Source organism: Ambystoma mexicanum, chromosome 6p, assembly GCF_040938575.1.
Source record: "Ambystoma mexicanum isolate Mex_15411 chromosome 6p, UKY_AmexF1_1, whole genome shotgun sequence".
NCBI classification, from domain to species: Eukaryota; Metazoa; Chordata; class Amphibia; order Caudata; family Ambystomatidae; genus Ambystoma; species Ambystoma mexicanum.
This window is the reverse complement of record NC_090935.1, coordinates 730,736,075-730,808,163: the sequence shown is the minus strand read 5'-3', so window position 1 is coordinate 730,808,163 and position 72,089 is coordinate 730,736,075.

Below are 72,089 nucleotides of genomic sequence, written 5' to 3'. Positions count from 1 at the left end.
TCCCCATTACTTTTAAAATACCACAATCCCATCCCCTCAGCTTGCCATTCTCGTTAGTCTACACACCATTCGCTCTTCCAGCTCAAGACCTTTTGTATTGTTCTCCCCTCTAATCGACCACTTTCGCCTTATGTGCGCAAAGCGCCTGTGGAAACCAGGAGGGATTTCGTCAAAGAGGGACCAGTCCCACCTGTCTCAATTTTCTTGCAAGAATTCTACATAGGCAGCTCTCCACAGGCAACCTCATGATCTTCTGGCGAGATGGAGGGGGGAATCGATTGTCCGAGACCCTAGAGTCTATAGGTCGATGAGTCTTTCTATTCAACCATCCGGCATGCAACCAAGTGTATCCTTATGGTCCTTTTAATTAAGGTAACTCATCGTACGATGTATGGGATGGAGAATAACTCTCACACCAAACAAGAAGACTGACTCAGGAAGTTGGCAAAACTTCTGTTTTAATATAAATTGTCTGAAACCGGGAGTACATCAACGGACATAACACAGCACGATCTCAATCCATTTCTTGAAAAATTATACTTCTATAGCAAAAACTCATCATACATGACATCATACTTCTTGGTAAACTACAAACACCTTTGGGGGATTGTGCTTAAGGGAAACATCTAAGTATACTTTCTATATGGGATACGATTGAGATTGGGTCTCTATAGTCAGGTGGGCAACTCATGCCCTCCCTTAGTGCATCTTCAACATTTATTAGAAACACAATACATCATCAGCTATCAAACGATATTGCACTTTGTTATATGGCCTTCTACAATTGGTTGGCACACTTGCACCCTTCTGTAACACTAATTACTCTAGAAGCACGTAAGCTGGTACCTCAGTTGCTGTTGGGTGGACTTAACTATACTTCCCCACCCAATTAGCCCATCATCTCTCATCACTCATGCCATCTGCCATTCAGATTGTCTTTGAACTTGGCCTCGTAGTTGCTTCTCGTCTCTGGGAATATAAGGGAGTGTGAGCACATTCTTATCAAGGTTCAGTATTGCAGGCCCTCATCTATTTTCATCTTGGACTCATGTGATCACAGACCGTGAATCGGCCGACTTTCTAGCATCTAATAGTCGTAAATGAAGAAACGTGGCTCTCATGGTGTTCTCTCTTTGCAACTTAACAAGGGATGCCTCGGCGTCTCACATTTCCTGTTCTTCAAGGACTGATAACCAGTTTTGGCTGCTCTCAGCCTTTGACACCAAGCCAAGCAGTCTTCTTTTGGTCCATCTTCGAGCTTCGACTTATTTCTTGCTGCAACACACACACACAGCTATCAATCCTTCCTTCTCTATGGGTTGAGCTTACTAAAATCGTGGCATTGAATGCCCAGATTCCACACACACACACACACACACACACACACACACACACATCTATATATATATAGTGGCCATGTAGTTATGGTTAAGTTGCTGTTTCCATAGGAAGAGCACTTTTTGGGTGGTTTATAACTTCGCTCTCCCTGGATGAATCCTCACCAAAACCTTGCAAAGGTATATGGTGCACTCTGAATTTTTTTGCAAAGTTTGGTGAGGTTTGGTCTTGGGGGGGCAAAGTTATAGGGGGGTTCCCAAAATGTCTTTTTTTCCCATAGACTGAATGGGGAAAAAACTTTGCTCACGCCTACAGCTCAAAATGCTGGACGGATTTTCAACAAATTTGCAGCAGGAGCAGCGGCTTGGTCCCAAAAGCGTGCTTTTGTAAATTTGGTGAAAATCTGTCCAGTAGTTTTTTTTTAAATGACCAAAAAGTAGGTAAAAAAAAATAGTGATATCTATGTTCGGTCCGCGGACACACTTCCTGTTCCCTCCGCGGACAGTGTCCTGATTGGCTAATTGACTTACATCATGTCCATGGACATGCAGCGCATTCGCCGATTGGATGGTGTAGAGCGCGGTGACAAATGGTGGGAAGATACAATTTTGGCAAGTGTGTTGGTCTGTAAGACTCTTTGGGGGTGGTGGGGGGATAAGAGATGGTTCAAATATTGTATCTCTTTAGGTGGTAGGTACCACTGTTGTATTTGTTGTGTCCACGGACAGCCATGCTGTCCTCGATGTCCATAATCAACGCATATGGGGATGTCCTAAGGAACCTATACCTGTCCGTACTGTTCGCAGGCAAGGTGATACTGTTCTACGAACATACACGGTGTCTGGGATGTCCGTAATTAAATGAAAATGGATATGTTCTAAGGACAATATACCTTTCCGTACTGTACGCAGGCAAGTTGAAACTGTTCTAAGAACACACATGGTGTCCGGGTTGTCCAAAAAAAAAAATATGGAGGTGTTCTAAGGACACTGTACCTGTCCGTACTGTTAGTAGGCAAGTTGAAACTGTTCTAACCACACAGATGGTGTCCGTGGACATTAAAAAGGCTATATGTCATGGTTAAAATGTTTGATTCTATGGGTGTGATCTATGGGTGTGATATGTTGCGGTGGTTGTGGCCAGGGCCTAGAGTCTTCGGCCATGCACCCATAGATCACACCCATAGAATCAAACATGGGTGTGATCTATGGGTGTGATATGCTGGGGTGGTTGTGGAAGGCCTAGAATCCTGGGTGCATTTGGTGGTTGTGGTGAGGGCCTAGAGTCTTGGGTGTATGTGGTGGTTGTGGCCAGAGGTCTACGCAAGACCAAAGTTATAAGTACCTAAGTTATAAGCTTTCATGGGTGTGATATGCTGCGGTGGTTGTGTTATGGAGCAGTATTTATGAGTTATACTTATTGTAGTATACTTACTGTTTGGTTTGGTAACTGCAGTAGATATATTTGTTGTCAATTTCTGTGATAAAAGAAAAGATCATGTTAGTATTGGTAGTTTGTAAGGACTTATAGCATTGAATAGTAGACATTGTTTATTCATTTTGACCCTCATATTTAGTAGATTACAAACCAGTGTACTGTGCTATTTGCTCAGTTGCTGTGTTTGTTTTTCTAATCATTGGGATTGTGAAAATAAAAATCCATGTCGGATTAAAAAAAAACTTTTTTTTTATGCTGGTATTTATCTGTTTGGTTGTTGAAAATCTTGGGGCAGTTAGATACCTGTTGGCATATTCTAACTGTTTATAGTTTTTTAATTGAAGTTTTGTTAATGTTTAAGTACAGATTAGTTATTAAATTTTGGTTTTAAGAATATTAAATAAGCGTTTGTAAGATTTGCTGGTAATCTTTACTTTAGAGTAATGGTACTGTCATTGCATTCGAACCAACCACATTTCTTTTCAATATATGATGTGTAGTGACCGGCATTGGTTGTGGCTCCTGTGTGGTAGATTATACCTATTGTTGTGAAGGTTTTCTTACCAAGTGATACTTGACCATCGGTGAATCCAGTCAGTTTGCAGTTGTTTTTGGTACCATCTGCATTGTAACGTAGAAGGATTAGTATTATGTATTTACTATGTGTTTGTATTAGTATGGTGGAGCGATTATCTGAATTGCAGGTAGTACATAATCTACCATGGTTTGCATTTTGTACAAGTTGCTGAAATGGAACGGATTCACAATTAGGTATGATACTTACACTATTTATATTTGAAAATTTGAATGGACCAGTTAGGTCTGTGTCCAAGTAATTTTTTCGGAGTGTTTGTTGCTTCTTTGAAGAAGTACCTGAGTTACTTTGAGTAATAGGTTCTTCTTTGGTCTTTGGTTGTGGTAATTGGATGTGTTTTTAGATGGGGGTGTTTAGAGAACGTAGTATTGTATTCTAAAATGCAAAGAATATCAGCGTTTACTTCATTTGCATCAAAGTTGATTAGAAATAGACCGTCAAGTGTACGTAAGCGTAGATCATGCCTTCTTTAAAGACTGTGTTACCAATAACTATCAATGCTTTGTCTAGGGTAAGACCTTGGGATTTATGAATGGTGACTGCTTATGCAAGAGTTAGAGAAAATTGTTCTCTGCGTACATACAAGTCTTTGAAGAGAAGGAATAGGGCTGTTGAGCGCGCTATCCTTTTTACTTCTGAAAGTTTGTCGAAGAGAATGTTGACAAACTGAATGTTGTTGTCACATGGGTATGTTTGAAAGCCAACAACTGTACCCAGTGCTCCATTAACTAGTCCTTGCTCCACGTCAAGGTTACGTTTAAGCATTACTCTACAGTTTAAGGATATTTTAATATTTTTTCCAATCCAGGTGTGTTGGAGATAGAATTTTCTAAGGTATTTAGTCTTGTTGTAGCTTGTTCACACATGGGTAGTGTCATATCATGTATGTCCAGTTTGTCTGTTGCGGAAATTTCAATTATTGGTTGCATTTCTTTTTTCAACATTGTTTCATTGAATTTGGAACAGCTTACAGAGTTGGCATTAAGGCCGTACAATTGATATTATTGTGTGCAAATGGTTCCATAACATCAGTAGCACATGAGTTATGCCCATAAAGTGCATGGATGTGCTGGGTTTTTAATATTGCTTGTGCTTCTTGAGATAGTACACCAACTCTAACACTTTTTAAAATGTTGGCGTAGGTGAGGTCTGTAGACTGTCGCATGTTTTCTGTTAATTCTCTGTATTGGAAATGTTGCCAAAGGTTGACATTTCCTATGTTACCAATAGTTTTCTAACAGTGTTTTTGTCCTAAGGTTTTAAAAATTGGTTCACCTTTCACTGGTGTCAATTGAAGAAGATCTCCGAAAACAATAATGTGTTTTCCTGCAAAGAGGTCTTCATAGTTTGTTTTAAGCACTTCTTGTAATCTGAGGTGAATCAAAGCCAACATTAGGTTGGAGACCATGCTCACTTCATCTATTAGTAGCATTTTCATTTGTTTTAACACTCTGCGTAGTTCCATTGCAGCTTCTCTAGAAAGTTTGTAATATTCTAATTTGTTTTGGTGTTCTACTGGTAGGAGTAGTAATCGATGTAAAGTTACACCCCCTATGTTGTAGGCAGCTAAACCTGTGGGGGCAGTTACAACAGGTGACAGTTTGTTGTTTGTCAATTGTTGAAGGAACTTGCTGATGATTTTGATTAAGAATGTTTTGCCTAAACCAGCTTCACCACTAACGTATAATAGTATAGGTTTGTAATTTTGACAGGTACATTCTTTATTTTCATGTTGTACACCATGTGCAATTTCTTTTGTTACTTCTTAAAAAATGCTACGCTGCTCATTGTTTAGTTTTGATTGTAGTGTACTTAAGTCTTCTGTATCTTCATACTGACACATGGCGTTTTCTACTTCTGTCATAGTTAATTCTGCCTCATTTATTGGTTCTTGGCTTCCTGTTAAAGAAAGGTTGACTACTGTCAGGAGTGGCCATATCTAGTTGAGCCTGGAGTTCTTCTTTGTGTTGCTGTTCATTGTTTTGTACTGTGTAAAGTTTACATCAGTGATAGTGCTTTCATTTGCTTTGAAAGCATCTTCATAGGAGTCATATTGATGTTTTCCTGCTGCCATTGCAATGCTCTGTTTACACAGAGCAACATCTACAAATGGCCCACATCCTGGGAGAGCAGCATGCTGCACATCTTGGGAGAGCTCCACTACCGCCTTTCTGCCTGGTGTTCAATCTTCACACAGAAGTGTGATTTCAGGGCACCAAAAGGTTTCAATCAGGCAGGGGGTGAAGGCACATTTGCCATGTTTACAGGTCTGCAGAGAGTGCCAGAAAATTACCAGACAAAACCATAACTGCGGGTAAATTCAGCTAAATACAGGCTGGTTGGCAATCTATTTATTAATTTTTTTTTGTATACATTTTGAGATGTGGAGCGAACGCGCTCGGGATTGCCATTTTGGGCTAATGTTATGTGTCTATCGCTTGCACTAGCTTTACGTGACGGCACACCACTACATCACAACACTACCCTCCATACTGACATTACTTGTTGACAGTAGTTGCTCAAACCGTGTACTCGTGCTATTTTCATAACCTTTGTGCCCAGCATAACCCGACGTGCCATGTGGGACCTAGGTACAGAATACAGGATCATAAACAGAAGCTAACACAGACAAGCTCACACAGAGTGTACTATCTCTGTCTTGTTATACATAGCAGTTGGTCAGAGAATTGTTCGATAATTTATCCACAACACTGTGTGCTGTTGCAAGTGGTTTAATTTTTCATCCAATGTTCAGAAGACAGTGTGAGCTCCCTGCAATGACCGTTTTTTTCATTTTGCGGGAAACTTTTCTGTACTTCTTTTGTTGTCTGGCAAAGTAGAAAAAGGAATAATGTATGGTCCTTGGTGGTTTGTGTGGGTAGGAAAGGTGACAGATGTTGCCTCTGTGATGTCTTACATCATAAACGTTTGCATGTTGCTTCTTATTGCCAGAAATGCAAATGGACAAACTGGCCCATAGCGGTCGTCCCAGATAACAATCAGTGAAAACAGACAGTTTATGGTCATTTTGTAATGATTATTCCACATTCCATCTTTTGGATCATGGAAGGGGTGACACGCGCAGTAAGGTACAAGGTATCTGGGAATAAGAAAACATTTCAGTAGCCATTCTCAGTGACAGGGTAAAGGACAAGGGCTCTGAGCGAAGGATGTCACAACGGGCTCTAGGTGTCCAGATCATGAACCTTGGCTTGAGCTAATGAGTTTTATTGAGTAGCGTCGGATGTTCACCCACAAGCTTGCTGTCTGTTTTGCAGGTGGCACTCTCCTTGCAGGGCTACACACATGCAAATCGTCTTTCACACATTGTCAACAGACCCGCCTATAATACGTTTCCTTTTCACAAAAGATGTCAGTGCATTGAGTGTCGTCAGACCCACGGCACATTCTCTCTGTTTGTGCCCAAACAAACATACAAACAAAAAAAAAACTCCTGGGGAACCACTCCGATTGCAGGACAAAGCAGAAGCTGTTTTGCCAAAACATCCAACAGTAAAGTATTAGCTGTCGCCCTTTGTGTCCCGGCCCAGTGGTATATGCGCCTCTGTCAGTTATTAATTTTAATACAATAAGGCGTGTACATCTCTTCGGTGTTTGCAAAGTCACTATAAGGACAATAAAGCCACTCTTTCAGCACATGATTGAAAATACGGTGTGCAGTTTCAGTGCAGACGTTGCGTTTACTTTCAGTGTTGTGCTCTATGTATAGATTCCAATCTGCTGGAGAACCATGTGAACACAACACACAACAATCATAGCAGTCATTTAGGCTGTATGCTGGACACATGGCACTGTAATGCAGCGTGCAAGATTACTGTTACAAAACCCATTACCGTGCACACAAACAAAGTCTACGGGATGGCATGTTAATAATTATGCATACAGAACTGTATCCTACTAAATTTCACTCCCTACAAACATTTTCTGTAAAGTTGTACTTACATATTTTCTGCCAATTCCATGCTTATACTGTGTCAATGGGAAATCGCTCCGTACATAGTATTGCACAGTTGCAGACTACCTTTGCACAAAATGTGCGCTGCAACCATACTGTAAGTTATCTTTGATTTTTTTTTTACACTTTCATACAATGTCTGCCCTTGGAGAAATTCATGTGTACCGCTCAAGGCTGTTTTACAATGAGCATTTGTCCTGTTGAAAGAGAGGCATGTTAGGTTTGTATTTCCGGCCACCATGCACCTAAAAAAAACATTCAGGCGGCAACGTGTTACAATTTCATCATGCATTTCTGAATGTACGTAGTGCAGTTATGTTGAAGTTAGTATTACGTACATATAGACATGATGATACCTTATACATGGTGCACTGAATGCACAGATGACGCAATACATAAACGTACATTTACGAGCCTTGTGTACTATTTATATGTGCAGTGTCTTACCAATCACTGGTGTATATTGACAGACTGTGTGTACGATGGCTGTGCATGCGTGGGTGTCACGGCCATCTCACGCACTTTAGTGTCTTTGGCCACGTCAATATTTGGGGCTCTCGTTCATGAAACAAAAGAAATTACTTAACAACTTCTCCAACGCTTGTAAGTGGGGTATGGTTTTCAATTTGTGTCTCCATTACACATTTAAAAAACTGAAGCAGAAGTTTCCATTTTTAAGGAGACTTTCACATATGGTTGCTGCGTTCTGCCCCATGTGCTCCACTCTATTGTGTTTTCCATACATTCCAGTCCAATGGCATACATAACAACAAAAACAACTAAGGGCCTAAACAATGCCAGTGGCAATCGATATGGTACCTCTTACAGAAGATAGGACAGTTATGTAAGACATATGGATGCATTTTTGTGTTAGGGTTGTGGTGATTGTGCAGATTATTGGGTAGTTTATTGTACTATACTGTATTCAATGCGTCCAGTTATTACAGGCTTGGGTGAAGAGGGCATTCAGCAAAGAGGTTGTCCATTGTGTGGAAGTAATGTAATACTATGTAAACTGAAGTGGCTACGGGTAGGTGGTTGTGTTATGTGTCGTGTTTGTGGTAAGTGGGTAGATATTTCTATTCATGGTTGTACTGTGCTGTGGTCCTTGAGGCCAGGGTCTACAATATTGAGTGCATAACTGCAGTCCGTAGGCTGCACGGTATGCAGTGAAGAGTGTTGGCTGTGGGTACAAGCACCACGCTGTAATACAGTTGTACATTGCACGTTTGCTATGTGGATTGAGAGACATATGGCCTCATTCCACTTTGGAGATTATAAAGAGGTATGACACCAATAATGTTATACTTACTACTTCTATTGTGGAGGACCTGTGCAGTTGTTGTGGACGGCAAGTGAAATGTTGGAGTAATAGTTCCTTCATTTTCTGTGGAAAAAGAAAACATACCATGTTAGAGCAGGTATTTTGTAATTCTAAACTTCATTGCATTTCAAATATTCCTACACTTTGTGGACCCTCATGATTAGTACTTTGTAAGTACTATGCTTTAAACAAGTGTACGTGCAATGTGCGCAGTTCCTGTGTTTCGTTGTGTAATCATTGGGTCTGTGGGGGAAAGAAAAATACATGCTGGATAAAAAAAAAAAAAAAACTTCCAAATGTATTTGCTGTTACGTTGCCTAGTCCATTACATTAACGTCTGCACTGATTATAGCAAGGCTTAAAGTACACTGTCGCAGTAGGAGGAATTGCAATGGTGTGTGCTTTCTGTTTTGTACGTGTTGGTAGTATGGTTGCAGTAATATAGCAGTTGCTGTATTCTGTTTACGTGTTTCCTTTTTTCAGCAGTATTTCCTTATGCGTTTGGTTGCTGCTGATGTTTTGCAAGTATTGTGTCATTGCATTGATATCGCAGAATTGTGAGGGCAGTTACGTACATGTTGATGTACTGTAAGTGTTCATTCTTTGGACGTTTTTGAGGATATGTTGGTAGCACTCTGGTTGCTGAAGGTTGCGTTTGGAAGTTTGAATAATGCACATAATATTGAAGTATTATGGTTGCAGTTAGATATCATTTAGCGTATTCTAACTGTCTACAGTTTCTCATTTTTGTAGGGTACATTTAGAAGCTTGTGGCTTTATGGCTTTACGTAATGATGATGTTTGCATATGTATTGACTTGGTTGGATGGCCATTGTTAGACAGGTGGTGATTTATTTGAGTAGTTGGTGGTTTCACAGGTTACTGAGGATAGTTTACAACCCTCATACTTAGTAGCTTTTCTTTTATATACCTTGTAGCAAACAATAATAGTGTGATTTTTGTGCACTCATTGTTTTTGTGCCTGTAATGATTGGGTTAATTGAGGAACAACATTTTACAACAGACACAGTGCTATATTTGTTGGAGGGTTCTTGTAAGCTAAGTTGTTCTAGTTCCACAGTGTAGAAGGTAATTCTTTTTTTGTACACTTACGTTGGTATTGGTGGGTGTTAGGGAGTTGGGTAATCTAATTGTGTACATAAGTGAGTACGTTTTGGCTTCAAGAATATTAAGTAGGCATTTGCAAGATTTCCTGGTAATCTCTGCTTTGGAGTAATGGAAGTATCATTGCATTCAAACCATGAACATTGCTTTCTAATGTATGCAGTATAGTGACTTGCACTGGTTGTGTCACCTGTGTGGTAGATTATGGCTACTGTTGTGAAGGTTTTCTTGCCAAGTAATACCTGACTGTGTGTGAAGGTAGTAAGCTTGCAGTTATTTTTGGTTCCATCTGCATTGTATCTTAAAGCATTAATATTACGTATTGGCTATGTGATTGGATATGTAAGGTCGAACAATTATCGGAATTGCTAAACGTACACATTATGCCACGGTTTGCATTTTGTACCAGTTGCTGAAATGGAATGGAATCACCGATAGGTATAAATACATAGACAAAGCACTCGTTGGGGACTTGTTCCTGAATCACATGGTTGCAGAGCATGTGTGTATGTTCCACATCTAGGAAATCTGAAAGATTTAATTTATGAGTATGTGTTTGCTTTCCAGTATTTGTAGTAAGTACATTAGAAATCCCTGTGGAACTTCTTGACTGTTCAATGTGAATTTCACCATCCCATCACAGTAGTCCAATTCCTGCCTTATTCCTGAGACACTGTAAGTGTCTTCAGGATTGTTTACTGCATTTCAGTGAAGGATTAGCATTTGTAAACACAACTGCTCCAAGTCGTTTAAATACATGTTTTAAACAATTTCTGACATTTGGAATAGAACATTGGTTGCTACATTTGCATAGCAATTTACACAAGTTGTATTGGACAATTTGAATGGACCAGTCAGTTCTGTGTCTGAATACTTTGATGGAAGTGCATGTGGTTTCTTTAAAGAGGTACTTCTCTTTGTGTGTGGAGTTGGGTATGTGTTGTCTTTTTCAGTCAATTTTTCTATGTTTTTGGTAGTTGATGCAGTATTAGCTGATTTGAATTTCTTTGGTGGTACAGTTGGGAGATCATTTAGACCTTCTGATTACATGCGTTTTCTTTTGAAACGTTTGTGTTTTTGAAGAAAAGGGTACATTTTGAGATGGGGTGTGTTGAGTGCATGTAGTCTATGATGCAAGGAATGTCAGTGCTGACTACACTTGCATCAAAATTTACTAGATTTTGTCCTTCAAGTGTACGTAGCCATGACATTGTTATGTAACTCATGCCTTCTTTAAAGACTGTGCTGCCAATATCAATTAATGCTTGATATAAGGCTAGACCTTGTGATTTATGAATAGTTACTGCATATGCTAGCGACAGATAAGACTGTTCTCTGCATACATAAATGTCTTTGAAAAGAGGGAATCAAGCAGTTGTGCGTCCTATCCTTTTAACTTCTGAAAGTTTGTCAAAATGGATGTTGACAAACTGGATGCTGTTGTCACGTGGGTAAGTCTGGAAGCCAACAACTGTACCAAATGCTCCATCGACTAAACCTTGCTCTACGTCAATGTTACGCTTCAGCATTACTCTACAGTTTGAACATAATGTTAACATTATCTCCAACCCAGCTGTGTTAGATATAGGGTTTTCTAAGGTATTTAGTCATGCCATGGCTTTTTGACATATAGGTGTTGTCATACCGTGTGCGTACAGTTTGTCTGTGGAGTATATTTGCACTAGTGGTTGCTTTTCTTTTTTCACCATTGTTTCATTGAATTGTGCACAGCTTGCTAGAGTTGGCATTAAGGACATACAGTTGACATTTTTTCGTGCTAATTGTTCCATGACATCAGTAGCAAATGTGTTATGGCCATATAGCTCATGGATGCATCTGGTATTTAGGGTAGACTGTGTTTCCTTCGATAGTACACCAATGCAAACGTTTTTTTTAAATGTTGCCATAGGTGAGGTCTACAGACTGATGCATGTTTTCAGTTACTTCTATGTATTGGACATGTTGCCAGAGATTTACATTCCCGATGCTTCCATGAGTTTTACGGCACAGTTTGTGACCTAAGGTTTTAAAGATAGGTTCACCTTTCACTGGTGTTAATTGAAGGAGATCTCAGAAAAAAATTACATGTTCCCTCCAAAGTGATCCTCGTAGTCTGTTTTGAGAACCTCTTGCAATCTGATGTGAATCAAAGCTAATATTAGGATGGAAACCATGCTCACCTCATCTATGAGGAGCATTTTCATTTTTTTCAACACTCTGCGTAGCTCCATAGCAGCTTCTGCTGAAAGTTTGTAGTGGTCTAATTTGTCAAGGTGTTCTACTGGTAGGAGTAGCAATCAGTGTAAAGTGACACCACCTATGTTGTACGCAGCTAAATCTATGGGGGCAGTTACAACAGCTGAAAGGTTGTTCTTTGTTATTTTTTTAGGAATCTACTGATCATTTTTATTACAAATGTTTTGCCTGAACCAGCTTCACCAGTTACATATAGCAGTACAGGTTTGTAGTGTTCACAGGTAAAAGTTTTACTTTTGTGCTGAATATGTATTCAATTTCTTTACTTACTTCTAGAAAAATGGTATGCTGCACATTGTTCAGTTGTGATTTTAGTAGATTGCTCATACTGACACATGGTGTTCTCTAATTCCGTCATGGCTAATTCTGCTTCATTTGCTATGAGTGGCTGTCCAAGTGGTTCTTGGCTTCGTGTCACAGAAGGTTCACTGCTCTCAGGAGTGTCTACATTTAGTTGCGCTTGAAGGTCTTCTTCTTGTCGGCGTTCATTGTCCAACATGGTTTTGTACCGTGCAAAGTTTATACCTGTTATGGTACTTTCACTTGCATTGAAAGCATCTTCATAGGATGCATGGGTGTCTGATAAATCTTTAGGACAACAGTCAAGAAATCTGAGCAGGGGTTGGAGCCTGGGAAACCAAAGGCTTGCTAGTCAATGTGTACATGAGGAAATAGAATAATGACAATTGATTGCAAAGTTGCTTAGCATGACAGATTTCAAGATCCTATGAATAATGGAGAGAAGAAAGTGCAACAGGGTCTGGCAGAGAATGCTATTGTTGCCAATGATGTTCCAGTTTACAAAGAGAACTGTCATTAAGGCGATAGCCAAGTTGAATGAGCTGTATATGAAATAGTAAACAATAAAGGGATCCTTAACCTCAAATGATTAAATGCGGCAAAAAATCAAGAGACCTTCCTGATCCAACATCACTGGAATCCATGGAAACTCAAAAGTATGAATGGAGACAGAGAGCAAAATTGATCATGAAAACACAGAATAAACTCTTTCTTTGAATAGACGTCATCATCAAAGGAGAGGAAGAGCGATATAGCCAATGAAGGATGAAATCAGAGGAAGTAAACATAACATAGGTTGAAAACCAGAATTTCATGTAAGCGTATTAATATTAAAAGCTATGGAGAAAGGCCAAACAAAGACATTAAAAGATGGCACTCATGGAATTTAATCGGTTAGTCACCTCCTCTAATCACAGAGAGTGACGTTGAGTGAAAAATAACATGTTTCTATAACAACCTGCAAAAAAGTCAGAACACGAGGCAACGGTGGTACCAGCTCATAGAACTCGAAGTGAGGGCGAAGAGTAACAGCGCGCTGCGTACAGCAAACTATTCGAGCTAAGACCCATGATACAAACGGAAGAGGAAAAGGAGGAGCAAAGAAGTGAAGAACGAGGACAAAGAGCGACAGAGGTGAACCAACAAGGTACTTCAAGAGTGAATGCAGTCATAACAGACAACATTAAAAGTAGCAAGTAGCAGACGAGTAAAGTGCACAATACTTATACTGCATTATTTAAATTGCAGAGAGTGAATCTTCAAAATAGAAACCAGAAGTATCTCTCTACTTGAACAACTTCCGGAAACGGAGAAACTTCACTACTAACAAGACAGAGGCGCTCAGCTAGCCTATAGAGGTGAACACTGGAATTAAAAACTTTGAGAATACCATAAATGCTGAGTATGTCAGTAGACAAGGGTTTTGGTACTGAGACCCAGCTCTATCATTGTAGCGACTGGTCCCGGTACAAAACCTGCAATGTTAGAAAATCATTAGAACACCCAAAAAGACTGACCACTGGTTTTTGCTTACAGATTGAGCAAAACATCCCTGGTTCCACTGAAGGCAATACAGTAGTCGTAATTTGGATTACGTCTAATAAGCCAAATGGACAAGAGCAATGTTTTTATCGACAAATGAGGATCTTCAGAATTAAAAGCACTCAAGGTCAGAAAAGGATTAATAAATCCCCTTTTTCCTTGTTAAACAAGGTTCTAATGAATATTGAAAATGAGATGAGTAAAACATACTGATCAGAATATTTGGTAATTTAATTTGCAGAACAAATTCATAAAGAAAAATAGATGTCTGCACATGATGAAGGGCACAATCAGCCGAAACGCGTCGTGCAATAGAAAGACATACCAACAAACAGGCGAAGTGCCTGGAGTTACAGAATGAAGTAACTTGGATTAGTGCTATTTTTGAAAAATAGGAAACAAACTCATAAGTGAGAAAACTCGGACATTTACTAACAACCCAAAGGGAAAGGTTTTAGGTTGTGTTTATAAATTGAATTGAGTATCATAATGCATGAGTAAATGCTTCATTTTGACATTTTTGTGTTGATGCCTTATTTGTGTTAAACATTCATAAGGCAAGTATTCACAATGAATATTATTTACCATTTGTTTAGTAAAAATTCAATATATATATGTTAAACCAGAACTGTGACAAAGAATTATTTTGCATTGTTGATGCCCTAAAGTGTGCACAGAGCCTTGGTCATTTTTGTTTTAAAATGATCCCAAAACCTCTTTGTTTAGATTTGATTCTGTAGCTCAGAATCTGGCTCAGTTTGCACCTAAGTAATGAAAAATACATTTTCAAATTTGAGAATACCTGTTGAAAACATTAAGAACAAATTTATGTAAGGTGTGCTCCTCTTCAATCTTGTGACTACTGTTTGTTTGTTTGTTTGTTTGTTTGTTTGTTTGTTTATTTGATAATGCGCTCCAAGCCATTGGGCAGCTGGGCGCAACAATACAAGTAGACTCGAAACTTAGTTACAGTGCCTGACACAGGCTATTACAAAACAGAGGTAACTTACAACAAATGATACAAGTGATACAGTACATATAGGATCAAGATGGATACGCGTAGAATACTGTCTTAACATATGTATAACATGATCAGCTAGATAAGGGTGAATATCGTTACATATCATTGTTGTGCCAAATTATTGGACACCAAGATACTGATGCACTCCCTATTGTCTGGTGGACACATCAAGACAATGGGCCTCATTATGAGAATGGAGGTAATGAAAATAGGAAGGCGGAATGGGATTACCGGCATCGTTAACAGGTCCAGGCCATTACGACCCGACAACCCGCCAATACCACCACCGACCGTACCGTGCCCCTTCATACCGGCTTGCACGCGTACACACGCCCCCTTTGCGGAGTAAATACCGGGATGCCGGTAATAGGAGGACATCACAACTCATGCAGGCATGCAATTACCGGCATCCCGAAGGCGGTTATTAGGGCCTGCACGATGGTGGCCATACAGGCATCGTGGACCACCCGTAAACAGCAACCTGCAGTCAAGGCAACTGCCACAGGTGCACACAATCACCACAGGTGGAGTCAATGGAGGCTGCCCCAGTATAAAAGGAGTACACCCGCACACCACACCCCTTCCCACACCAAAATGATACCACTAGCTGTTGTAATCATGGGGCTGGAGGACATGCCTATACTGCTACAACTACAGCAACAATACCAACTACAACAACAATCACAGCCACAACAACAGGCAGCACAGAGGAGACACAGGAGGAGAAGGAGGGTGAGACAGGCCCAGCAATTACCACCAGTGCAGCCAGTAGTACCTCGTAGGAAGCCACCAATCCCTCGCATCAGACCCAGTTCATTCAATCTAACACCTGAGCAAATCCACACCCTGTACTGGTTGGACCGGGACACTATCACCACCATTGTGGACATGATACATGAGGACATTGTCAGCCTCATTGAAATACGCACTGCCATCCCCCCGCTACTAAAGGTGGCGTGCTCCACTTCCTGGCCACAGGCACCTACCAGCACACAGTGGGCCAGCTGCATGGCATTTCACAACCACTCTTTTCACGCATGCTGATCCAAGTGCTGGATGCCCTCCTGAAGCATGCTAGCACTCACATATCCCTACCACGGACTGCCCAGGAGATTGCCGACACCAAAGTAGACTTCCATGCACTGGCAGGCATGCCCAATTGCGTTGGTGCCCTCGACTACACCCATGTCAAATTGGTAGTCCCCCATGCCCTAGAGGCGGTGTGCCGCAATCGCAAGCAATACCACTCCATCAATGTGCAGATTGTATGTGACTCCAGCAAGATCATCACACACAGTTGCGCCCGATATCCCGGATCTAAACATGATGCCATAGTGCTGCGTAACTCCACGCTACTCTGTCACATGGAGCGATATGCTGGACGACGTGCCTGGCTGCTTGGTGAGTTGCCTGACTGGCCCATGGCAGTGCATCAGGGTTGTGAGGTGGGGGTATGCATACTCCAGCAGGGTGGGAATGGGCGGACAGTGGACAATGCACACAGAGCTATACACTCCTGACCTGAACCTCCAAACCCGACATGACACATCACTGCCACACATTTGACCAATGCTGTATATCAATGACAACATGTAAGAGGCACTACCTGGCCACCATGGGTATGTCAAGCAATGCATGACCAAACATGATTGCAACTGTGCCAATGTGGCTAGTGTGATCATGCACAGAGTAGTATACACAGCAATCATTGGAGGCAAGACATTGTCCTGCATCCACAGTACATCTGCATCAGCATGCAAGTAATCACCCTGTATCATCCGTTCAATGCCATCCAGACTAGCACACCATATTGCAGTATACAATGCATCTAAATAATATTTGTGCATACGTACAGGGACATGTGCATGTCAACAGCAAATTGCTGCAGCCATGGCTGTGGATCCTGAAGGTGGCAGCTCAGAGTGACTCACACAGACCTCTTTGTATTCGCATGCAGGTAATGGAGGATATCCCTTGAAGCTGTGGGTAGTTACCCCTGTGCGGAACCCGCATAATAGCCATGAAGATAAGTACAATCAGGTTCATACCCGTACCCGTGTTGTGATTGAGCAGACCTTTGGCCTGTTGAAGGTGTGGTTCCGCTGCCTAAGCAGGTCTGGTGGAGCATTCCTTTATAGGCCTGAGAAGGTGGCAAAGATCACCATGGCCTGTGTTATGCTGCACAACATGTGCATCCGGAGAAATGTACCACTGCCACCTGACATTGACATGCATGTACCGGGTGAGGATGAGAAGGTTGAAGACGGAGGAGAAGCAGCACCCTGCCAGTACGTGATGCACAAGATGGCCGTGACGCCAATCACTGATTGACGAATACTTCTGAACCACAGGGATGTTGATGGATATGTGTCAGTGCTACACTGAGCACTGGGTCCATGTGGACATGCACACAGGGTATGTGGGGAGTTAGGCACTGTGCACTGACATGAATAAAATGGATACACACGAAATGAACAATGTCCAGGCATTACATTATTTTTTACACAATGGGTGTATTAATGTAAACTACAGAAAAGTGCTACCCTCCTGCCCCCCAAAACACCAAAACTCCCCATACCCCCAATGAACTCCCCATACCCCAATGAACTCCCCATACCCCAATGAACTCCCCATACCCCAATGAACTCCCCATACCCCCAATGAACACCCCCTATACACCACGTACACCATCACCCCCACTCCCATTGTTGCCCCACACTATTTCCATGCTTCATTGGTGTCCGGGGGCAGCATTTCTGACTGCCTCGCACTCCGCCTTGTCAGACGCACATGGCTCGAGGGTGCAGAGGAAGCGGGTGTGGAGGATAGGGGTGTGGTGGATGGGGTGGATGCCGTAGTGATTGGCATGGCTGGTGCCGGTTGTTGCTGCTGCTTGTGATGCAGTATTGAGGTCAGGACCTGCGTGACGGCCCCCAGACTGTCACGCATCATTACCGCAGAAGCATTTATGGCGGTAGTGTTCCCTGCGATGGCCTGCGCTATCTCCCGCCTTGTGTCCTCTCCCTCCACCACATATTGTCGAACAAGTTCCAGCATGGAGTCCTGTCTTGCCTCCACCCTTGCTAGCCTTGCCTCAAGGTCGGTGGGAGCAGTAGTCGTTGAGGGTGCTGCGACCGGGCGTGCATTTGCAGGGCTGGCCTCGGGGGGTGGTGCTGAGGACTGAACTGTGGAGTGCAGGTCCGCAATGGTGCTGGTGGGTGTGGCCTGAGTGTGGGGTTGGGGGGTGGATAGGGGGCTTGGGGAGTGTGGACATTCCACATGGAATCGGCCTTCCTCGTCCACATACTCCTCATCTCCAATTTCAATGTCGCTCAATGGGGCTGTGGCTGCTGCCTCCCCAACAGAACTTGTTTCTGCAGAATGGGTGCCACTGGCCTCGCCTTCCGCTGGTGTTGCCAGCTATGTGGTTCCGGTTTCAGGCGTAACTGTGGGGCCCTCATGTGCGGGCATGGCCTGGAAACTCACCCTGGGTTTTGGTGTGGGCTGCGAGGCTGCCCCAGAGGTGGCTTTGCCTATGGCAGTTGTTTTGTCCAGGGACGTGGATGCCCTTGTGGGTGGTTCTTCACTGGCATCTTCTCCATCGGTGCCTGGGGGGTAGAAGAGATGCAGGGCATCAGTGATGGTGTTACATGCAAGATGCCTTATATGGTGCTGTGGAGATCTTCATTTATCATGCATTCATATCTTACAGGTGTTTCACACAGGGCAGTTTGTAGGGGAGCATATTGGCATTTGCCGTGACTTCTCAATTCACAAATGCTGTGTGGCATGTGGCATGCCGTTGTATTGGGGTTTGTGTGATATATGACATGGGAATGGTCCGTGTGTGTTGGCTGTCGGTTGGTAATGGAATTGGCACTCAGCATGCATTTCAGGGTGGCAGGGTTTGGACCTCCATCTGGACATGGATATGTTGATGTGTGTGTGTTGGGACATGCATTGCCTTGCCTAGACTCTATTCCAGATCACTTGTGCTACATCATGGTTTCCCCTAGTGGGGTCTGCAGGGTCACTCACCTTCATCTCCAGATGTTGCGGCACCCGTCTCCATCTCCATCTCCCTGAAGCCCTCGATAGACTCCATCTGGATGAAAGTACTACACGTCTCCTCCCGGCACATTAGTTTTGTCGGGGAGTGGGCACCCCAGCCTGCGGCCGTGGCCTCCCTCTGATTGCTGGCCAGGATGTTGCGTACCCTAAGGCGGAGGTTATCCCACCTTTTCTTACAGTCTTTGACTGTCTGTGGGGTGGTGCCGACTGCAGATACCTTGAGGGCTACCTCCTCCCAAATCTCCTTTTTCCTCTGCTGTGCTTCCCTTTTGAGGTTATGGGTGTTTATGTCCTCAGCATGGGCAGCAAGGGTGTCCGCCAACATGTTGAGTTCCTCATCGGAAAAACGCTCCTTGCGCAGGCAGGGGTTTGATTTGCTGGTTGCCTTGGACATGTTGATTTGGGAGGCCCTGGTCTCTCCTGTGCAACACTGGTGGTTTGGGACGATTGTAATGGATTGCGTTTTTAAAGATGGCCGCCGGCGCATTTCCCATTCTGACGCGATGACGTTACTTCCGGGTCCGGTATTACGAGCCCGGCATTAGCATGATGTTATTACCGGGTCGGTATTAAGGGGTGCTTCCTAGTTGGAGGCGGTATCAGCGGGTCCTGTGATGGCGCTATCGGGTGGTTGGAGGGCCTTTAGCAGCATGGTGGTATGACCATTACCGGCATGGGGATTCGTGCTTGCTCGCGCACTCATTATCAGCCTTTATTAGCGGCGTCAAACGAGCACGGATCCGCTAGTTCCTCCATGCCGGTAATGACCCCATTTTTAGCGCACTTCTCGTAATGAGGCCCAATATGTCCCTCCTCCTGAGGCGAGCTTCCCCGTGTGAGGCTAGGGAGGTGAGCCTGCTTCGCAACACCCTCCCTAGGTGTGGAGGCAAGTGGGACCTCAGAGGGAGAGACTCTCCCTTTTGGAACAAGGACTCTGGTTCCCATGAGGAACTCCCTGATGCCCTCCATGTGATGGCCTATATGGAATTATATAATACAACACTGCAAATCAGCACAAGTTCCATAGCTGGGCTGAAGAGAACATTGACTCATACCATAACCCAAAAGAAAAAGAGCCCATCTCTTTAAGTAAAAAAAAGGATACAGACGCAAGAGGGGGAAGGCCCATGTATGGAGAACATCTGAGGAAGGTGAAGCCAGTGCAGGCCGCAAAGCCCAGGAGATTCTGAAATGCTTCAGAGAGGAGCAAGAGACGCTGAAGGGTCAGCAGTGGTGAGGCAGCAGAAGTTGGGAAGACTGCAACAGAGAGCTTGGTGGTGGCCTGACTGAGCAGGCAGTGTGGTAGACAGACTGTCCTCTCAACGATGCTGATACCACCACACCAATGGTACCGAGATGCTGGGAAGGAGAAGGAAAGGCGTCCAAAGAGGATGCCATGGAGAACAAACACAGAAACGAAGTAAAGGAACATGAAGGTCCTACGGGTACCAGAAATGTTCCCCCTTGATACTGAATGGAAGGGGAGAATGGGAATACCGGGAAGGAAAAAGGGTCTTGTTATAGGATCGGAGATACTTGTCTGAGTACAAATGATGAGACTGTGAAAATCCCATTAATAAAATCGAACTGTATTAATGTGATAAAAAGAAGCCTACGATCTACACAGAGGGAGATGAACGCAATTGGAACATTGCTACCTTGGGGAAAGGGGAAAATAACCCAGAGTCTAAGAAGCAAAAATTGGAACATAATGGAGGGAGACAATTGTCCACTAAAGACCCAAGGGTTCCCTAGGATAGACTGTAACAAAGAAGCCCTGAGAAGGCAAAGTTGAACCACAACTGTATATAAATCCAAAGTCGCAGAGAAAAATATACTACATCAGAACTATCAGAATCCTATAGCAAAGATAAAAGGACTCTGACCAGAACCAAGCATCCTATAATAAAAGGAGATAGAAAAACTATCAATCCCATTAGAGAGTTACAACAAATAATACAAGGGATTACAATAGACTATTTGAGAATTGCATACTAATTAGGAAACGAGAAAGAACTATTTGTGAATTGCATACTAATCAGGAAAAGAGAAAGCAGAGAAGACAAGTGCAGAAGCACAACCAACAGGAGAAGGGAGTCATTCTCCTGACTTTAGTTGATTATAAAGTGGTTGGGTCAGTTAAGTTAGCTTTGGGTGGCAGACTGTTTTTTTGGATATTTATCCACGACATACGAGCACCTTAGTTAGTAAAACTGGTAGGGAGTCCCCACAGTGCTAGGGAAAGATAGGCATTAATTTATTCTTTAATAAAACATTTTACAAGTGTCCTCAGAGTGTCTGTGTCCTTCTTCTGATCCCTCAGAGTGGTCTTGCCACTTGTGGGCTAGTGGCCGCCTCTGTTTACTGATGTGCTGGACATTTGGGACATTCTGATTCCCTGAGACCACTGTCGGCATGTGTTCTCACTTTGTGGTCAGGTTGCTCTTTTTCTTCTTTCCCCGTTTTAATACAAATATCATACTTCAGGTATTCTTCTGTCTTGTGCTTACTCGTTCACCCTTCTTTTCCCTGAGCACGCAACTCTCCATCTCCCTCTATCAATAGATACATTTCTATCTCAGTGTGATTCTTTCCAACTTTTCCTGGTGCCACTGGCAATCTTATATCTAGGTGTTCCTGTTCTAGAATAGCCTGGCTCCACATAATGTTGTCTTTCGGCCTGTGTCTTTTCTCCTGTCTCCCAACGATTTCATCTGTCAAGTTTTATATGTCTTAATTGTATTAGTTGCGTATCTGATCAGAAAATAAACTGTAATTGTGAATACTTTTTTCTTCCCGAGTAATACGTACTAAGTGTGAATATAACTGCCTAGTTAGTTAGGGTATTTAGTACACTCACACTCGGAATCCTCTGAAAGAAGAAGGTGAATACAGAAAAGGCATTGAGCTCTGTCGTGGAAATGAAGACCCTTTAATATTACCCAAGTATACAGCAGCTCAGAGGAAGGACGTATCTCTCTGCCATGCCTTTGAGAAGGTTTTCAATTGGAAAGAAGCCCCCATAAACCCACGTAGGGGCCATATTTTATTGAAAGAAACGGCCTACTCTCTATGACGTGGAATAATGGCAAGTGCTACCAGACCCTAGTACTGGCACCTCTAAGCCAAATAATTCTAGTGCTGGCTCTCTCACAGTGACAGCTGGGCTTCAGGACATTACTTAGAAACAGAATACGATCCTATACTTTTCTTAATGGTCTGGGAATTATCATCCAACTAAGCGATTGTTGGAAAGCTGCCCAATTTGCCAAAAGACATCTCCCAGTGGTGAGTGGCTGGTCTGTTCACAACCTGTTAGTAATATTGATGTTATATTTTCTGCAAAATGATGTATATTATCAAACTTTAAGTTCCACAAAAGCCTAGAATTACCACAACCTGCTGGTGGATGATTCCACCACTAGATACCGAGAGGGTATTCTGCTTGAAAACAATATTACTGAGCAGATTCTAACTCATTTGATCCTTCATTTTGCCAGGATATATTTCCCAAAGGAAACCCTAAAGGAACACGTTTACACTTGAAGGTCACATTTAATGGAGAAAGAAATATGCTTACTATGCATTAACAACATTCACACCTCCTTACAGGCCACAGACTGGTGTTGTAGTGAAATGTTTTAACCAGATATTGGACATTCCTTTTGAAGAAGCTTATATAAGACACATAAAAGTTTAATGACCTCTGCACTGTGCTCTATTCGCCATCTACAAGAGCCTACAAGCATCCCCAGGCATTTTCCCTTTGTGCTGGTACACGGTAGAGAACTCCAGGAGGTTCTGGAAATCCTAAAGGACAGTTGGGAGAGCCAAGAGTTGGAATACTGCCAGCTAATACAACAAATCAAAGTAGGAATGACATTGCTCAAAAATCTGGCTCTCACGCACTTGATGTAATCACAAGAGAAGCTTAAACACATGGTTGACATGTTTATCTCTGAAAATTGTCAGGTGGCTGGCAATGCCATGATATTTCTACTGACAGTGGAGAATAAACTCCTGGCCCAGTGGCATGGACCATACTTAATGAAGGAGATGTTTAGTGATTTCAGTTACAATCAAAATGGAGGAAACCATCCCAAGTCTAATATATCATCTGGATAAAAGCCTGGAAGGAACCTGAACACACAGACAATGTAGCTTATGCAGACATCAGTCTAACAAATGAATATATCCGGGTTATAGTGCATAAGATAGTTCCCAAAGGACTGAAACTCTAACAGTGCCTGGGTTTATACAAGTTAATTGATATTTTTTTCGAATCATCATCTCTGGGAAGTCTGGAACGGTAAAATAATTGTTTAGCCAAATCCAGACTCTTCCAAGGAAGAATATGTCTTCATAAATATTGGTTGTCTGGGGCACACCAAGAGATCAAAAAAGTTAAAGTTCTTAAAGTGATGTATCAAATGTTCTTTTGAAGGGACTGAGATCAAGCTTCCTCCCACAGGCTCCCAAATCCATTTGGTATTCACCCATCATCCCAGCACGCCCCACCGGTGCCACCTGATGAAATCCCTATATTTTGAAAAACCCTCTGCACCCTTGTTCCACAAACAACTATCACCCAGCAGGCTTTAGTGGATTTGGCAGAGGACACCAACTGAATATTGTGTTTTCATCTTGAGGATTCGTTGCCAGAACCTGCCTCATCTCAATTACAATACTCAAGAAAGGGCAGTGGGTCTCAAAGGGGAATGTTAGAATGTGAGGCCCAGCAATCTCTTAGACGGTGACCATAAAATGATGGTTTAATTCATGCAAATGATGGCCATCAACATCCCTGTACATGCATGCAAGCTTGAGAGAAGAACTCTCATGGGGGTGGGGTGCGGCTTGAAAAATGAACTGACAATTTCCCGGAGGAGGAACAGTGGCAACAAACATAGTGATGATTTGACAAACAGAATGGAGGACAACCCTCACAGGGAGCAACCTAGAACAGCTTCGGAACACCATTTGAGTTCATGGAGACAACTGCTCAGCTCAGTTTGTATAACTATACAGCTATAAAAGTGTGGCTATACATCCAGTCATCCTTTAGTGCAGGGCATGGGTGTTTGTAGGAGATAGTCAGCAGCGTGTTGAAGAGGGAAGGCATGGTGAATGAAGAGAGAGAAAGAAAGTGAGAAGGAGAGGAGAGAAGAAGCTGAAGTAGTTGAAAGCGGAGAGGAGGAAGCATAGTATAAATATGGGAAGGAGAGTGGAAAGACTTAGAGGATAAAGTTAGGAAATTATGCATAAAATAGAGGTCTGACATGGGGAAGTGGAGGACAAAAATTAAAGTGAAAGCAAGGGCAGAGAAAGGTGGAAAAGGAAAGAATCAAGGGGTGAAAGACAAGAACCATCTAACTGAGAAGCTGTAAGAGAAAAAGATAATTGAGAGTAGGACAATGGAAGAGAAGCGTAGGATGGCAAGCAGGAGGACTGTAGGAGGTTGGAGGTGAGGAGATTGGCACATTGAGCACTATGCAGAGACAACATGGGTACAGGAAAGAGATTAGAGAAGAAAAGAAAAAGGAAAAGGAGAAGAAGAAGAAGAAGAAGAAGAAGAAGAAGAAGAAGAAGAAGAAGAAGAAGAAGAAGAAGAAGAAGAAGAAGAAGAAGGAGGATGATGGATGATAAGAGGGGTTGCAAAGAGGGGCATATTGCTGCATGGTGTCAAAGAGGAAATTAGATTAAGGTAAAGAGTTGTGGTGATAGGAGATAGTAGACAATGCCAGGTGATGGCAGAGTGATCCACAGGGACCCTGCAAGCGGAGTGTCTGGCAATTCACTGTTGGCAGACACTGTGGCAGAGTTGAACCCTAGCATGCTGGCCTGAACCAGAACTCTGGCTCCTTCTTACACAGAAATGGGACTGCAACAAGCAGCACATAGCCACTTGTACCACGACTACCTACGACTTCCTCATCCATAAGTGGCTATGACAGAAAGATCACTCAGCATAGACAAGAAATGAGCTCTAGCGAGGCTTGAAATACAAAGAATGTGAGTGCCTTTCTTTTAATGAACATGTGAAGGAGCACACCGATAGTGACGGATAATATGATGGCCTAACATCATTACGAATGATGAAATTGCTTTTATTTGGTTGTACCACATCCTGTCCATTATCTAGCCTACTATGTGCTCCTGCCATATTTGTGTTATAAAATAAGTCATTTTCTATTGAACTTCCCAAGTCACAAGGTGCCAGATAATACTGTAGCTGTGTCAATACCAAGCATGCACTTGGAATGTGTGCGCCAGGCATCTCCTCCTTCCATTTTGGTTAATATCCCTAATAAGGGTACACATTTTTCGTGAAGCTAACAAGTGTGGTTTTGTACTCCAGCTAAAAAGTGTGGTTGTGTGCTCTTTCTGCCCTATAGTAGTGTATATGTAATGCATGGTGCACCCCTTCTTCCATTTGAGGGTGTGGCTGAAAGACGTGTGTGTGGCTAAAAGATGTGTGTTTACCTCTTTATTATGTGAATATGCATCTAACGTATGCAATGACTTTATGTATGACGTACAGTGCAGCAATCACATTAGGGAAGTGGGCTTTTACATATAAGCATGCCTTGGTTGAACATACCTGGTTTGGGGTGGTAGGCATTGTAAAGTGATTTGGCACATGTTTCATTAGTGCACTAAGCATTTGTACTAGCAATTTCCAGAAGGTTAGCTGGGGTATGTCATGTAGCATTTCAATGATCTTCTCAAATATGCCCATTGCGAGGAAGTTCAGGAGTCCCACAAGCTTCAGCAGAGGTGAGTATAGCAGTCCTGATGCTGATCCCACTCTGGAGTTCTACTTGTATGAGTGCAAGAAGCACTGCTATGGTGTCCCTGTTTAGCCAACAGTGTCTGTCTGTCTGCTCATCAGTCAATGCCAAGGGGGAGGGTCTTACATGAAGTTTTAGTGGCCTCCTGATCACAAGTCTCCTCTGCCTTTGCTGAACAAATCTCTTTGGCAGCTGCTGCAGTGCATGTCTCTACAGCTCGATGAACAGCAGAAAATAGTGGTGGCCTTATTTCATGTCTGCTAGGAGCTGTATGTTGCTTGAAAGTGGCATTGCATTGGAGTGTCAGAGGCGTCTGGGAGGACACAGTGCCGCTTCATGCTCTCCTGTTCCATTGTGTGTTTTCCTCTATTTCGATAGGAGGAACAGAGAGATCACAGGAGTGCTACCAGAGTCTTATAGACGGCTGGTTACAGAGGGTCACAGGCAGCTACGGCTATGGTCAGCTGTTGGCCTGGAGCTGGGCGGAGGAAGGTGGGGTTGAGACCTGCTAATGACCTGCTAGTGAGGTTTGATATGAGTGTGAGCCGGACCATTCAAGGGCAGGCCCTGCTGAGCCCTGTTGTGGCTCCTTGTTGCCGGTTGTTTGCTGCATGGATTGAGACCCCCTCACATTTACAGTTAGTAACACTGTACTGTAATATTTGGGGGGGGGGTCGTTATACTATACACATTAATACCGTATATATCAAGTAATACTGTGCCTGTCTTCATTCAGTGGTGCAAGGGGCGTAGTCGGTAATTCGGTACTTCGCGAAAAACACAAAGGGAGTGGATGATTGAGGGAATAACTAGGTGGGAAAGCGTTTTTCTTCTCCCCTCTAGTTTTTGCCCTTATACTATGTTATATTAATTGGTACTGTTTGCCGGGGCTACCTTTCTCTTTTTCTTTTTCTTATCTGTGTGAGTTGTGTGAACCAAGGTGCAGACATTGGTGCAGTGGTTGGGGTGCTTCAATTTAGGTGTATTGAGCACTACTATCTGTATTTCCACCCTCATGATCTGCCGTTGGTCTCGCAAATTATGCTTTCCAGACCAACTAAGCTGCCGGTGGATCTCTCGAGTATTGAAGCTTGTTGCACCTGGTGTGTATTAAATTACTGCTGGTTAAGTCTAGCGCAACATTAATGCACTGCCTGTTAACATGTTAAAACGGAAGCATAGTAGCAATATAACCTCTCTGGCAGACTACCCACCGAAATCTCACAAGCTTTTCCAGCCCATCTCTCGATGTGAACGTTCTTATATACGAGATTAAAGATATCCTCTTTGACATCCATAATCCCATGCCTGACAAGCTGATTAGCGGAGATCGATCTAATTGTGCGGCCTTGCTGTCAGAATTTGATGCAATTGAACAAGCTTGGACTGCGGAGGTGCTAGCAAAGCCAATCAAGGTCATCAACTAGCTTTAAATAGAGTACCTGCTAAACATATTATAGACCCACTGGCTATGTACGAAGTAGATTCAAGGAAGTGACAGAAAGAGGGCGAGAATTACATTATACCTGTAGATGGCTTGGGCCAAATATCATTCAAGGACAGCACTACTGTTATTCACAAGCATAAGGCCCTAACTATCCCACCAGATGCTCCATCAGCATTTACGTCTGTATTAACCAATTGTGTTTCACATCTGTGAGGAAATAACGCTGTCCGAGGGGGCGCCCAAGTCCAAAATTGGCATGGAAAAACTGGCTAATCCATTGGAAGTGGCAAATGACCTTATAGGTTGGCATGGGACAACCACGGTAGGCCCCAAATTATGCAATAGATCTCTACATTCTTTGAAAATGGCTGAGGATTAAGTGGGCCTGAAATTACTTGAATATAAGCAGTCACGTACATTCTCAAAGAGCAGGCTACATTCAACATTACTGTAAAATCATTATTCTCCACGCTGGATTTGATATCTCAGAGTGGCTTTCTAAATTGCAAAAACAATGTTGAACATGGGGTAAATAGACTTGGGTGTGTCCCAGCCTGCAATAACAAAGGACTTACTAAAGGTCGGCTGCCTTAGCTGCTGATCCGACCAGCCAACCATCGCAGTACAAAAAGAACGAAGCACCAATAATAAATGGTTTTTCACCAGCAAGTCATCGGCAAGAGCAGCTGGACCATCAAATCTGGTGAAGAATCCTGCTCCGAGGGTACGACACACGAAAAATGATACTGCCATCAGAAGTACAATTGACAACTATGCCCAACTCCATCCACTGAGGAAGGGTATAGGTATTGGCGCTGGTCTTGACAGTTCTTACCAAAAGTCATCAATGCCATGTAACTGCTTTAACAGATCGATTAAGTTCAGTCACATGCCAACGAGCAAGTCTTTTCGGCAATTTAAAGAAGAGAGTGTTTATATGTGCGATGTGCCAAAATTACAAATTGGCCAGTGTGAAGATGGAGATTCACTGTGGAAAAAGGCCTTTCATTTGTTAAGACATGTCAGAGGCTGTACCTCCGTCATCAGAGAAGATCGTATTCACTGTACCAGGGTCCAGATGGCCCGAGCAAAGGCAGACTCCATCCATCTGATCCTGCAGAGTAAATTCCTGGACAACAGACTTCTGTCCATCGAAACACATTCATGTCCACCTGTGGGTTCATCAATTAGTATAAGATCCAGCCTCATCTGTGACAGGAGGTGAATGGGAGGTGATGAGGCCCTGCCATCAGAACCTACTCTGGTACATACATCAAGATCAGGGTTTGGATGACGTTGACTGGCTACAGCCTCTGCTGAACAACCTAAACTCTGGACCACTTAAGGAGGCAAATTTTGGGTCACTGCAGGATGTTAGTATACACTCATGGAATAGCACCGGCATAAAAAAACATCTGGAAGATCTGGCCTGGCGAAAATTCATTGAAGGTCTAGACGTCATATGCTTTCAAGAGACCTGGGTGATAGCGATCTGTAACATTCAAGGATATGCCTCCAATGCGATCCCAGTTATAACAATGGGAGGCCTGCTGACGTGGGGGAGCTCAAAACTCAATTGGACAGTAAGAAAGCAGGAATCTAAACCTCCAGACGTCCAGTTCTTGAATATTACAACTGGTAGGGGCTCTAAGCTCAACCTATTCAACATCTATAAAAGAACTTCTAGGAATCTCCTCTGGAGAGTATAGTTACAAAGAATGACATGATACAAACACGCTCATCTCAGTATGTTCCAGACAAACTTACCTTGGCAATGGGGGATTTCAATTTACAATATCTTCCTGCAAAGGATTTCGGAAGATATTTGGGAAAACCAAGAAGCAGCCTGGGGATACCACAACTCTCAAGGGACTACCCTAAAAAGACCCATCGTTTAGCCACCAAGGTAGCAAGAATTATGCATAACAATAACCTGGTGGCATGTTATGGACGATGTTCTAATGACCATCCTTTCAGGTGTACATTTCCTGGACATAATGGCAGCAGCAAGATTGAATAAATACTGATCAAAGCAAGCTTCTGGAACAGGCTGCAATCCTTTTTTGAAGTGTTAGATCGCTATTAGAGTGATCATAGACCGGTAATGTGCTTAATATATGCCCTGAGGCCACAACTGTATGAGGGGAAAGCAATGCAGCAAATAGTGGCCACTGAAACTGAAGGCAAAATAAGGCAGGTTGTAGATCAAAATCACCAGAACTTTATTGGATTGTGGAAACCCATCTAGCTTCCATTTGTGATCCCTCAAATGATGCTGCCCTGGTTTTGGGAGAATGTTAATCTATTAAACACATTTTGAAACCTCCAGCTGCGCAGGAGAACAACAGTGCAGCATTACATCTGATACATGGAGGTCCCATTTTTTGATTCTATATCAGGCAGAAGAGTGTGGCCCTGATCTAGTACTGGAGTCTGCGAGTGTAGATCCATTTGTCAAGAACTTCAGAGTTCAACTTGAGGAGGTGAACTGGGCAATTAGAGACACAAAAGACATAACATCTCCCTGCCCTGACTGTAAAAGCACCAATATGTATAAGGACACAGCAATAGTCTGTAGTATTTAATGCTGCTGTTGAACTATGCACAGTCCCAGCTACATGGCAGGCGTATGTGATAGTGTCCTTATATAAAGCAGGAGTGAGGGAGATGCCTGGAAACTATCAACCTACCTCCCTCCTCGATGGGGATAGGAAAATCTATGTGAAGGCAATCTTGGAACATCTACAAAATTGGTCTACCTCAGCGGGTATATTTTGCACTGGTTCCAAGCTGGCTTCCAGGAGGGTATGGGAACAGTGGAACAATGTTTCTGGTGGGATCATCTGGTTAAAAAATACACAACGCTCTGCAATACTAAGCTGTATGCCATCTTTGTAGATCTCTGCACCGCGTTTGATCCAGTCTCACAGAGTAAACTATGGTCAGTTTTAGCAGCATACAAAATACCTCCAGCATGACTTGGTTTAATCCTAGTCTTATATGAAGACAGCAAGACTGTAAGTTGCTTGGGTGCGAAAGATGAGTGTACTGAGTCATTTGCGGTAAAGCAGGGAGAGAGAAAGGGATGTGTTCTAGATCCATTACTCTTCTGTCTTTACACCAATCGAAGAGTTGGTGGCCTAAAGCCTATATACAATAAGCATGGGCCACACACGCTTTCCGGCCCTATTCTTTGTGGATGATGATGTGCTGCTTGCAACAAGTGCCATGGGAGCTAAGCATACAATGAGAACCTTCACAGACTAGTTTATTAAATTATGCCTGAATATAAACACAGCCAAAATAAAGACGCTGATTTTCAGGCATAGATCCTCCAGGAAAACTAACATCTGCATTGAGGTCAATGGAGCAAAGATTATTTGGGCCACTGATTTGCTAATAATGGCCTTTGGACAGATCATGCCATGAAAAGCGAATCTGAAGCTGGAAAAATACAGAGGAGGAATAAGGACGTGTTTTCCACACATGGTGGTGGTGCACTGTCCCCAGCTCTACACATGTACAGGCTGCAAGTGGTGCAAGCAGCTCTGTATGGGGCCGGGATATGGGGATATACTAACTCAAATGCTTTGGGTGTCTCAGAAAATAACTTCTTAAAATGCTTCCTTATACAGTCCAAAGGAACCCCCAATGGTGTTCTTTACCCAGAATGTGACATCTGCCCTATTGAAGAAACTTTACCTCTAAAGCCATTGCTTCTCTGAGCTCATGTTTGGACCACTCCTGTTCTAATTCATGATAAACTAATGTTAACTGAGTGCGTGGCATTGAAATGCAAAGGCTCAACATCGTGGCTCAGACATGTCAAATTCTGGTAAATTAAACTTTGCGTGTCTGACTTGTGGGAAAGTCCATCAGTGATAATCAGTGTGTACTTGATCAAGGAAAAAAGCTTAATGGAATGCAGGATATCTATGGTAACAACTCGTGTTAAACCTTCCAGGGGCCAACAATATATTGGCTGCAAGGAGGATTTTGGTTTTGAACCATACCTTGAGATGTGGTTCAACCTCTGCATGCACACTCGTTTTTGTCTGATTCTGAGAGCTGGTATCTTGAAAACCGCTACACACATAATGAGATGGTCTATGCATAACTCCCCTGCTTGTCTGATGTGTGGGGCTTCCGAAGAGACGGATTGCCACTTCCTGTTGTATGGCCCGAGTATGCTGTTCTAAGAACTCAGTATGCACTACCTATATTTAGCTTGAATAACATTCAAGGGGTAGTTGATGCTTTCCATATCTGCACATTAAGTAACAATCTACCTGTGATTTAGAATGTGGCTAAGTATTTGTACAGGGCTTGGCTCAGGAGAATGAGCATTTTAAAGAACCCGATAAAGTAACGCAGTGCGACCTTCAACCAGCTTATACTTTTAAAAGCGTTTATAAGTAGAGCTGTCTTTAAGGTCTGTATTTTGAAATGCAGATGTATGTATGTTTTGTTAAACGTGCTTTGATGGTTTTTATATCCGAATAAAGTTTGTTTTACTACTACTGCATGAAAGTCGGTTTGGTGAAAGGTGTTGGTCATTCAATATGCTTTTAGATGCAATGTGACACATGTCTGGCATCAATTTCATCACCTTCATGCATTTACCTTCACCTCTGAGGTAGCAGTAACTGCAGTGCTTTTTTTGAAGGGATTACGACCTATTTTGGTGTTATTCTGGCAACATTTCTCCTTGTAATATGTTGGGATAACAGGAGGAATTATCACTGTTTTTTTCTGTTTAATTCCTCCAGTCCTAATTCCTCCGGAAGCATTCACGCTGCAGGAATTGCTACGGATATTGTAATGGTTGGAATTTGGCGATGTGATAAAAATTACGGTAATTCAGTTACCTTACCTCATTTTTTCTGTTACCGTAATGAGCCTTAGCACTTCTCCCAGGTGCTTCGACATATTTAAAGACAGGCTCCGTCTCTTTTCAATCACCAATCCGGTAAGAACCATTGGAGCACAATGAGTCTTGACTAACTATATACCTGCTTCTCCTTGTTCATTAAGGACACTGACAACACATCATTAGTATTGCGCCCAAACAGGAGTATGGTGTTGTAGTAACAAAGGGGTGGTAACGGAATTACTGCCACTTTTCCCACTCTGCCATACACTGAGTTTAGCTCTGGAGTGGGGGGTTTACCGCCAGCATCGTGCTGGTGGTAAATCCTCCCTCTTTCTGCTGAAAAATCAGCAAAATCGTCAGAATTACTGCAGCGGTAATTCTACTGAAATCCCTGAACGGGTTCTGTAGACAAACATGATAACGCTCATCCGGTAGGTCGCTGCTCCGATTTGCTTATCGATTGATGTGCTTTGCATCCTCAAGTAAAATGCACTGAGAATGGGTGTGTGTGGATGGCTGGCATACCCCGGAGCAGATGTTGGGGGCAGGCGAGAGTTGGTGTGCTGCTGCATACTGGGACCTTCTGTGCTCTCTCCTCACCTGTCAGCTCACCCTGGTGTAGGGCAGTTCATTGTGGTGCAAATATCTTGGAAACTGTGCATCCTAGGGCCTGTACCATGAGTTGTGTTGCTTGTGTTCGATCCGGTCCTTTTACGACCACGTGATGTTACGCCGATTTCAGGCAACTGCCTCTTGTGTGAAGGTGCTGAAATCCAGAGAAAGGTGTGGTGTGCCCAAATGTCATGTAGCTAGTAATGTCTGCAGGGTCATAACAGTAACTATGTAAAATGTGGTGCAGATTGGTAAAACAGTGTCAAATTGTATAAGGAACAATGCTTCGCCAGGCCACAAATTTTGACTTGTGCTGAAATCTGGGGAATAAGGTGGGGTGTCCAAATGTTATGTAGGCTGTAATGTCCGGAGTGTCCTAACAAGTAACTATGCAACATTTGGTGCAGATTTGTGAAACAGTGTGGAACTGTATATAGATCAACACTTTGTCACAAATCCTGCCACAAACAAACAAACAAACAAACACATTTTGACTTTTAAACGGATGAACTATTCAAAATGTGCAAGGAACTAGCCAATCTTTCTGCAGTCTCTACCTCCCCTCTTCTGTCTCAGGCTCTCCGTACTGCACTGGCCACGCATTTCACCTCTAAAAATCAGGACATTATGACCTCTCTTTCTTCTTCCCCTTTTTCCACACCTACCACTGTCCTCCTGTGTCCCTCCACCTCCCATCCACCCCCACTGACTCTCTCCTCCCTCTCCCCTATTACAACGTAAGAGGTCTTTAGAATAGTCTGCTCTATGAAGGTCTCACCCAAACAGGTGTCCCCCTGTTCTTCCAGAACCTTTAAGGATAACATCTTCTCACACACGGCACCTCTTTCTGACTTCTGCATTCACTCCTTGGCACTTGGCTCTTTCCCATCTTCTCTCTAGCACTCACTTGTGCCCCCCCCCCCTTCTAAAAATGCCTTCAGCTGACCTCTCGTGTCCGGCCAGCTACCGTCATATCTCCTCTATATCCTTCCTTGGGGAACTCCTGGAGAAGTCGGTCTTCCCCAAACTGACCCAACACAGTGAGCTCGTTGGTTGTTTACATGATCATCAATTTGGAATCAGAGAATCCAGAGGCACAGAAATTGATCTCCTGAACACCCATGAAGAACTGCTTGCAAAGCTGACTCTAATTCTCTTGCTGTTTTCATTCTCCGTGACTTCTCTTCCGCCTTTGACACAGTCAACCACTCTATCCTCATCAGGTGGCTCCAAGATACTCTTGGAATCCCAGACCTTGCACTGGATTGGTTGACCTTCAACCTCATTGACCGCCCTTCCCAGGTGATCCTGTGCTCTCTCTCCACCACTACCACTCTCTCTACATGTGGTGTTCCCCAGAGGTCTATCCTCTCACCTTGACTTTTGCTCACCTGATATCTGCTTTCTGTCCTCATTTCCAGTGTTGTGCAGATCACACACAATCTTTTTCAATCTCCCCTCCTTCTCCTCTCCTTCCTCCTTTATCATCCCTTACTGCCTGTCTGGAATTCAGTCTTGGTGCACCTCCAATGAGCTCTGCCTTAATGCCAGTAAGACTGAAATTCTTCCAATTGGGACACCTGTTCCCTGTTTCGCTCCTGCACTCTGGCCACCCTCATGGGCTCACCTCCCTCTCCTCCCACTGAACCGAGAAACCTTGGGGTCATCTTTGACTCCACTCCCTCCTTTACTCCTCACATCTTGGAGCTTGCCAAGAAGGCCCACTTTCAACTTCACCTCCTTAGAGGCATTCTCCCTTTTCTCACCTTCCCCCAGAACGTGAATGTCTCTAGATCTCTGGTCCTCTCCAGGCTGGACTGCTGTAACAGCCTCTTCCTCAACCTGCCTCTTTCTTCACTCCGTCCTCTTCAACTAATCCAGAATAGGGCTGCGAGACTTATTCTTGGACACAAGCCCCAGAACTGAATCTCTCCAGCTCTGAAATCTCTCCACTGGCTCCCGGTTGTTGCAAGGATCAAATTCAAGACCCTTTGCATCATGCACAGGCTCTCTGGGGCCTAGCACCATGCTTCCTGAAGCTCTCTCTTTCTAAATACTCTCCTTCCAGATCCCTTTGATCTTCTTGCTCCAACTCTGTGCTGATCAAGCCTTTTTCCAAGCAGAGAGCTGGGGGCAGATCTCTATCTTTAGCTGGTCCCTCCTCTGGAACAGTCTCCCTCTCTCTTTCCGTCTTGAACAGGACCACCTCAAGTTCCACACACAACTCAAGACCTTTCTTTTCCCCTCCTCCTTCCCTCTCCCTCTTCCATGCTAACCATCCCTGCTGTCTCTGAGATTGGCAGTCTGTCAAGAGTTCAGTAGGGTCTAGGCCTCCTACCCAATTGCCACCAGCACCCCCCTTCACTGCCCTCTGGGTCCACACCCACATGTCGGGTCATCTCGGGTGGTTTGCCCCACCTTGCACTCACCTGTTGGGCGGTAGACCTCCCTCTTTACTTGGATTGTCTCCACCCATGCACATACCCGTTTCCTCCCCAACAGGTACCTCTGGCACTTCACCCCTGGAGAACCCTCATAGCATTTACCACACCACATCCAAACCCCCTTTTTCTTTTCACTGCACTTGCACATTCTGAGTGCCACATGGTCTAGTAGGACAGCCGTTCATTTTCTATTTGTTTTGTCCTTTCCATTGCCTTATTTGCTCCCTTGTTCCCCTCCCTTTTGCCGTGTGGCACTTTGAAACACTGTCCTGTTGTATAAGTGCTTTATAAATATATAATAAATAAAAATAAATATATATAGATACACAAACCCAGTCTGGGGGAGAACCCAGCTAGCATAGATAAAGCTGCACAAGGGAGAATTAAGAAGGCAGCATCAACTTTGTTCAGGATAAATATGGAGTACAGTGCCAACGAACTAGGATTAAGCTCAGAATATCTCCTGACTAAACCAGATTTTTGCTATGAAAGAAAATTGATGCCATGAGCAAGCCATAAACTTGTGCATTGTTCCTTGTTTCAGAATGGGTACACTTAGGACTGCTTCATTCACTAAATCATGGGTAAATAATGGCTCGGGAATTTGCCCATTATGCATCTTGGGCAATGAAACATTTGTCCATTTTATGTTCAACTGTGACGAGTTGAGAACGCTGAGATCATGTTATTTGAGACTTCTCCATAGGGCAGCGGATCCAGGCTCAAAAGCAGAAGCCTTGAACTACTTCAAAGGGAGTGTGGATCTGAACATTGTACACTGTGTGTCCCATTACATTGGCTGTGCGTGTCTCTGTGGGACAAATTGCCTCCTGGTTGTGAAACCCCAACAGTCATGAACAGCTCAGACAGATAAAACATGACAATCCACTATTAGCAATAAAGGTGTATAGTAACCCTGATATATTACAGTGGAAGTGAGGCTTTTTGCCTCTTATGGGAGTCTGGGCTTACAGTTATGAAGTTTTGACTGACATGAATTGTTTGGGAGATAAAATACATGAGATCTCTTCCTTTAGGATTGTTTGTGTCCATTAGTGCTTATATATAAATGGGGCTGTTAGGTTTCTCTCCCCCTCTTTTTATTAATGTGGTCCAGTGTTCTTAAATAACACCCAGATGGTTATTAACTTTATGTTTTATTAATATGAATTGCTTAGTTATAGATAATCTTTTATGCAGTTTATTCCTGTTTTTTTATGCCGGCTTAAGGAAATGCTTGTATTTTATTATGTGTTATTTATCTGTCCAAGGAACTGCCTGCATTTTATTTTCGCTATTTTATCTGTGTTACCGTCTCATGAACTGTATGGTTTTATTCCGAATAAAGTTATTGATGATTGATTGAATAGAAAACCTTTCATAAGTTCAAGAAAAAACACTTGAAAAAATAAATAAATAAACTGTTAAAGACTTTGTAAATAATCAAGAAGAACTACCTGGTCGTGGGAGGCGTTCGGCCACGGTTGCAGCCCTCCGTGAACTTGAATCACACCCTTCAGGCCACTGCTTCAGTAGAAAAGCTGTGAGCGGTGGTACGTGGTGATACTGCTCATGTGAATTATGGAAGATAAGCTCTCCATCCTGCTACTTCTGGCAGGGGCGCGTCGAATGGGATCTAGTTCCTTCACTGATCCCTGAGAAGGATTAGTCCAGTCCAGCTACGACTATGCTTCGCCTTATGATTGGTAAGTCTTTCTTGAGCTCTTGTGATGCTGTTCGTTCTGTTTAATGTCTTTATATGTTGTTCCTATTTATGCCCGCAATAATGTCTCTCTTCTGTTTTCTTCCCTTAGATGGAAATGCAGCCTCAATGCAGCTGTGAGACGCGAGACACGGCCGGATGGAAGATGGATGCTACCGCAATGTTCGACAGCAGGTAAGTGATAGTTTAAGGAAAAGCGCAAAGTATGGCGAAGCACAACCTTAAATTGACTGTTTTTTCGATGTCTAACCTTGTCTTCTGTTTTTCCTTGCAGGTGCTGCTGTCAACGATGGAGCATGTCGTTCTGCGGTGCCAAGATGAGGGTTCCGGCATTCCGGAAAGGGTAAAGATGAATACTTGGTTCGCAGAAGAGATGTACAGGTAAGAACAGCTTCCCCCAGTTGGTAAGTATGCTGGCAGGAAGCAGGATGTCCAGGAAGCAGGATCTCCAAAGGTAAGGCTGACCTCAGGCGACAGTAAGCGTTACGCTGCTTGCATATGCAGAATAACACGAAGTGTCTGTCTTGAGGATTGGGGCAGCTTATATAGCTGAGATCGTGGCACGGCCATTAGGGCCGGTTTACCAGCCAAACCCTGCTACTCCTAGTAAGTGAGCACGTGTGAAGGCAATCCATTAGCAGCCACACCCAAGAATACACCTGGGGCTGCTTAATGGATGGAATGCTCAAGGTTAATGCATCCTGCTTAATGGATGGAATGTTCAAGGTTAATGTATCTGAAGTTCTATGTCCATAATAAAAGTTTTTTGGTGTTAAATGGATGTTCTTGTTTACTTTTGTTCATGAGCCTGGTGGCAAAGGCGCCAGGACAGTGTCCACCCAGGTCTCCTGTGCATGCAACCCCTGCATGCCTGTGCCCCTGACTTCATAACCATGACGGCACTCCCCCTCAAGGCCCTTCTCAAGGGTGGTTATCCTCCTGGTCCTGGTTTGGTGGGATTATTGCGATGGAACTGTCTGATTAAACGTGGAGCATGGACGTGTTCACTGGGTTCCCAGGTTCAGTCTTGAGGTCCGTAACCTTTCCAGTCAATTAGGTAATACAATTTTGATCGAACCACATTGGAGTCCAGGATGGATTTGACTTCATATTCTGGTTCTCCATCTATTACTTCGGGCTCTGGTGGAGAACTAAGCCATGTATTGGATTTCATGGGTTTGAGGAGAGAGACATTAAATACGGGGTGAATTTTCATGTGAGATGGTAACTCCAATTTCATGGTGAAAGGATTGATTATGGACTTTGTAGCATAGGACACCAGGTATCTTTGGCGGAAAGGTCTTGGCCCTTTCAGGGGAATATATTTGGATGCTAACCACACCTTTTCTCCAATCTGGTAGGCGGGAGCTGCCTTCTGATGTCGATTAGCAAACAGTTTTTGTCTTTCCTTAGCCTTGGTCAGATGCTCTGTCCCCTCCTTAAGAACCTGAGTGATGGTTTTATGCAAGTTTTTTATGGCTGGCATTTCCAGGGTATCGGGTGGATCAAATACTGATGTCCTTGGATGTCTTCCATGCACAGTGTTGAATGGAGTTTGCCCTGTGCTTGTGTGAACTGAGTTGTTGTATGCATTCTCAGCTTTTCAGAGAATATTTTTCCAAGAATCCTCGGACTGTTGCAACATACACCTGAGATATTGCTCTAAAGTTTGATTGCTTCGTTCAGTTTTCCCACCAGTTTAAGGTTGATGGCTTGTGGACAACCAGAGATTGATTTTGCCAATCGTACAACATTTTCTCCAAAAGGCAGAAACAAATTGAGTTCCGCGATCAGTTACTAATATTGATGGAACTCCATGCAATTGAACAATTTGCTCTAGGAACTCAGAAGCGAGAGTTGACGCAGTTGGGAGTCCCTTCAGAGGGATGAAATTGGCCATTTTGGAGAATAAATCCAAAACGACTAATATGGAGTTGTATCCATTGCAGGGTGGAAGATCTGTGATGAAGTCCATCGACAGGGTATGCCAAGGTGCTGGCAGTACTGTTAGGGGATGTAGTAAGCCAGCAGGGTTCTGTTTCTGAGACTTGTGTTGTACACAGACACCGCAGGTTTCAATAAATTGGGCAATGTCTTTTTGCCAGGTTAGCCACCAGTGTTTTGTTTTAGCTTAGCCTGAGTTTTGGCTATTCCTGGGTGTCCTTCCAGTAATGAATCGTGGTAATTTGTGATGATTTGCTTTTGCAGTTCTTGGTCTTGGACATATAATCGTCCTTGGAAATACGGTAGATTGTCTTCGATGGTGTACTGGTCACCTTTTAACAGCCATTCCTGTTGTGTTGATTGATCCATCAGGGATTGCAAACTGGTTCTTTGGTCATCCACACATGTGGTGGCAGCTATTCTGGTTTGAATCTTTTCCTCAGGAATTATGGCCACAGGGTTGGATGCTGTAAAAGCCTCTTTTTCTTCACTCATGCGTGATAGAACGTCTGCTTTCCCATTGCATACTCCAGGTCTATAAGTGATAATAAAATCGTATTCAGCGAAAAAGAGAGCCTAACAAAGTTGACGCGAGGATTGTGCTTTGGCCGTTTTCCAAGTATTTCACGTTACGGTGGTCCGTGATGACAGTGACCGTATGTCTCGCCCCAAGAAGGTAAAGTCTCCATGCCTTGATTGCTGCTTTAATCTCCAGTAATTCCTTATTTGTGATTGCGAAGTTCAACTCGGGGGCTGAAAATTTGCGGGACCAGAAAGCGACGGGGTGTATTTGACCTGTTTCAGGGTCTTGTTGTGACAATACTGCTCCAATGGCTATTTTTGAAGCATCTGTCTCAACCATGTAAGGTAGGTCTAGTCGTGGGTGTCGAAGGACTGGTGTTGTAGTGAATGCTAGTTTCAACTTCTGGAAGGCTTCTTCAGCTTCTGTCGACCAATGGAACTTTTGATTTTTCTTTAACAAGGAGGTAATTGGATGTACAATTTGTGAAAACCCAGGTATAAACCGATGGTAAAAGTTGGCAAATCCGAGCATGCTTTGCACTCCTTTTGTGGATTTTGTTGAGGGCCATTGGGGGATTGCATCCACCTTTCGTGTATCCATATGTACGCCTTGTGGTGTGAGCATAAAACTGAGGAACTAGACCTAGGTTACATGGAAAAAACATTTTTCCAACTTGGCATACAATTGGTGTTGCCGAAGCTTGTGTAAGACTGCCCGGACATGGCCTACATGTTCTTCCATGGAATTTGAGTAGATAAGAATGTTGTCAATGTAAACAAGAGTGCAAACATCCAGTAGTTCATGGAGTACATCATTCATAAAGAATAGGAATGCTGTGGGGGCATTGCATAGCCCACAGGGCATGACCTGCTATTCAAAGAGGTTGTACTTTGTGCGGAATGCCATTTTCCACTTGACTCCCTCTTTTACTCTTACAAGATGGTATGCTACTCTTAAATCCAGTTTTGTGTAGATTTGATGTTTCACTTGCTCCAGGAGCTCTTGTATAAGTGGTAATGGATATCGATTTTTTACTGTGATCTGATTGATGGCTCTATAGTTGATGCAAGTTCTTAAGTCCCCCTCCTTTTTTGGCAAGAAGAATAAGGGCGAGGAGGCAGGTGACTTGAACGTGCGATTGAAACCATTCGCCAGGTACTGATCCATGTAAGTTCTAAGATGCTGATTTTCCTGTTCTGTCAGAGCGTAAATTCAGCTTCAAGGGATCTGGGCTCCGGGTACAAGATCTATTTGACAATCGTAGGGTCTGTGTGGGGGCAGAACGTTGGCTTGCTCTTTTTTGAAGACATCCTGGTAATCTTGGTATTTAAGCAGTAAGGATCTGATGAGGCCCAACACGATTCCTTTCTTCGGTTTCAGATTGGTGTCATCTCTTTTGTAACATGTGTCGGCACAATCATGAAGAAATATCAGAACTCGTTTTTGCCATTCGATCTGAGGATTGTGGGTCTCCAGCCAGGGCATTCCCAATATCATCTGGAACTGAGGTGCACAGATGAGATCGAAAGTAATGTCCTCTTGATGCCCATCCTGACACAGAAGCTTGACTTTCTCTGTGTATTGTGTCACCGGGCCAGATGATAGCTGAGAACCATCCACAGCAGTGACGTTTTCCGATTTCTGCTTCTGTCGGAGAGGAAGGCCTATTCGGATAGCCAAATCTTGGTCAATGTAGTTACCCACAGTTCCACAATCAATATATGCCTCCAAGGCATGTATTTTTGATGGTTGCTTGTCATTCAGCAAAAGCACTGGAAGGACTAGATGTGAGATCTGTACGGATTCCTTTTTCATGCTCGACAAGCAGACCCCTACACTTGCTGGGCATTGGCGTTTCCCGAGTTCTGTTCTTCTTCTTCATCAGTTTTGGCTGTTGCCCCAACCGTTTTCTTGGGTGGTTTTACCAGGCTGTCACAGAGGAAGTGACCTGCTTGTCCACAATATAAGCAAAGCTGTTGTTATCTTCTTTTTTTCCCTTTCTGCTTTGGTAAGGGGACTTCGTAATCTGCCAATTTGCATTGGCTCAGACTGTTCATGTGCTTTAGTCTGATTCTCACAAGGTTGTAAGTAAATTGACCATCCCTCTGATCTAGCTCGATCCATTTTCCAATTCTACAACCTATGATCGAGTTGCAGCATCAGGTCTATGTAGTCTGCACACCTCTCAGGGGGATTCACCACTTGCGCCAACACATCCTTTAGTTCTCCACGTAACCCTCGGTAAAACAGTGTAGTTCTCTTCTGTTCTGGCCAGTTGGTCTTGGCTATGAGACGATTGAAGGGCGCAATATAGGTTTATAGATCTTGACACCCTTGTCTGAGTGACAACAACTCGTTGTCCAGAGCCTGTCCTTGAGTATGACGGGCAAACAATTTCTCCATCTCATGTTGGAAATTCCCAAAGTTCTGGAGTAAAGGGTCATCTTAATTTACCAATGGCATAGACCAGTCTGCTGCACTACCTCTTAAATACGAGAGTACAAACGCCACTTTGGCTTTGTCATTTGGAAAGGCTCCTGGTCTGCACAAGAAATGAAGGCGACATTGGTTCATAAATACAGTGAACTTGTTTGGGTCGCTGATGAAGCGTTTGAGAGGGGCTAGAGGCACTGCTCCTGCAAGAACCACCTGTACCAGTGTTGATTGTTGTGGTGTGGAAGAAGGAGAAGAATGGGTCTCTCCAGGCAGTGGAACCTGTCCTGCTTGTGCTTGTACATTTGTCTTGCCAATTCGTCAGTTCTTTCTCGAATTACAATAAGATCCCTCCGTAATGCATTGGTTTCCTGTCTTGAAGCATGTACTTCAGCCCGTAATTCCCCTAGTAAGAGGGCTAACTGATCTGTTTCTGAAGTTTCCATATCGCCCAAGCAGAGAGTATTAGAGGCTTTGCGTTCTGTTACGGTCACCTGCTCTCTGCGTAGGTGTTGGGGCACGGTTGCAGCCCTCCCTGAACTTGAATCACCCCCTTCAGGCCTCTCCCTCAGTAGAAAAGCTGTGAGTGGTGGTACGTGGTGATACTGCTCCTATGAATTATGGAAGATACGTTCTCCGTCCTGCTACTTCTGGCAGGGGTGCGTCGAATGGGATCTAGTTCCTTCACTGATCCTTGATAAGGATTAGTCCAGTCCAGCTGCGACTATGATTCTCCTTATGATTGGTAAGTCTTTCTTGAGCTCTTGTGATGCTGTTCGTTCTGCTTAATGTCTTTTTATGTTGCTCTTATTTATGCCTGCAATAATGTCTCTCTTCTTATTTCTTCCCTTAGATGGAAATGAGGTCTCAATGCAGCTGTGAGACGCGAGATGCGGCCGGATGGAAGATGGATGCCACTGCAATGTACGACAGCAGGTAAGTGATGGTTTAAGGAAAAGCGCAAAGTATGGCGAAGCACAACCTTAAACTGACTGTTTTTTCGATGTCTAACCTTGTCTTCTGTTTTTCCTTTTGTCTTCTGTTTTTCCTTGCAGGCGCTGCTGTCGACGATGGAGCGCGTCGTGCTACGGTGCCAAGATGAAGATTTTGGCGTTCCGGAAAGTGTAAAGATGAATACTTAGTTCACCGAAGTGATGTACAGGTAAGAACAGCTTCCCCCAGTTGGTAAGTATGCTGGCAGGAAGCAGGATGTCCAGGAAGCAGGAACTTCAAAGGTAAGTCTGACCTCAGGCGACAGTGAGCGTTACGCTGCTTCCAAGCGCAGAATAACGCGAAGCGCCTGTCTTGAGGATCGGGGCAGCTTATATAGCTGAGATAATGGGCACGCCCATTAGGGCCGGCTTACCAGCCACACCCTGCCACTCCTAGAGTGTGAGCACGTGCGAAGGCAATCCATTATCAGCCACACCCAAGAATACACCTGGAGCTGCTTAATGGATGGAATGTTCAAGGTTAATGCATCCTGCTTAATGGATGAAATGTTCAAGGTTAATGCATCTGAAGTGATATATCCATAATAAAAGCTTTTTGGTGTTAAATTGATGTTCTTGTTTACTTTTTTTCATGAGCCTGGCATCAAAGGTGTCAGGACAGTGTCTACCCAGGTCTCCTGTGCATGCGACCCCTGCATGCCTGTGCCCCTGACTTCATGACCATGACACTACCTTCAATATGTTTCTCTGAGCGATTCACAGAGAAGAGAGTACCCAATTTAGTCAAAGTAGTAAATCTACAAGAATAAAGTGAAAAGTATCATTACGTCCAGAATTTGTGAGTAAAAGAAAAGAAACCAATCAGTTTTGCAGAATAACTTACCTAAACTTTCATCACAAGAGTCCCATAAACTGCGAGGAAGTAGGATTGAAAAAAGTGCTTGACTTAACACTGCTCTTAAATATTAGAAAATGGCTGCATGTGGTGGCACAACCAGGAAGCCTCTTCCATGAGGAGAACATTTGATTTAACTCCTCATTTAAAGACATGGATGTAGGACATTATTTTAGTTCTGTGGGTAGGGTGTTCCATTGATATCGGGGAAGTTCAAGGGTTTACAAGTTGGTCAAGGAATAGAGAGTGTGAACAGGGAGTATTAGATCAAATGTTTTGAGTGGGACTCTATTAAGACAGAATAGTAGCTAGATGGGAGGGATTGGGGGTCTCTGTCAACCTAAATACTACAAATAGTAATTTAGATAGGGTTGTAAAATATTGAGAGTGATTTAGGATGGAGACAATTTAATTGGACAAAGGAGTAGAGGACGAAACTTAGGAAAGGGCTTGCTCTGTAGTTTAGTCAAATACATACAATTGTATAGACAAGCATTTTAATGGGATGCTAGATAAGGAAACTTTAACTTTTCTTTTGTTTTGTAACTTATTTCTAGCATTGTTAGCAGTGGATATGGAAAAAGATATGGAGAATTAGTTTTTGATTAAGCATTCAAGACAGGGAGATAGATGACGTTTGTGTTAGCAAAGTTGAGCATACAAAAATGAAGAGACATCCAATGGCAGACAGCCAACAGACAGGAAACGTATTGGAGGAGACTTTAGGAGAGAAGGCAGCAATGAAGTAGACAATTTGGGTTTCATCAGCAAAATGTGAAAGGAAAAAATAAAAAATAAAACTGGTAAGTTTCACAAGAGAGTGAGTATATAGGGGAAATATGTTATGGTCAGGGATGGTGAGTGGTGGGAAACCCACTGGAAGAGAGTCTTGAAAGATTTAGTGTTCCAAGATTTGTTAAAGTATTGTCAGAGAGGTAGGAAGCAAATCAATCAAGAACTGGGTGTTGCATTCCAAGTCAGTGAGGATCCATAGGGATAAATTACATTGTTGAAGTTAGCTGAATGGTCTAGTAGGATAAAGTAAAGGATGAGATTTCAAGTTGTTCTGCAGTGGTGAGTTAAATGGAAAAGTCATACAAGGTAGACTCTCCTGCATGACTGCAGTATAATCCTGATTGAAGGTTGTAATACAGATCTTTGTCATCTAAACAAAATAAACAAAGGGAGATCCTATTGAAAACCACTAATTAAAGGATTTTGACGTATTTGGGGTGAGAGAGGTTAGATGACAGATGGAATATTGGGGTCTGAAGAGGGTTCCTTGCGGATTGTTATAGCTATGGGAATCTTGAAGTAGGTGGGGAAAATCTCAGCGAAGAGGCATAGGTTAACTACTGATGAGAGGTAGATGATTATTTGTTGAGCATGGGGGACCACTGGCGTGCAATATGGTTTTGGTTTAGAATGATGGGATACCGATCAGAAAGTGAGTTTGGGAGTAGGGATTGAAATCAGGATATGGTATTTGATTGATTGATTTCTGTACTTCTGTTAACAACCGTAAAAACGCAAATACATAAAAACAAAGTTCCATATCATCATCATATTATAAAAAAGACAGAAATGACACACATCACATTAAAACAGTGTACAGATATTTAAGAATCATAAGTATGTACACCTTCAGTTCCAGGCCGCAGTAAAACAACGTGATACTAAAAAGGCCCTCAAAACACATTTATGAATCTTGCTCAAATCTAGAGCTTCTACAAAAATAGTAACTTTTTTAGGATTTCAACATTACGGTCAAACGTACGCGTCTAATGTCATTAAATATGGTTCAAAACCGAGTTGCAATTTAATTCTAAGATATTTCATACAGGTCATCTTGCTTTCATCTTTCCTCAGAAAGACAGTTAAAGCCCAATCCCAATAAGGATATGTTATCTTCCTTAATCCAGCACAATCTATATTTTCAGGGTTGTCCCATAAAGCACCTAGACCCGTTTTAATCAGTTTTCGCTTAACATGCATTAACCATGCCCAAGAGTTTGCATCGCTGCCTGAAAGAACATCCTGAATATCACCTTTATAATATACCAGATTATCAGCCTCATTCAAAGTGTTTTGATCCAGTAACAACAGTGCCGGTAAGCCCACAGGCATTGTTGTTTTCGGACTGGCACACTACAAGTCTGCGGGCGGGTGCCGTCCCACCCGCCACGGTCAGACCTGGGGGGCGGGACTGCACCCATTTGCGGACTTTGACGGAAGCACCGACACTGTTGCACACAATGCGGGTGCTTCCGCCTCCCCATTCCCATTCAGTCCTTTGGGACTCAAATGGGAATGGCGATTTACATTTTCCGGCTCCTGACTTCACGGACTGCCGGGGCTGTAATGCCCTAGTGTTTCCGTGAAGTCAGGCGTGGGAAAAATTCCCAAGTCCGGCGGCAGCCTGCCGGTTTTACCGGCATGGCTACCACCCAATTTATAATGAGGCCCTAAGTCTTGCACAGAGTTTATCCCATAGAAGGACATACTTGATCTGTGCGTGATGCTGAATGCCAAATTGCCGTAGCTCCATGCTCACTGCTCAGTTTATGGTTCCAGTAATCAATGCTAATAATTTGTTATACAATTTATTTCCATCAATAGTTAACTGAACAATATTGTAATGCCCTCAAGGTTCAGCACCATACATGTTGTGAGTGTGGGCACTCGATGTGGCAAAACACCTGTAACAACATAGGGCACTGTTACAGACTACTCGTATGAGAATCAATGTAGATTGTATTCTGCACCAGTATGTTGAAGGCTGTAGCAGCCCACAAAACCATAGCAGTTAACTCCATTGTACATTGGTGCATGCTCAGTCTTCCAACTCAAAATGGCCGCAAGAGGGCAATGCCCCATTACATGATGTAACCAATAAATAAGGAAAAAGAGTCAATCTTGGGAGGGGTAAAAACCAGATAAAGTCCACCCTGGACGAGGACAAAAAAATAAGAAAAGGAGCCCATCTTGGACTGGATGGAGACATAAAAAATAGAAAAAAGTCATTCTTAGATGGGGCAAAAATTAAAAACAATGTCCACCCTGGTGGAGGGCAGGGGTCCACATATGTGAACCAATACATTGTATGAAGAAACCCCCCCTTCCCAGGCCCATGGACACCAGGGCACAGGCAGAAGAGATGGCATGGTTCGGCTGGGATTACCATCCTGTGGTGGTTCCTGCAATGGTGCAATCTGAGTATGCAGTGCCAAAGCTTGGTTTTCATTTGCTACAGCCACTCATGAGACAGATGCATGAAGAAGGGTCCTAATTGCAATGAGGGAAGGTGATGTTCATAATGATTGGCCAAAAAGTCATTATGCATGCTCGCTTGTGACATCTCGAACTGCGGGGGAGAGTTTGTCTCACAGTTGCCATCTCTTGGTGGTGGATGTCCCTTGTGACAAACATCTCATCATTCAGAGACTGCTTCAAGGTCTTCGTGTATTGATGGCGGGATGTCCTAGATGCCAACATCCCAGGCTGCAGGCTTTTTCTCTGGGCTACCACATCTCTATGAAGGGATTCCTTCAAAGACGCAATATACGCCTGCAGGTTTTTGATGTAGGATTCCAAGTCTTGACATTGGGAGAGCCTTGAGGATTCAATCTCTACATGCAGTGTTTACTTCAAGGTGTCCATCAACTGCCACTGATGGTCCCTGCATGCCATATACTCTGCATTCCATGCAGCTTTTGAGGGGATAACATGATTAGTCAGGCGATGGAGGTCCATGGCCGTCTCCTGCAGAACCTCACAAATGTGGGTACTTGGTTGCAGCATCTGCTGATCCCACTGGGAGTGTCCAACAGGCACACTTTTACCATGTGTGCGGGGCCTACCTAGCTTGGATGCCAGAGTCCAGGCCCATCGCAGTCAGTGCACCGTCATTGGCTGGTGATCTGCAACCCTCCATTAAACACCAGCCTCTGCTGCTGGTTTAATCATGGGCCAAGGCAATGTTGCAAAATAAGTATCCCCCATTGACTCTGGGCTTCCCAATGTCAGGCCCAGGGTCTCCTGGCTCTTCTCTGACTCAGCAGCCCCAAGGAACCCTTGGAGCTCAATTGCACCAAGACTACCCAGTGAGGAACCCTACATGTCCTCCACATAAAATGTAGCAGCATCATCTGAAGAGTCTGCAGTCCTGTTGAGGAGTGAGGGCAGCAGGAGGGGATTCTCACTGGGCACCACACCCCAGGCTTCACTGGTGGACAGTTGTGCATCCCTACTCTGCCTCCTCCTCCTCTCCATTTGCTGAATCATCACCTGCACAAAGATGAAAAACAACATACGCACGCACCTGAGTAAGTACCGGAAAGTACCGCTTAGCCCACTGAACTCTGCTCAAGTGAAGACGTTCGTCTGCCTTTTCCTTTGGATTTCACTGCTTTTATCATGCAAGGACTCAATACAAGGACTTCAGTTCCCATAAGGTGAAGAAACACTTCAAGGACTGCTTATATTCCTTCATATTATAGCAGTCTATTATCATTGATCTTGTTTTCCTTTCCCTTTAGGCTGAGCCTTTTACGCTTGTGGGCATGACTATATAGTTGGGCTCGTGCGCAGATGGCGCACGCGCCCCGGAGTAAGTACCAGAAAGTTCCGCTTAGCCGCTTTGCCGCGCTTGTCGCGGGTCATGACTAGGCTGCAGAACTTTTCGGTCTTGCTTGTCATATAGGGGCCTTTTGTGCTGTGTTCTTAGGTAACTGACTCTAATCAGAAACAAGGCACAACCTCTTTGAAATCGGGCATGCCCGTAGTGACGGCTGCCCATCGTACTAACGGTACAGGATCCTTACAAAACTCGCTGCAATACCCGATAAAAAGAACTCAACTCAGCTCTACACCACGTTTGGGTTCAATAAAGCCTAAATCAAGCACCAAGACTGAAATCCTATTAGGAATGGACATTCAGCCCTTTTCTCATGTTTTAACCCTTTTGGATTCCATCGATTTGGAAAATGAAAATATGTCTGTTATGTCAAATCGGCCACTACCAAACTCAGTTGAAACACCCAGATGCCCACAAAATGGCTCTCCACATGGTCAATCTGGAAAACAGGACATATTGGACGTGGAAATACCAGTTTGCCAGGTAAATCATGCTGGTTCTACGTGATTTCGCCGAATGAAATGTCATTGTGGGACATTTCATCGCCGAAATCTCATTGCCAGAAATCCTGTATTTTTTTTATTTTTATTTCTAGGGGGGTTTCCCCCCCCAGACCCCCCCTACTTTAATATTCATACCCCAACCCGCACAAAACACCCCCCAAAAAATTTTTTTTTTTAAAAAAGGGTTTCTGGCGATCAGAATTCCGGCGATGAAATGTCCCACAATGACATTTAATTAGGCAAAATGCGTGTATACCATCATGCTACGGTTGCTGTTTCATCAGTAATCTTTGCAAAAGAAAATGTATCACTAACAGATAGCATTTTACTGAAGAATGTGCTAACTGGCCCTAATGCAATTGTTGGTAAAGTGCCTGTTTTGAATGCACCATCTGATGATGATATTTCTAATTCCAAATTGTCAAAAATAAGTATCACTTGTGATATGGCTGTAATAGATTTAGATACGAATGCTTCATGTTTCTCTGCACACACATCGACTGAAAACCTATCAAAATCACCGGCTCTATTTACAAATATCAGTGACATGAATTCAGTGGAGAAACTTTCTTTTATAGCCCCAACTCCACAGAAAACTTTGGCTAATCATTTTTCTCCGGTTGAACAAATAGAAAATACAAATGGTTTAATCAAAATTGCACTAACTTCAATGAACAAGGCAATTCTTTCTCTGGCTAAATTGTTTGAAGCTCTGACTAATAAGGCTGATGTACACTCACATCAACTCAACCAGATTTTATCCTGGCAGCATACCATCTCAAATAAACTAGAGAAACAAGGTGGAACATTTACTTCTCCCATCTTGAAAATATCGGTAAGCTCCCAAACTAATTTGCAGCCAGAAGAGCTCCCACAGAAATGTCATAACATTCCATTTATTTTCAATCCTATTATTGACTTGGCCTGTAATACAAATGAACGTCATACTGACACGCAAAAAAACAAATAAATTATGCACTTTTTGAGGGTGCAAGTACAAACGCACTTGACTCGATTGCTAAAATAGGACAAAACAAGGGTGACCTATCAAAGAAATCTAAATACATTAGAACCATGACAAAGCGATCATCCCAAACTAAATCTTTTGTCAAAAACCTTTCTTATTCATCTACAGCAGCTAAAACCGCCTCTAACGCCATTGCAAAAAAATATATGTTGCGAATCCAGACAAAGAAGAGTCAGGCCCTCCAAGACAAGAGTACTCCTGTTCAATCTTACAGCCCCTTGAATGCCTTAGTGAGTGTTGTCTCAGCCGCCTCGTCTGGGAACATTGAAAAACAGAATAAAGAAGTACCATACATAAATCCTACCTCAGCGTCTGAGGATAAGGGCTTAATTGATCGCCGTAGAGAAATAAGACAAGCAGTGGATGAATATATGTCCTCTAAACTTGCCCCTAAGAGCCTGAGCTACCCAACATGTGACACTAAAGCACATAATCCAAAAACTTCTTGTGCTAATGTAATTGCAAACACGGGCAAGATTAGTCCACAATTGCAATAGCAAGCTCAAACTCAAGCTCCTGATAGTACTCAACCAATACAGGCATTGACAAAGACACAATATGGAAATAAGAGTAATGATGAGCTAATTCAATCCCCCTCATCTACAGTTATAGAAAATCTGATCAAATCCATATTATTGAAGATTCTAGATGACAGAAATTCCACAAATGGAAGAGAGTCTGGCACCAAGGTCATAGAGAACCGAAATTTGAATGGCTTTGGAAACTCCGCGAAACAAAAAATCTCAACCCTCTCGACAAAACGGCCAGCAGTTCACTCACTAACCATGATATGCCGACCTTCCCCGGCTCTTCAGTATAATTTGAACGACCCTCGGTGCTATCCATATTTAGTGAGATTCCTGACCTAGACGACATTGGTACCATTGATATTGAGCAAGTAGAATTCACTGATGCATCAAATCGGTCATCAGTGACCTTGTGGATAAATTCCAGGGTCGTAGTCAACACCATTTGGGCCGTTAAGTCTCAGCTTTTTGACCTTGGATTTGTAATTCTTTCAGGGCCGGGTCCATCTGATAACATTGCACCTGAAACATCCACACAAATCACACAACATCAGTCAATTCAAAGGCAAAATATATGTTCTCATGATTGCAACTGTAACTCAAAAGTCACTCAGTGTTAGCATCTGGTTGCTCTGAACAATGTCCTGTCTTTAATCAGCTGGAATTCTAGAGGATATAAGCATTTAATAAACAACAAGGAAATCAATCTGCTATCTTATGATGTAATATTACTACAAGAATTTTGACTCATGCCTGCTCCTTCGTGGAATAATTATGATATCCTCTTGAATCCAGCTGTAAAAGGCATTGCTGAGCGACCAGTATCGGGTTTATTATATGCCATTAAGCAGAGCTCATTCCTAAAATCAGAAGCATGGTTTTCGCCAAATCCGTTTGTGCAAATGTTCAAACTTACTAAAGATAACACCTATTATGTACTTATCAATGTGTACTGGAACGCTTTGGGTATAACAGATGATGGGTTTCTGGAGTCCATGAACAAGGCTTTGGATCCAATAACTATGGATGGCAAATTTGATTCCCTCATTGAAGCGGGTGATCTGAACTTACATTGTCTAGGTCCAAAACAGAAAACAGAAATTATTTGACTAGCTAAACGGTCAAACTTTGTTGAGTTCAGAAACCTATTTATGTTAAACGGATCATGTGCTACTGATATCCCTCCAAAGGCAACCTGTCATCGAGCTTCTAGCAATGGAACTATTGACTACATTTACGTGAACAAAAATATGTTGAATGCAATAATATCCTTCCAAGTTCTCCATACTGAAGCGAGCGATCATAACATGCTAAACGTGACCTGGACATCTCAATTTAACATGGCTCAAGGACAACATCAATACATTCAGGGTTCCATTATGGTAAACTCTGCTAGGAGTCGATTAATCTGGACAGAGTCATCTTTGGAAGCGTTCAGATCCTGTTATGATGCTCAGCTCAAGTATGAAACTATGGGGAATCAAGGATCAACAGTAATCTATCCTGAATTAATGCAGTTGTTTCAGCCAGACTCCATCAGACATAAACAAAAACAAATACCTCATCTTCATGTTTCTGATCATGAAGTAAAAAACATGAAATCACTTGTTCGGTGAGAAAGGAGGGCAGCCTATAAAGTTCCTGGTGATAAACAAGCCCTAGCCTTGACTCCTATCAAAACCAAATATAGGAATTGGATGAGGGGAATGAAGGCTAAACTATATCAAAGTGACGTCAGTAATATGTTCAAACTATTGTCCAGTAAAAACTCTGCAGACTCCTGGAAAATTATCAATCAAGCGACTGCAGGATACCAGGTAGCAGTCCAAACCAACGACGTGAATGAGGAGACGTGGGTTCAGTACTACACAAATCTCTATTCTGCTCCAACATCTGAATTGAGCCCCTAAATTACTAAATTCCATCTAAGGTTTGATAAAGATGATATTTTACACTATTTTACACTTCATCAACAAAGCTAGCTGCTCCAGGGCGCCCGGCCCGGATGGGTTGTCAAATATGCTAATGAAGCAATTTCCGATTATATGGGCCGATATCCTGTACATAATGTTAATGAATATGCTCTCATCACACAAAATTCCTGTGTCTTGGAAGCACTCCATTACTATTCCAGTTTACAAGAAAGGAGGCAGAGCAAACCCGGCTAGTTACAGACCTATCTCTCTGCTAGATGCCCCCGGGAAGATTTTCTGCTGTATACTCTTAAGAGTTCTGAATAATTGGTCCACAAATCATCATAAGAGAGAACCTTTTCAATCTGGATTCGTCAGTGGGCTTGGTACCTTACCCAACATGATTGCCATCAACATGCTCAAATCTCAGTATGCTATCTGGAAATAATCTTTGTATTTTGCATTCATTGATTTTCGGACGGCATTTGATTCAATAAACCGTGATTTATTATTTCAAAAACTAGAACTCCTTGGCTGCCCAGCTTCACTATTTGCACTGATAATTCAGTTGCACTCGGACACAACTATGCAGGTGCGATTATCCCTGGAGGGACTCTTCATCATTTAGCACACATTTAGGCCTTAAACAAGGCTGCAATAATACATTCCATCTTGTTTAACTTTTTCATTTTGTACATGGGTAAATCGTTTCTTCAAGTTGTTTCCGATGCCCCTGAATTGGGGGTTCAGCGCCTAGCATGGTTACTGTATGCTGACGATCTGGTCCTGATATCACAAACTCCGAAGGGACTTCCAAATTTACTATCCGCCCTATCCACCTATGCTGAAGTGAACCACCTAATAGTAAATCTCAAATATTAGTTCGCAAAAATCAAGGTAAAAATAAAATCAACAATTGGATTTGGTACATTAGAAATGAACCCTTGAAATCAGTATCTGAATATAAATATCTGGGGCTCACAATACCGAACACTGTCGTTGACAATTTATTTTTGGTTAATATGCAGTCCAAACTTACAAGTCCGATCTCACAAGCAAAAATCCTGATCTTCAAATATGGGAAGTTTACTTTGAAACATCTACTTCTATTTTACGAACAGAAGGTAATTCCCATTATGATCTACGGAGTTGAATCCAAACTATATATCAATGACAAAATGTGGAATAAACTGGAAGCCTGCTTTTGGAAAAAGGTATTACATCTTCCGAACTGCACTCCCATGCCAATTTTGCGATTTGAATTAGGCCTGAACTCATTGGCTAGCAAAGTAAAGTGGCGGTTGTGTACCTTTTTCCGAAAGTGTTTGCTGGGTTTGGAAAATATTAACATCTTGAGCACTGTGGCTCATTATTTGTCATTATCAAATCACATCTTTCCGCTTACATAGCGCAAATGCGTATTGAATACCTTGGTTGAAGCTGACATAATGGTCACGCTCCTAATTGAAAATCCTTTGCGAGCCAAGACAAAGTTTTACCAAAGGGATTGGATAAAAAATAGAGAATCCTGTTTAAAATATAAAGACTTCATCAAAAGCAATTTTGGCAATAAAAAACTAGGCCAAATGACAGGCTATCTATTGAAATGTCCCTGTCTGACTATACAAAACAAATTCTTACGCCTCAGATTGAACTTATGGCTGACTAGAGAAGTTCTTGCATGGAGAAATGTTATTCCATCTGACATGAATTACTGTCGTTATTGTAAGATTGTTACTAAAAAAGAGACGCTTCAACATCTTGTGATATCTTGTGGCAAGCTGAATGAACAACGTGTTACATTTTTTTCAAAATTGCTAAATCTGAACAATGAACTAGATGAAAAACAGATTTGGAGTATATTATTTTCAAGTACAAAATTCACTGTGATAAAAGCGTTAGTGCAATTTCTGGAAGTTATTCTACCTATTGAAATTAAGTTGTAACTACATGTTAGAGTTTAACTGGGAAATACTTGAAGCTTAATGCAGGAATGGAGAAATGTTATTGTGCATATTAATGCTTTTTAATTTTGTTTAACTCATGGAAATTTAAAATCTTTTAATATTTTGTTTACTGTATGGTACATCTATATGGAAATTGAAATGTGAAATAATTGCTTTGATTTTTGAAAAGTTGATTTAATCAGCTATATCAAAATTTAAAAAAAAATAAAAACAACATACAGAGGTATGAGTACCTGGTACAAAATGCCTATGTGAATTACAATGCATACAGACACAAAATGTCCCGCCACACATCTATCACAGATTGGTATAGAGCACACTGTGACCTGTACGGCACAGATGAATGGCATTCAATGATCCGTGAAATCATGTCAGGGTATATTGGGCTGTGTGACATGCCACGGTTTGAAGGTTCAGGAGATAATACGTGCACGCAGGAAGGATTGAGAGTGTGATTCCCACCAGGGTATGGATGGAGGTCCGTGCATCATCATTGAGCCCATACTCTACCCAACCTTGTCTTCTTGCAACATGTGGAAGTCTGACCTGTACATCTACTGACCTACACTGCATGCAGACATATGTGTTGGCATAATCTCCCTAGCACCCATCGCCACATTGCCCTCGGCCAGATACATGGTTACTGAGGCTCACATGCATCTCAAACATGTGCAAGGAGAGTGCGACTTGGAAATGACCATTGCCCGCTTCAAATGGCCACTGCTCCATTGACACTACAAATATGGAATGTACATCACTCAAACATCTAGTGGCCATCCACTTCTAGTCCTGTCTGTAAGACGACCTTGTGCATTTTTACACAGACATTCATACTCATCCATGTCCACCGGCATCCAGGGTCAGGGAATTGCTAACTGTGACATCATCTACACCTTGCTGTCATTCCTTGAGTCATAATTTTTCATTCATAATGAACTATCCACATGCATGACACTGTAAATGGCACCAATGACATGTGTCTTGGATGTTATTGCCACACATAGATATATTGGCACAGCATTGAAATCCTGTAAACAGTTATGTGTACTCTGAGATCAACATGAACCGCACACAGACCCCATGCAACCACCTCCCTGAATGCAGACCATGTGATGGAAATTTCAGACAACTCCACTACAACATTTGTGCCCATATCATGCAAAAACTGGAAGCACATATGAAATGCACACATGACACTCACCTGATGTGTCTCCATGGGTGTCCACACCTCCCACGCCAACCACCTGCTCACTGCTGAGAAGTCCACTGGTGACCGCTTCAAATGGAGTAGGCTCCTCCTCCTGTGGTGAACCTCCTCTAGTGGTCTGGGCAGAGGCGAGGTTCCCACGAGCTTCTCCTTGGTCTTATGCAAGAGGTCCCCCAACCTGTTCTGGACGTCTCTTGCATTGCACCATTCCATGCCACAGGCACTGATGAACTGAGTGACCTCCTGCCATATTCTCATCCGCTCAGTTGGAGTAAGGGTAATTCCAGCTAAAGGAAAGAGCTGCATATTATGGTCCTTTGCATAATCCAGTAGATTTTCAGCTTTTCCTCTCTGAAGCCCTTCTTCCACCTGTGCCTCTTCATGCTCTGCAGCCTGGCCCCTCTTGGCCTTAGTGGACCTTGGTGGTGCAGGGGCACCTGCAGGCTCGCCACACTCCTGCCCTCATCCTCGCCCTCTCCCTCTCTGCACAGCCTTCCCAATCATGGTGCAGTTAATAAGAAATGCACCCAAACAAAATAGAAAAATAGGCTACGTAATACACAATGTAGAAAGTGGTTCTGCAAAGCTCTGCAGGCAGCCCCAACAGAAAAATAGGATACCCGGTAACTAACATAAATGAAAGGCTCAGAAGGCACTGAACACAAAAATAAGGATGTGTGATGCCTAATGTAAATGAAAAGGGTCACAGAGTTCCCCAACAAAAAAATAAGGATACATGGTGCCTAACGTATAGGAATGGGCTTGCAAGGCATCGCCAACAAAAAAGATAAGGATGCACAATGCCTAACATAAATTAAATGGTTTGCAAGGCAACCCCAACAAAAAACGGTATACAATGCTCACCGTGAAGGCTCACGAGGCACGCCCCAAAATAATGTGCACCAAGAAATGCATGTCTCAAATCGTAAGTCCTCCATCTCTGTACCTTCTCACGCACAACTAGAAATACATGTTGCCCCCCCCCGTAAATCTCTTTGTCACTGTGTCGGGCCTTGAGGGCATGCTGCGTGGATCCTGTGACATGGAAATTATGTGCTAGAGCCCATTACTTTTACCTTCACACTGCTGTCTACCTTAAGTACATGAGCCACACCAGCTCTGCCTGCCTCATGACATTTTCTGCCTCCTCCTGCCTGTATATCCTGCAAATCTCATCATCTGCTGCTGCCTGGTAGTGTGAGTGCCTGCTGGCCACCAGCACAGCCTTGGATTGCCTGTGGTTCCTCCATTGCCTGTTCTCGTGTGGATCACCTGTGAGGCACTTTGACCACCTCATCTGCCATCTTGGGACATCCACCTCTCTCTTACAGCTCCACAGCACATCACCAGAGCCCAGCTCCACCACACCTGCCTCAAGGGATGCCATGTCCGCTCCATCATCCTCCCTATTAACTGGCACCCCAAGGCGAGTCAGAGGGCTGCCAACTTCACCTCCACTGAAGTTGTCAACCTGGCTAATCAGGTCCTGGTGAACTTTGATGCCCTCCTCAACCCACAGACGCAGCTTGGGCTGGCTGGAAATCTGAGGATCTGGGAAATCATCACAGCTGCCATAAACACGGAGGGGGAGGCAGTCCATACCTTGGAACAGGCGAATAAGCACTGGGAAAACCTCAAGCACCAGTGCCAGGAGAAGGAGAAGGCAGTCCTCAATGCAGGTGCCACCATGGAAGTGCACCGTGCTGGCCGCTATTGGATAACAGACCTTCACATCCAGCTCCTGGAGAGGATCAACCCAGCACTCCACACCCAGCTCCTTGACTGGCAATCACGGATCAAAGTTGGTGGTGCGTACTCATAGGATGCACTGCTCTACAGTGTGTGTGTGTTTTGCATGGGTAGGCATGATTTCAGGCAATCCTTTTTGGACGCGACATGTGTGTTGCACTAATCTTCACTGGCATGCATCCTAATGTCGATGCTCTTTTTATGTGTTGGCAGACATCTGTGAAGTGGACAAGCATAGGCATGTCCACTGCCAGTCCTTGGTGAGTAAGTGCACTCGTGTGTATGTAATGTAAGTTAATAACAGCAAGTACTCAGACAGGTACAGATGCAGATTGAGATGTTGGGGGCATGTGAGGGACATACATGCACAACACCTCTTCGGGTTACTCATTGGCAAATGATGATTGCATCATCCAACTCAGCAACTGAGACTGACACATGTGTATGGATGTTTGGTAATGACATGTTGGACATGACATGTTGGTTCATTGAACTGGGCTGCCTGTGCGCGTTGTGATGCTTTGAACTGGCAGTTTGTTTGTTTGTTTGATTTATTTGTAAAGCGCTCCAGACCCAGGGGTATATGGGCGCTCAAGAATATGGTTACAGAATGCAGGTTAAACATATAGTACAGTTATATAATTTACAAATACAGTTTTTATACAGTTACAATTTGCATAGGAGATATACAATGGCAATAATATGCACACAAGAATGATACATAGGCTAGTGCCCACAGACGCATGGAGGTAGTGAAAGAGAGCTGGGAGGGGTCAGTGTATGAGGTGACCTGAGTCACCTATGGTGGGGGTTAGTTTTTATTCAGTAGCCAGGTGATAACCTGGTTGAAAGGTAGAGATGGTTTGATGTCCAGTGGAAGTGTATTCCACAGTTGGGAGGCTAGAACCGGGAGCTGCTTCCTCCGGCTCATTTTAGGGTGTATTTGGGCACCATCAGGCATAGTGTGTTGGTGGATCTGGTAGTTCTGATATTAGGTTTCAAGGTGAATTTATTGGTTAGATAGGGAGGGGCAAGGTGGTTCAAGGCTTTTTAGGTGAGACATAAGGTTTTTAGGTCAATTTTTTGTTGGATGGATAGCCATTTACATGATTTTCTGATAGCAGAGACATGTTCTCTTCTGGGAATATTAAGCGCAGCTCAGAGTGCGTTGTTTTGGAGGACCTGCAATTTGTTAATTATGGATTTGTTTGCACTTGCATATAAGCCGTTCCAGTAGTCTAGTTGACTGTATGAGTGCTCTGGCTAATATGAGGCAGCATTTAGTGTAGAGTAGAGGTCTGCAAGCCCTTATCAGTTTACCTGTGTAGGCAATGGCTGAGGCGGTCATATTGATTTGTTTAGAGAGGTTGTTGATGGGTCTAGATAGAAACCGAGGGTTTTTACACTTTTGGCAATCGGTATGCTGTTTCCGTCGATAATTATGCTGATGTAGCTGGGGCGAGTTTCGAGAGGGTGTTAGGGGAGCCGACCAGGAGCAGTTCTGTCTTATCATCATTCAGGCAGAGGCCGTGTGTGGCCATCCATGCCTGAATGATGGTGAAGACTTTGTTGATTCGGCAGACATTGGAGTTGTAGTTACCTGATAGGGTTAGGAGTATCTCGGTGTCATCAGCATAGTTGGTGTGGGTGACACCCAGATAGTCCAGTATGTCGAAGAGGGGCTTTGTAAATATGTTATACAAAGTAGGTGAAACACATGAACCTTGTGGGACACTGCATGTGATGAGTATCGGGTCGGCCGCTGTTAGTGGTGAAAAGACACGCATGGTCCTGTTAGCAAGGAAAGATTGGATCCATATGATGGCTGAGTGGGAGAAGGGAGCAGCCGATGACAGGTGGTTACATAGGATTTTGTGGTCAACCAGGTCAAAGGCTGCAGAGAGGTCCAAGAGAAGAAGGATGGCAGCCCTGCCCTTATCTTTGAGTTTGTCGATCTGACTTTTAAGATCAACAAGGGCCGTTTCTGTTCCGTGTTGAGGTCGAAAGCCAGACTGACGGATTCCTAATAATTGGTTAGATTCTAGGTAGTCCTGAATTTGTAAATAGGCAACTCTATCAAGGATTTTTAGTAAGAACGGGGCAGTGGTGATAGGTCTATAGTAAGTAGGTATAGCCGGGTTGAGAGTTTGCTTTTTTAAAAGTGTGAGGTCCGAAGATTGTATTAAATTACTTGGGACTGCATTGCTGGTGAAGGACAGGTTTATTAGTTTGGTGATGAAGGGTGATAGATCCCTAGCTGCATCTTTTATGATCTGAGCGGGGCAACTATCCCCTTTACAGTTTGAAGGTTTCAGGGAGGCTATCATTTTTGTACTTCAGGTACAGTTACCTTTTTGAATGTAAAACCTGAGTTGGTATCAGTGGGCGATTTTAGGGTTATGTTGGAGGTCAGGCCATTGGAGAGTTGGTGTCGTTTGTTTTCAATTTTAGTTTGGAGCCCAGTGATTTTGTTGGAGAGGGCATTCTGGATGGCCGTGCACCAGGGTTTATCCTTGGTACAGGTATCTCTGGGAGGAATGGGGTTTTCAAGTTCCTTTAAGATGTTGAATAGTTCTCTAGTGCTGGATCCTGCCTCGGTAATCCTGGAATTAAAGGTTTCTTTTTTTGCACAAATTATCTCGGTTTTATAGAGAGCGGTGATATTAGTAAGATTAGTTCTATTTTCTGATGAGGGAACTGTTTTCCACAGTCTTTCAAGTTTACTTTTTCTTTGTCTAAGTAGTTATTGAGTTCAGGGGTGTACCAAGAGTTCAAGTGTGCTTTGGGTTTCCCTTTGCGCATCTTCAATGGGGCAATGAGGTCAATAGCTTTGGACATGGATTCATTGTAGGTGTTGACCAGCAGGTTCAAATTAGCTGTGGCTGGTAATGCGTTGAGCGTGGGGAGTACCAGGTGTAAAGGAGCTTCAGCTGTAATGTTACGCTTGTTCCTCGTTGGGCACGCACATGCAAGAGGAGGGTTTTTTAGGCACTAGATTATTGATATTGATATCAAGCGAAAGGAGGTGGTGATCCGTCCAGACAAGGGGGGTTCTTGAGGGTAATGTTGCAGTTCAGAGCAGTTACCCAGTCGAGAGTCCTTCCTTTCGAGTGTGTGGGTTGGGAGAAGAGTTGTGCAAGGTCATGCTCAGTTAGTGCATTGGCCAGGGAGGTGGCTGGGGTGTCGTTGGGGTCATTATACCCAAGGTTGAAGTCCCAAAGGATGAAGATTTGTGCTGAAGGTTTGGAGCTCTCAGCTACTACGGATGTGATATATTCTTCAAAGGATCCAGGCAGGCCAGGAGGCCTGTATATTAGGTGCACCGTAATTGTGCTCTTGCAGGATGTTTGAAGTTTGACTGTGCGATGCTCACATGATTTTAGTGGAGAAGAGGGGGCTAGTCTAATGTCGAGAGAGGATTTAAAGATAATGGCTACACCACCTCCTCGAGCATTAGGTCTATTGGCTCCGAGGATGGAGTAGTTGTGGGGAATAGCTAGGGATAGAGATGGGCCTGCAGCGTCATGCAACCAGGTTTCTGTCACTGCAAGGAAATCAAGGGTGTTGGTCAGGATGATGTCAGTGGTTTCTATGGAATGGGCGACTAGTGATCTAACATTTAGAAGTGCTCCTTTTAAGGGAGGTGGGTTAGAATTGTTAGAAACTAGATTCTGGTTGTTGGTCTTGGTGTGAGGTTTAGTCGGTTGGTTGCAGTTCTTATGGGCGAGTCTGGTGCCTAGTCTTTTGTTACGCTCAGTCAGGTCGAAAGTTGTGGTGTGTGTGTCTGCTTGGGTGTTAGTGCTAATTGTGCTGTGATCACGAGCAGGGCTTGATGAGTTTGGGCTGGGTTCGTGCCATTTGGGACTATTGGTGTTGCTGTTAGCATGGGTGACATATGCGTGAGTGCTACCATAGGTGGGATGGTCGTGTTGGGAGCCTTGTGGGAAGGCTGGCGTGGTGGGCAAAAATGGCGTGGGGCAGACGATCGGGTAGTGCCTAGGGCAGGCCAGTCTAGCTAGGCCATTTTTGTAGACTATGTAGTTATTACCACTAGAAGGTACACTGTTATGCATGACACAGAATGGGAACATGATGAAGAAGATGCAGAGTAGCATGGTGTTGGCAATGTGGCAGAGGTGCAGCGCAGGTATTAGCAGTATGGCATCAATAGCATAAGGTCAGGCCAATACAATATGACATCAGTGTGGGGGCAGGCCTATGGCAAGTGGCGGCTGTAGCATGGGGCAGACTAATACAATGTGGCAGCAAAAGCAAAGGACCGAATTGGCATCAATTATCAAAGTGGCACATCGATGCAGTATGACAACAGTAGCGTATGGTCAAGCCAGTACAAGGGTATCAACAAGTAAGTTTAGCGAAGTGGTACAACTGAGCATACCCTATAATGAGTGGGCGTTATGCAGAGCAAGGGCATAGGCAACTAGGTTGGATCAAAGCTAATGTAACAATACATAGATATTTGCAGAAGAAATATGCAAAATCAGAGCTCATACAGTATTAGGCGCGAATGCATACTATGCTTGTGAGTGGACTTAGGCAAGGTATGTTGTGAGCAAGGTATGCACGATCAGATAGCATTGTAGTTCATAGCAACTTACTTTGGTAAAGGCATCATCATTCATAACAGGCATTTCGTTATGCGTTGCAGGCGGCATCGCATGTGGAGTACACAAACTGCCGGTGTTACACAGGGGCAGGCAACAGTAACACTCAGGACGCTTTAAGTGCGTGTGGGGAGGTGTTTGCACTGCTGGCCGTTTGGAGAGCGTAACAAATGCATGAGGTGGGATAGCTTGCATGGGCGTTCGTTCGGGCGGTGCAGTGGGCTTGTAGGCTGATGTTGGGAAAGAGTCAGACCAGGACAGGAAGGTGGCGTGGCAGAGGGGAGTTTATGGGTCCGTACAACGGGGGATTTTCAGGATAGTTGTAGGGCCTTACCTCTTGTGGGCCTTCCCATAAGGGGGCCGGCTTCCGCCTGCCGGTGGATGTGCTTCCAATTAGTATGCAGCGTTGCTAGGCAACGCATAAACAACACAGTTCGTAGCGGCCATTTTGGGGCAGGCTGGCTCACGGGGTGAAACAAAGCAGATTGCCCGCATCTGTAGAGGCCCAAATGGAGTGGGATCACTGGAGCATGGGGCCTGGAGATTTCAGAAGTAGGGGGGCCCATATCATGAGAGCACAATGTTGTCCGTGCTCACCTGCAGCGGCTGATCGTTGCGCAGTGTAGATGCCGGCGTCATCGATACCGCCTCTCCATGCACGATCATCTGGTAGTTGACCTTAGGAATGCATGGAAGGCCCAGAAGGCTGGCCAGCTCCGGAAGCTCGGATGGGCTCCAATCTGAAATGTACTCCTGTTGTTTCTATGAGGAGGCATTGCCACTTTAGCCAGACTTCCTCCTCTGTTACCCATGGTACACAGTTTACAAGTAAAAATAGTTGCCTTACTCTGGCTTACTCCAATAAAGGAAACACAGGGAAAGTAGGCTTTGCTCTGGATGATGGTTCACATTACGGCAACGGCATCAATGGCCAGGCTATGACCACTGATATCCCGGCTACCCAGAATTCAGACCTGTCTCCTACTAGTTGCCAGACCTTGCCATTAGTGGGTGAAGAGGTTTTAGTGAGTCCTGGCACTATGGCACGTGCTGCACCATCATAGTTCAAAATGTAGCTGCTAATTCCCATTTATGTGTAATTTTCCCTCCAGTTGTGAACCCCCCAACTTTTTGCTGATGTTTTACACCATAGTATGACTTTACCAGAGGAGCACAGCCTTCTGCTGCACTCCTCTGGGCTTTTCGCTCACTTCTCATCGGGAAACTGACATGCCCTTAAGACAGTCAGTACTGGGAGTCTTTGTTTCCCATGGTATTTTCCAATGTTGCAAATTTTCTGCAAAATGTAACAAGTGTACAATGCACCTTACAGTACAGTACACTTGATATGATATGATATGATATGATATGATATGATAAGGCATTTGTAACGCGCCTATACACAAGTGTTTCAAGGGTCTATTAGTCATTTCCAAAGGCCCTAGATACTCTCGAAGGATTTTTTTAGGAGAAGTGCAGATGCGCCTTGGACAGGGCTGGTGACAGCTTATCATTTCGCATATTTGTAACCCTTTCCTGCCAGGTAAACCGTGATTACCGCGTTTGGCACGAATAGGTGGCCTGGCTCCAAAATGGCCATGTCACGAGCTTCTTTGTCCTGTCCTTTTGCCATCTTGCCCCTTCAGCTTCCCCAGGTCAGTCCTTGATTGGGCATGCATTCTCCTGAGAAATGCCAAGCTTTCGCAGGCTTCTGCATGCCTTGTGTGTGTGACTCTAGGATGTTGGCTGGAGCGTCTGGTTCCAATACACATCCTGGGTGCCAGAGAGTCTGAAGTGCTGTGAATGCCTGGGACCACTGTGGTCTGTGATTGGTCCATGTATAGTATGCCTGTATGTGAGCAGATCTCCCATTGGGTCGTCTTCATTTTGGGGCGAAGGAGATTCTGGATAAGTGAAGGCCCCAAATATCCATATCATGTCGATCTCTGGAGTTCTCACTGAATGAAGGATAGGATCCAAGTATCCTGAAACTAAGAAGCTGAGTCGAGGAACCGCTGGTGACCCGCTGAAAGGTTTGGCATCCTGAGCCCGCTGTTTTCCCATGGGACCCCTCTGCATCTGGTCGTCCTAGAAGGTCTGCGAAGATGCTTCAACCCATTGTAATAGTGGAACCAACTATTCTCTGCACCTTCATCAAACCCTGCAAGTAAGCCTTCTCGGAAGTGTCCCTAGGCCAACCAGTGGGCTGACCAGCTTACACAGACTATTTGCCCTGATACTGCCTCTGTTTTGCAGAGGCCCTCGAAAATTGGTATATCGCTAGCTCTTTGTTCACGGCATCCTCACACCAAATTTCGTACACTTGGCCTTCCCAGATCTGAAGTGAGACGATTGCGCCCGAACTGAAATATACAAGGTTACCGTGTCGCCCAGCCGTGGTGACGACCTTTGCAATTCTGCTGCATTGGTGCCCCTCTTGCCCCTGAAGCCTGCTGAAGTGAAATTGGCCTGATCCATCCACCAGGAGCTGAGAAATCACCACTGTCCCATTTGGGAATCATCACTGTATCTTTGTCGCTGAAAGCCGCAGAGCCGCCAAATTGCTGCACTTCAACCTGCAACCGAAGGGGACTCGACTGCTGAAGTTTTGTCCAGAGTGCGCTGTGGGGTCGGTGAGTAATCGCAACCCTAACTGGTGGCCCCTACCATCTCCATCCAATTTCTATGCACAAGTGGTCCCTGAGGGGCCCTCTTCTTTCCACTGCTAGTGTGAACTAGAGAACTATTCCCAGCTCTTGGAATCAACTCTGCCCTCAAGTGGAGACCCTCCTCAAATGGGTGAGGTGATGAAGAATAGTGGGATCCTATTCTTCATCACCTCACCCACCTTCCTGAGTTGCTACAGACCCTTGACGAGACTCCTTTTTGCAAATTTGAACTACGGCGTGCGCTGGCATTGCGTGTACATTTGAGCATTAAGCTCCACTCTTCTTAGGGATTGGACTGCCTCTTAGTTAGGAGTGTTTTGGATGCAGAGGGGACTATAGACTATTTGCACTGCCTGTTTCCTTCCCCTTTTAGGTTGTGGACCCAGTCCGTGCATTAACCCTTTACACCCAAAGGTTTTGTATATATGCATTCAGATAGTATTGTGTTGGCTTAATAGTATTGCTGTGATTTTATTTGTGTGTTGAAATGTCTTGAAATAAATGTATATGTATTTTTAATATATCTACACCTGACTGGGAGTGATTTGTAAGTGTCCTTTATTCTGTGTTCTCATTGAGGTCACCTTCACCCCTCCTGAGACCTAGTCTTGACCGCCACCAAGCTACCTTAATTGGTCTGGCTTGTCAAGAAGGTTATCCTGTTCCAATAAACTAGGCTGGTCTCCTGAACCTATGCCCACCAGGTCAGAGTTCAGAAATACATCTTAACACATGGGAAATATGAGATGCAATGTACCTTCAGCGCCATATCTGGGGCAACAGCCTAAATTTAAGGCCAACGTATTGCAATTGAAGAACAGGAAAGTCAGCAAAGATCTGATTACGGAGACTAATAAAACTCCAGTCAAACACACATGTAAGAAAGAAGTCATGAAAGCCTTAAAAATGTGTCCCCTCAATACTCGCTTGTTAAGCAAACACGCTTTAAGCGTTCATGACCTGATATTGGAGGAGGCCTGGCTCCATGACCCCATTGGCCCGTTATGCGACATTGTGGTCCCAGCAGGGTTCACCATTCATAATAAGAACAGAGACACTGCAGTCGGTGGAGGAGTTGCAGTAATTGTTAGAGACTCCATCCATCTGTTTATGGCCCCTATCTCATGTATTGGATGTGAAACACTGCACCTTAAATTCTCACCCACACAGAACGACTGTATTAAGTTTATGGTTATTTACAGACCAACCTCCCATATCTAGTCTAGTAACACTGTAACTCTGCTTGTAGGATTCTTTAATAGGTGGTGAGGGAATCTGTTGGGTAAGGAGGCACTCCTTCTGGAGAAAGCCCTGAATAATATGGACTTCGAGGTACTAAATAATGAACCTCCTAAAGCCAAGGGACCAGTTAGATTGGATTTTAACCCAAAATCTTGAGGCACACATGGTTGTGACTTCTGCCCTGTATCTGGTTAGACCATTTTAAGGTCTTCTTTGAGATACATATGAATCATCCTCGCATAAAAGCTATCAACCCACATGAAAAGGCCCAAAGTAGGAACTATAAGAATTTAGGGTGCACTCAATTGGAACAATGCCTAAAAAAGATACAGGGCAATTTTTTGGAAGGGGAGTCATGTGAGGATATATTGAGAAAATATTCAGATTCGATTTCGGAGCTTGTGGAACAGCTCGCACCACTCAAATCTAAACCGGTAAGATAAAATAGCAACCACCAGAAATGGTTTCATAGCGAGGTCACCAAACTTAAAACAGAAAAAATGGGTCGGGAAAGAAAGTGGCTTAAACACCCGACACCAGCCAATAAAGAACACTGGAAATGTATAGACATGAGCTATAGAAAGGGTATTAGAGAACCTAAATCCAATTATTACAGCAAATGAATGGCATCTGCCCCCAATTCCACCGGTAAACTATTTGACATCCTCAAATCTATGAAGAAAGCTACAGGTCTATTGCCCCCCTTCGACTCTATGCAGGATGATTGCGAACTAGTGCTAAGGGTGTTTTCTTCCAAAATACAGAAAGCCAGAGATACTGTAATCGCAGCTAGAGAAGCACCTAATACTGTGACACCCACACCGACAGGGGAACTCAGGCAGAGGAATGTAGCTAACTTTCATTTTCATCCCACTTCTGAAGAAGAGATGGTTAGAGTGCTTGTTACCATGAAGCCCACCTCTTGCCCTGAGAATATAATACCCCCAAAAATCATATTGGAAAATAAGGAAATCTTCGCTCCAGTTCTGACCAAAATAGTAAACTCATAATTTAAGGAAGGTGCTGTGCCCAAGTCCATTAAGGCAGTTACCATAACCCCTCTCATCAAGAAGCCTGGTCTAGACCCCAATTAATTTGCGTCCCATTACCAACTGCAACTTTATACTTAAGGTCCTGGACACAATAGCAGCAGCTCAACTTCAGAAGAATGTTGAAGCACGTTCCATCTTGCATGACCAACAATCGGGATTCCGTGCTGCACACAGCACGGAGACTGCCATGCTGGACATACAGACGTATATGCGGAGCGTCCTTGATAGGGGCAAGACAGGGCTTTTGATGTTGCTGGACTTGAGCATGGCATTTGACTTGGTAGACAACCACGTATTACAACAGGTCCTTGATAAAATGGCCGGTTGCTCTAAGGAACCGTTGACATATTCCTGGCTGACCCTGAGGCAAAAATCCATTGGGAGGGAACATTCTCTAAGGCAGCCCACATAAGATATGGGGTTTAACAGGGAGCTAGCCTATCCCCCCTTCTTTCAATGTGCATATGCAATGTTTGTGCGAATTACTGGAAAGCGCTGGTGCCTTTTTTACAAATTACGCCGACGATACCCAGCTGGTGGTAGAGCTAGAGGGCGACACTCCTAAGGATTGCGCCAACAACATTTCACCACTGTACAACATCATAGAAATTTGGATGGAAGGTAACTGGATGTGCCTCAACAGCAAAAAGACAGAGATGATGTTCTTCTGTCCCCGTCTGGCCTGAGCTAAACTAGGGCAAGATTAGGAGTCCTTTTTTATAAAGGACACATGCATACAAGTGTCAGAGCAGGTTAAAACCCTCAGAATGGTCATGGAGGCGTCCTTGGGAGCTGAGGCACAGGTCCACTACCTACACAAGAATAATTCTTACTATATCCGTCTTCTCAGGTTCACACGTCCATTATTGAGTGAGAAGATTACTGCTACAATTGCCAGACTATTCTGTCTCGATTGGACTCTGGAAACTCTCTAATGCTTGGGGCTACTAAGAACAGCATTTCCTCATTATGGGCTACAGGGGAAATAATCGTATACATGAATTTACGTATAGGCACGGTGAAGTTGTGGCTGAATATAACTGTGGATGGTCCGCAGCCAGGACGTGCTGCACCATTGGAATATTCTTCACCTGACACTTCCCGACACCGGGGTGCTGGGTTTGACGGGCACTACAGTGCATTAGTATTTCAGCTCAATTAAAGTGTAATAATTAATAATGATCATGGTACTCTTTTGATACCTTGCAGGCAGATCCTGTCCTCTTGCCCATTTTGTATAATATTGGCTACAGATATGGCCAGGTAGGGAAATATACATCTTGTATTCTGTTTTTTCATCAATTTGAATGTTTGGTCATTAATGGACAATTACCTCATTAGTACGGATTAGACAAAAAGATTGTTCTGGTTTTCAGGTTTAGCACAGTGCTCTTTATGTCACCTTTTGTTCAACATTATATCAAATTAGAACCCTGTAAACCCCCTCGATTGTAGTCATTGTTATCAGGGACCACTCACAAGCTGTTGGTTAACACATATATTCAGACGGCATATGGATAATGATTTTACAATTTTCGTTTCTCTTTTCTTCATTATAATATTTGAGTTTTCTTTGCTTATCAAATCATTGGAGATATTTCCTTTTTTTATAGTGTCAATTGCTCTTGAAGAAGGGGAGTGTTATCCCCAAAACGCGACGAACATGAACTTTGTTTACTGGCTTCTTCGATTAATTACAACTGAATAAAATATACTTTGAAGATTACCGCACGTGAACTATGCAATTTATGCATTTTGAATTTTTCATACAGAAAATTAATTCAAATTGTTGACTGTTTTCAGTGCCTTGGTGTGCAGGGGATGGGAGGGTCCAAAGTTTGGACTCTTATTTTCTCTATTGATATTATGACCTCATGTCAGGGCTTGTATTCCTCCCCTGCACCCACATGTAAATTAAAAATATTTTTTTTAAATAATATTTAAGATTTTTTGCTATAGAAGTGGGTGTGCACTTACGATTTGCTTCACTAACCTATGTGGATTGCCCTGACGATCCTCTCTTCAAAACGCACAATCATGGACTCTACATTGTTCATCTGGTTTTGGACCTCTCTGAACTTTCCATGTATGTACTTCAGCAGACTCTGTAGGTTGTGGTGGGTTGGCTACTGCCATTACGACATGGGTGGGTGTCACTGTGGGCTGCTGCAGCTTTATAATGTACAGTTCTCATACATGTGCAAACTTCTTTTTTCACAGTGACTTCCCAGTTCAGCTCGAGGTTTGCAGCTTTGGCTCCTGATTTCCATCTAAGAAGAAAATAGCTATACCTAGTCTTACTGTAGAGTTTAGTGCTCAAGTTAAACTATTTTCCACTGAAAGTTTATAGTTTAGAATTTAAAAAAATGAAAGTAATCAGAATTTAGAGTTTGAATTTAGTATTCAGAGTTAGAATTTAGATTTGAGATTTTAGGGGGTTGTTTTTAGAGTTGTGTAGTTTAGAAGCTAAATAAGACCCGTATTTTTCTTTGCTCTCAATTATTGCCGGCTTCAGGTCGTGTTGCAGGTCTGGGTTTCACAGCCTCCCCAACCTGCATTGCCAGATTCAGAAGGAGGTCTCGCTCCTAGGGATGAGCCTTTTTGGGGATGCATTTGACACACACTTTCAACTCTATCTTGAAAAACACTTTCCCCAATATGGCTTCATTAAGTGTGGCCTGCCGGCCATACATTGCATGTAACATGCCACGTTGGGTAGTAGGCAGAGTTCCGCAGCCTCACCAAACGCTGTGCTCTGAGGGGGCGGCGACCTCCCAAAACTCAAACTCCCAGCAGCGGCCACCAATAGAAAGTAGATCCGGAAGTCATGTGTGTAATGCTCATACGTGCATCTCCGCTTCTATTTCCTTCATGCACACCATGGGCCTCATTACGACCCAGGCGGTAAGTTACCGCCTGGGCCGTGACTTTACCACCATGGCGTAAACTACGTTTACGCCATGGTGGTTGGCGGACTTACCGCCCCATTCCGAGTTTGGCGGGGCGGTAAGTCCCCAATCCCCATTTACCCTTCCCCATTCCCATTTTTGCCCCATAGGGCATAATGGGAGTGGGGAAGGCGTTAATTACGCCACCGTAAATTACGGTGGCGTAATTAACTCCATGGTCCCTTAGCGCCATGGATTTTAACACCTGCTAAAAGCAGATGTTAAATCCGCCATGGCGCTAAGGGACCTCGTACTCAGGCGGTAAGGGTCGGCGCTGTTTACGGCGCCGTAAACCCCTTACCGCCTGAGTTGTAATGAGGCCCCATACGAGATTGAACATCTGCAAAGTTTGCTATGTTTCTTTTCAACATTCGTTTTCTGCTAAATGTCTGTTTAGCAAGGAATATTGTTCACAAATTTGGTTAGGCATGTTAACTATGTTCCACTGAAAACACTTAGCAAGTAATAAACGGTGGGTTATGATTTGCAATACTTCCACACAACTGTGTTGTAGTGAACTACATTCCCCCACATACATGTTTGCAGTGATGTGTAGATGCAAATAGAATTGGTCAAAATTTGAATCATCTAAATGAGTCAAAAATGTGCTGTCAATGTAGGAAGAAAAAAAACGGCTAAACTGTTCGAATTTGCATAAAAACAAAGACACCAACTTCTCACAATTACACCTACAGGAAAAAAAAAGGAAAAACACATTGCATATCTCTAATACAGAGATGTTCTGCACTCCATTTAAGCTGAAAAAGCAACCATACTAAAATGGTCATACTTAAGCTCCCCCCACAACAATAAAAAAAGACAATTGGGGTATAAATAGTCTATTATGTATATTTTCTATTAGAACACCCTAATGGTGTTTCTGGGAAGCTGATTGGTCAATCTGCGGGCTATACACACTGGTATAGCCTGCAGATTGATTACAGCCCGTAGTTTCGGCTTCATTCACTTATGTGAACACTCGGGGACTGGCGGTGGGCGGGGAAGGCAGCATAATTGGACCCGTTGGTTGGCGTGTCATTTCGGAACGGAAATGCAAAACAAACGTGTCCACATAGGCACGCATAGGGAAATGAAGCTGGGAAATGAAATCAAAGGAAACGCTTTCATAGCGTTGCACATAAGTAAAACTGGGGCTGACATAAGATGCACTGCAGCATTAGGTGGAACGTGTGAAAAAGTGTGTTGATAGCAGTGAAATCAAATTAAATGCTGCGTGCACTTCTGGGCATTCAGTGGAGCAGGGAAGTGCCAATGGAGATGAAGGGCACAGAAAGGTAAGTGAAATGCTGGTTTATTTAATGTGTTTGCAGATATGTCTTGCAGATGTATATGAACAGCATGTTTATGTGCAGTAATTGGTACCTAAAATGTGTGTAATGGGGTGGGGGGTGTTGGAGCAGACCTAAAGTAAACGTTGTGCAGAGGACAGGCATACCACACCTGATTGCACTTTGCTATGATATTCCTCCCACCCTAGCACCTTCCACCACCTTATAAAAAAAAATGAAACTTGTTTAATTGAAGTATACTTTAATTAAACATGTTTCATTTATTCATCTTTAATTAAACAATGAGGTTGTTCAAATAGTTTTATAGAGCTGCGGCGAGGGCCGTACCTGGCGTTATGGTCCCTCATACGTCAGACTTTCTCAGAGACTTCGCAACGCAATAGTATTTGTACCCATTGTCCGTATCATACGTGTTGTTCGTCGTGCAGTACCTGTGTTTTATGTACAAGCGCCCTGATGCCCTTGGGCTACCGGCGCTATACAAAAATCAAATACATACATACATACATACATACCTCATTAAGTCGGTCTTCAGGGCCAATAACACCCGGTACGGCCCTCGCTGCAGGTCTATAAAGCTATATTAAACCTTCAAAAAACACAATTATTGTTTCCCCTTCACTAGAGATTGAAGACACCAATCACACAGTAATACTGTGTGTCTGACTCGAACGTGACGCATACATAAGGATTAGTTACTTAGAGTAGCTCTGCTGAAAAACATTCAGAATCGGTTCTTCTGCAAGGAACTTGGTGCTGCTTGCAAGGAAACGTGTCGCCATTCTTTTTCCCAATCAGTGCTGTGACCGATTTAAAAACAGGTATGTTTATAACTGCCAGGCATGGAATTTGCATGTGTTTTTACATTTTCAAAGACAACTACTTACATAATGAAATACTATACATGTGTCGGATCTGTCATTCATCCTGAATGTGCGCTTTCGTGGAATAAGGTAATACATTGTAAGGGCTGCATAATGACTGGGGCATTCTTTCAAATGTCCCTTTCGAGAACATAAACGCTGGGTTTCACGTTAATCAAATCAAGCAGCGTAAGCCTTAATGAGTGAACAGCGAATTAGGCCAGACCT